This window comes from Dendrobates tinctorius, unplaced genomic scaffold, assembly GCF_039654945.1.
Source record: "Dendrobates tinctorius isolate UK_male_01 unplaced genomic scaffold, ASM3965494v1 ptg000276l, whole genome shotgun sequence".
NCBI classification, from domain to species: domain Eukaryota; kingdom Metazoa; phylum Chordata; class Amphibia; order Anura; family Dendrobatidae; genus Dendrobates; species Dendrobates tinctorius.
In genome coordinates, this window is record NW_027361943.1 from 4,369,723 (window position 1) to 4,441,811 (window position 72,089).

The window sequence follows — 72,089 nt, forward strand, 5'->3', positions numbered from 1 at the left end:
TTCCACTGGGGAACAATGGAGTCTCCACCTGCATCACCCCTCTGGCCTGCAGCCTGCGGTCCATCCAGACGGCCTGGGTCATGGCGTCCTCGACAAAGTTAGGTGGAGGATGTAACGCCAAGGCATCCTGCAGCCGCTCGGACAAGCCTCTGCGAAAGAGTCTTTGGAGTGCGGCGTCGTTCCAAGAGACCTCTGCGGCCCAGCGGCGGAATTCAGTACAAAACCACTCCGCCGAGTGTTTCCCCTGTCAGACGCTCATCACCATGTCCTCTGCCAATCGCACTCGGTCAGGCTCATCGTAGATGTGCCCGAGGGCCTCAAAGAATGCATTCACCGACATTCTCTCAGGGGCAGTGGGAGGAAGGGAGAAAGCCCAAGCTTGTGGGGACCCTCTTAATAAAGACATAATGACCCCTACTTTCTGGTTTTCGTCCCCAGAGGAACATGGTCTCAAACTAAAAAAAAGTTTGCATCCCTCCATGAAGACCCTGAACTCCTTTCTGTTCCCAGAAAAAAAGTCAGGCAGTTTAACAGGTGGTTCCGGGGACACCAGAACAACATCCCTCGCCTAAGTCTCTGGAGACCCAGCAGATAAAGCCCCCCACACTGTCTCAGAAACCTGCTGCTGAGAACGAGCCAGAGCTTGCTGCTCCAGAGATAAACCCTGAAACATCTGACTCAGACTTTTTATCTGGTCAGCCAGAGACTGTATGGGATCCATAACTCTCTGCACAACCCCCCCCAAAAAAAACTTAAAGGTCAGTTATAATGTCAGGAACACCGCACTGTACTTGCTCACTGAGCCAGTGCGCGTGTCCTGAGTGTCAGGATCCTGTCAGCGCCGGCGTGCAGCCTCCGCTGAGCAGGGACTCACCCGCACTGTAGGGGTACCGGGGTCAGGTACAGCCAGAAAGTACTGATGCACAGGACCTGTGGATGCTGAAGTTTAGCAAGCAGACACGGGACCTACGGTCATGTGACTGCAAGGGGGCGGGGCTTAGCGTGCTGCTTAGTGAGATGGAAAGACACTATACAGAATTACTCAGAGTCAGGCAAAACGGGGTTCATACACAGAGATAGCAGTAACGTACCAAGGATGAGACAGAGTGGATAGTCAGGGCCGAGCAGAAGTCAAAACCAAACAGACATATAAGGTACTACGCAGAATCCAAAGCAATATCCAGAGAACAGACCGAGTCATACACAGATTATCAAGCAACCAGAACACAGCACAAACACACTCAGGGGTCACCACACAATGCCAAGGGCAAGAGTACAGTATAACTGACAGGGGATGGGAGCTTCCTGAGGCTATAAGAAGCCTTCCCAGAACCAATGAGAGGCCACCATAATAGGTCCCAGGTGTGCAGGTAAGAGTCTGCACTGAGATCAAAACTTTAACCCCAGAAGTGCCAGTCACCCAGCACTGGTATCATGACATGACCGTTATGTATCTCCTGGTGGGTTTCCTTGAGATGGAAATTTATCTGTGTGTTAATCAGCAGTGATACTGCTGAGGTACTGGTTCAATGTGTCAGGAACTAGTTACCTCCAAACCCACCCAGGGGGTGTGTTTATTAACGCTATTGTAAAGTGTATATGTGAGTGGTTGAAGGACCTGTGATGAGGTCAGAGTCATGTGACCCGGTGGGCGTGGCTATGAATATAATGTGGCCAGGGTGAGTCACATGGGGGTGAATGCTTGGACCTGGTTGGTCCAGTGTAGAAGGTCCCGCTGTGATGGGGCTTCCTGCCTGACAGCACGTGTGGACGCTGTGTTTAATGGCTGCAAGTGCCTGAGAGTTCCCTAGAGGGAATTAATGTCTGCAGTATGGAGAAGCAGACATGAGAGAACCCTGACGGGGTGAGATATAACTGTGAGGCTGAAAAGCCTGCGTATTGGACATTGCTAACAGAGTGAAGCTCTTTCATGGACGCTATGCCGTTTATATATTGCTGGTCATGGTTTATGATGTTTAATAAACCGCATGGACTGTTATGATTTGATGGAAAACCTGTGCCGGATCTGATTTTGTGGCTGCCAAGTGAGTGATCCCCTACTTAAATGACAGCGCTACCTCACAGTGTTTAGAAACTGAGGAGATGATGTGGAAAATACACGCCATATGTTCATGAACTTGGCCTTGTATCATAATTTGAAATTGAAAAAGACAGAGTAGACTCCAGGTATAAACACAGGCTATTTATTAACATACACAAAAGCAAAAATTGTTTACACCATTTGCTCTTGCCAGGCCACCCGTCCTACATCTGAGTTGAAGTAGGCCGCAAATTGGTCCCTCATTTGCCCTACTTCAACGGATGACCTGAGAGGGTGCTGATTAAATTCAGGCAAGGGGTTTGGAGCGGAATCATCGAGTTCAAAATTCGGGTGCTCTCTAACCATCACAAAATTGTGTAGAACAACACAGGCCTTCACCACCTCATCCACGGTTTCCAGTTTAAGATTAATAGCTGTGGCCAGAATGCGCCATCTGAAGACAAGTATACCAAAGGCAGTTCTTCTTGCCCTGGTCAGCCTGTAATTAAAAATTCTTTTGGTGTGGTCCAAGTCCCAGCTGGAGTATGGTTTGAGCAGGTTTTGGCACATCTGGAATGCCTCATCACCAACCATTACAAAGGGCTGTGGCGGACCTTCGGTGTTGGGAAGAGGCCGTGGCATGGGGAAATTGAACTGGTTGCCATACAACCTCCGGCCCATGTCAGAGTTCTTAAAAGCCTTGGAGTCATTCCCACGCCCAAATGCCCCAATGTCCACTGGAACAAACTTACAGTCTGCATCAGAAATAGCCATGAGTACTGTAGAGAAGTACTTTTTATAGTTGTAGTACTCTGATCCAGTTCTCTTGGGTTTTATAATCCTGATGTTTCCCATCCACCGCTCCCAAACAGTTAAGGTACTGTCACACTTAGCGATGTACCAGCGATCCCGACCAGCGATATGACGCGGTCAGGATCGCTGGTATATCGCTAAGTGGTCGCTAGTGAGCTGCCACACAGGCAGATCTCACCAGCGACATTGCTGGGGACGGGGGTCGCTACTTACCTGTCACACTAGGCGATCCTGCGTCCTCCCGCCCGGCTCCACGCTCGTCGCTCGTCTCTCCACAGGAAGTGCCGCAGGAAGCTGACGACGAGAAGCGGTCCTGAACGTTCTCGCGCGATCAGCGTTTACCAGCAGGGGAGCGGGTCGCTGGTAAGTATCAGACACAGTGATATCGCTAGCAATATCGCTATAACGTCACAAGTAATAGCGATATTGCTAGCGATATCGCTTAGTGTGACAGTACCTTTAGGGAAATTGCAGACTGTCCAGAATCTTTCGGCATTTTCAAGCCACTTTTCCATGGTGGGCAGGGGCATAAATTCTGGACAGAGAACGTCCCACAAATCCCGGCAGGTGTCCGCAACTATTCCAGATAAGGTGGATATTCCTAGCAGGTACAGGAAGTGCAGTGAAGAGAGGGTCTCTCCAGTAGCCAGGAATCTGTGACACAACGAAACAACAAAAAATAAAATTTGTATATATGGATTTTTACCACACCCAAAAACACACAAAAAAGGGTATAACAATAAATAAATATCCATCCTTTTCTTTAATAAATGGCAGGCAGGAAAATAATGCTGCAGCCTTTGGGTAAGTACATAGCAGGACAAGAATTCTTCCAGAATAGAATAGTACATCAGAGAACAAATAAAATTAGGCAGACATTGGTTTTACAATACTACGTACCGTAATGTGACCAGGAGCCGTTCCTCGGGAGGAATCGCACAACGGAGCTGTGTGTCCTGTCTCCGGATGACAGCTTGTACACGACCAAGCAAATACATGAAGCTTTGTCGGGACATCCGTGTATAGTCCATAAATTTTTCCGGGTTTGCCTGGAGCTCTCTGTAGAGGGTGTGGTACGCTCCATGGCTCTCCCAGAGTTCAACAATCAGATGAATCCACAAATGCAGCCGCTGCCGTCTTCGCTGTCTCTCTCTCTCCCTTTGTTCATGGCAAGCAACTGCATAAGCCTGAGCCATCCTGATGTTCAGATCCAAGTTGAACTGAAAACTCTTCCAGCGCAGATCCATGTCGTCAAGAAAAACAGCAAGCAAATGTGAATAATAGCTGTAAACAGGGTCTATATAAAGAATTCCAATAACACACGCCCACTGTTGTCCAATTGGTGGAGTATGTTGCACTAATTGGTCATGGATTTTTACTCCTGTGATTGTGACATCATGCGCAATAAAAACGCAAAGGCATGAAAAACGCTTGAAAATGCATGCAAGCGCTGCGTTTTTTTGGCTTAATGCGCACGATGATGAGACAAAAAAACGCTGCGTTTACAAGCATTTGTAAGCGTTTTTGTCATGCGTTTGAGGTGCGCACGAAACGCAGCGCAAAAAAACGTTAGTGTGAAACTAGCCTAAAAATGTCCGAAAATGATGGAAACACTGCACAAATGACATGGGAACATCATGGGGATCACACCTAGAAGCATTCCTGACTCCTAGTTCACAGCTTTAAACAATTTTTTCAGAGTTTCATGCCATTTTTACCGGTGCACCAAAAAACACACCAAGACAAAACCAAAGCGGATTTTGCTGGAAAATATGTTAAGGAACATCCTTTCTAGGTTAATGACTTGTATATAAGGCAAAACAATTAACTCCAGACCAAAATGTTCCTCCACCACTTGAGCTATGTTCAGACGCAATGTTTTTGAAGCGTTTTTCAACTTTAACATTGCTTTCAACCAATACTAATGCATTCACTGGGAAATATCATTGTAACATTTAACAACCCTAGCTGGCCATGTGTTGTGTGACACATAAGGAGGCACATCTTGTTTCATTTCTGAAGGAGGGACTGTTAAAGTCACAAAGGCTATTTTTAGAGGGGCATCAGGCGGCATTAATCTGCTTAAAGAGCCATTATTAAACAGTGGGTCTCCTATGCTGTTAATGCCTATGCAGTGAGTGGCTGGGCTGCCAAGAATTAAAATGCACCCCAATACCCCTTTCACGAGAGGTACAGAAGGGCCTCCTGAAAAATGTTGCATTGAATTGAAGGTCTGCCCTGATATCAAGTCATATGCCCCCCAATATGCCTTTGAACCCAGATCCTGGAAGGCCATATGAAAACCCACTTCACAGTCTTCAGTTGGCCCTGCCATACCGTTTCCTTATGCATTGAATGCAAGGGCCACCTTGACCCAAATTTGCACGCACCCCAATCCCCCCTTGGACAAAACATAGAGGATAGCATCCTAAAAAAAGTCTCATTACAAAGAAGCGAGTCTCATAGACTCGTCGTGTATGGGCTGACAAACATTTCCGCATGTGGGGTGCATTTTTTTAAAATATACTATGGGCATCAGAGACACCCTTGCCAAAAATTGGACTGCCTGTAGCAGCACAGAACACATTAACCCTGGTCATCTAGTGGCGGAGAAGGAGGAGACCTAATGATAAATCATACTGAAATCAAACAAATAAATAAAAAATGTGAATCCACCTCTGAAAGAAACTAACAAAAGGGAGGGGTGAACACAGGTTCATAGATATGAAGTCAGATTGTGTTCAACGAGATATGTTTGTCCCTAACAACAGCTCAGAGACAGTGATATAAATTAAAATATAATATAATAGGATTTCACTATTTTTATATTGGAGAGGTATACACTAGGTTATAAGAGGATGTTCCACAGATAGGAAAAATGGAAAATATAACAATAAATGGGAAGAAGATACGTACATCTCATTTGTATCAGATTTCCCCCTGGGGAAGTAACATTTCTTTGGTTTAAAATTAGTAATGGGGGGGTGGGGCGCATGCATGGAGCTTGATAAGGACAGACGTGTGCCTCTGCGCTCCGCTCTCCTGCCGGCTATTTTTAGCTCCTCTCAGCACCTGGGACCCGATGGATGGGACATCGGCACAGCAAACACATACCAGAGATCACCGGAGCGTGATGCCAAAGAAGGGTGGCCCTGCACAGAAGGTGAATAGATCAATCACTGACCTTTTTCCTGGAAGCAGCGTTCCCAAGATTGCCACCGCTACTGCTGTAGCGTCTCCTGCCCTGTCTGCTGCCCCCATGTCAGTAAGCAATATAGATAGCCCAGAGGTTCTCTCCCCCCAGGGGGACACTACAATTCACACAGCAGAGCTGATAAAGGCTCTGCAAGACACTTTAAAGGCAGAGCTCGCCTCAGCTATGCAGAAGGTCTCTGCACAATTACAGGACATTGCACAAAGAACATCAGCACTAGAAGAAAAAATGGATGCTGTGGCTGATTCATTAGAAGAGGACCAGGGAGAGCTTAGGCAGCATATGGACCGTATAGCTGACCTTGAAATAAAGTGTGAGGACATGGAAAACAGATCCCGCAGGGGCAATTTACGTATCAGGGGACTACCTGAAGAGATTTCAGCACTCAAAGACACGGCAGCTACACTTTTTGCTGCACTACTCCCACAAACAGACCCGGCTCTGCTTCATATTACTAGGATACACAGAGCCCTGGGAAAGCCCCGCTCAGATAAGAACCCTAGAGACGTTATTCTTAAACTATTACATGAGGAGACCCGGGAACTGATACTCTCGGCGACGAGAGGACTGTCTACGCTGCCTGGCCTCCCGAATACAGTCCATATTTTTTGCAGATATAGCCCCAGTCACCCTCATACGAAGGAGAAACTTGAGACCAGTGACTGCCGCACTACAATCTGCACAAATCAAATATAGATGGGGTTTCCCTTTTGCTCTACTTTTTTCAACAAACAACAAATCCTATATGTGCAAGACTTTAGAAGAAGGCCAGTTAGCCTTAAACCAAGCTGGCATACCAGAGCTAGAAATCCCTCAGCCATTACCACCTCGAAAATAGAGACCCATGAGAGAATAGACAGAAGTCTGAAGATCGAGCCGACAACAACCAAAAGTTACCTGAATTGTGACATTTGATATTGGCTTTACATTGAAGTGTAATTTTTGATTTCCCCCCTCCCTTGTGTGCCTGAGAGTCCTTTATAGGACCCAACTCGGGTTACAGGAAATGTGGAGGTCTGGGGAAGACTTTTGATCAGAGACTGTACCCGGCTGATCTTTTACATCCGTTAGCTTTTGCTCTTCCGTTTTGAAGACAGCCTTACCTTCCAGGCTGTCTAGGAGTTTGCTAAGTCCGTCTGGGTTAGATTAAATTGACATAGAAATTTAATATAAGCTGGAGTGTTGCCTGCAGGAGTGATTCATGTTGCCTATTTTTAGTGATTATTGGTTTGCTCCTATTGAGGAGCTCCAGATCACTGAAAACTGGACTGATAGTCCATTTAAGGTTAATTGTTTATTATTTGTTATGTGTCCTCGTCTACCCTCCCTCTTGTTTTTCCCATTTGTCCCCCCACAGGAGTAGCTATACTTTTCATCTTGATTGCTCTAAAGGCCTTCTACACACACTGATTTCAGTCTGTAACTCCACCCTTGTGGTGAGAAGGTTTGGGGTGAGTATTATTTAGCATTTTGACTCTGCTTATTCACGTTTTTTCCTGTCCACCTGGGAGCATAAGATGAGAGGTGTGGCCATTTTTGTTAAGAACAGTTTCCCATTACAACCCGTCGAATCATATGCAGATAATGAGGGTAGATTCCTTATCCTACAAGGAACACTACAAGGACAAAATATTTGTATTGTAAACAGCTACCTCCCTGCCTCTGCTCAATTCTCAGTCTTTAAGCTGATTCTGTAAAGGCTCGCCGCGCTCTCATACCATCACCTGATTTGGTGTGGAGATTTCAAATTTACTATCAACCCTTCTTTGGATAGTAGTGCGGCGAGGCGGTCTGATGTCTCAAAGGTGGAGAGGAAAAGAATTCTTAGTCTTATGAAAGAGTATCGTTTAGCAGATCACTGGAGGGAGCTGCATGGATCGTCGAAAGGTTTTACGTATTTTTCTCCAGCACACAAAATGTACTCTAGGATTGATATGCATCTGATAACAGCGACCTCACTTCTTTCAGTTCTATACACACATCATATCCCTTCCTCACGGTGCTTTCTGTTTTTACAAATTTAATATCACCACGTCCAGGTTATATAGATGACGATTGAACGAATCTCTTATGGTAGACCCGGTTAACATTACATTAATTAAGGAGGATCTAGCAAATTTTTTTGAAACTAATAAAATGGGAGACCCCTCCCCTGGAATATTATGGCTAACACATAAAAAATATATCACTGGCTCCTTAATTAAGCTTGCAACTACTAAAAAAAAGGAAAGGTCGGAACTCCAGACCAGATTAGAAAATAAGTTGTTTAAATTAGAAATGGCTAACCATCTTTCTCCATCTATATATATAACTAAACAAATTTATGATACTAAATTACAGCTAGATGCTATCCTCACCACTTAAACGGAGAGGGCCCTGACCTGGACTAAGGCTACATTCTACAAATATGCTAACAAACCTAATAGAATGTTAGCTCGGAAGCTTAGGGCAAGAGAGTCACTCAATATCATCTCGGCTATAAAAAAAAACCTAATGGACAAATTTCGGCCCACCCTGATACAATTTATGATACCTTTCATGCCTATTACCCAAGCCTGTATTCTGCCCCACAACCTCCCCCTCCATTGCTACTAGGGTCCTTCCTCAATAACCTCAACCTCCCTAAAATCACCGACTCTACAGCTCAACATCTTCATTGTGATATCTCAGAAGAAGAAATTGCCGCAGTAATTAAAAAATTTAAAAAACGTAAAGCACCCGGACCAGACAGCCTTACGGCAATTTATTATAAAAAATTTAGTGAGACGCTTACACCCTTTATAAAAAGTTTCTGTAATTCACTTTTACACGGTGTACAAATGCCCCCAGAGTTTTACATAGCACACGTAACTGTAATCCCGAAACCCAAAAGAGATCACCTTCTAACTAAAAACTATAGACCCATATCACTTTTAAGTATAGATTTAAACATTTAATAGTATTCTTCCCCATCTTATCTATCGAGTCCAGGTAGGTTTTATACCTACGAGACAGGCACCATAAAACATAAGGAGGGAGTTAAATATCATACACACAACAAATATCCGCCAAAAGCGACTTCTGCTGCTTGCCATTGATATTGAAAAAGCTTTTGACACGGTCTCGTGGACATACCTTTTTAAGGTATTATCTAAATTTGGGTTTTCCTCTAAATTAATCGGGTGCCTCAAGTTATTATATGATAAACCTAAAGCCTATTTAAAGCTTCCTGCGATGCATCCTTCCCCAATAAGCATTCAAAGAGGTACCAGGCAAGGCTGCCCATTGTCTCCTGCCCTCTTTGCCCTCGCAATGGAACCTATAGCAGAGGCTATAAGGAAAAACCAAAACATATTGGGCCCTGAGGATTTGGGAGAGCAATATAAGGTCAGTCTATATGCAGACGACCTTCTTCTAACATTAAATAGCCCTCATACCTCACTCCCTCATCTATTTCCACTTCTGCACGAATTTGAAAAATTTTCTGGACTCAAAATAAATGTAGATAAGTCCGAAGCGTTATTTGTCAACTTCCCAAAAGTGGAGCAAAACAACATAACATCTCAAACTGGATTTATATGTAATGAACATTTCCTATCTTACCTGGGTATTAATCTAACAGCCGATAGGACAACACTATTTAAATGGAATTATGCCCCATTAATCCAGAGTTTCCAAGCAGACTTAAATAGATGGTCTTTGGCAAATTTGTCTTGGCTGGGTAGGATACACACAATAAAGATGGTCTCCCTTCCTCGTTTCTTATATCTTTTCATCCCTCCCAATATTGGTATCAACCAGAATGTTCATCCATTTACATTCTATGATATCTAAATTTCTTTGGTTGGGGAAAAGGCCTAGAATTGTGCAGAAGACCATGTTCCTCCATAGGAAATTGGGAGGTTTGTCCTTACCTATTTCGCACTTTACTATAAATCAGCCCCGATTGCCCAATTAGTCAACACCTGTCCACACAGGAATACACCTAGATCGGTTCTCCTGGAATCCTTTCTATCCAGACCGTACTCATTTTCAGGCTTAATGTGGTCCACAGAACGTTTGCCACAGAATTTAATAAATATGGCCCCTTACACGGTCCATTCACTAATGCTGTGGAGGAAAGTTAGGTTTAAATATGAGATGCAATCCAACCCTTCACCACTGATCAATATTTTTCATAACCCTATGTTCTGACCAGGGCTGGAACCACACCTTTTTTCGTGGTGGTTGACTAATAGGATGTACTTACTCAAGCACCTCTGCTCTCCATTTAATGTATTGTGGGACAGACAAGAATTTATTCAAAAATTCACACCTCCTGCAAGGGAAATAATGCATATAAACCAGGTATTTCACTTTGCTAAGCAAATTCTCCCAGGAAAAACTCCTCTCCGGACAACGAGCTTTGAGAACAAATGCTTACAAGATCCACTGGGGAAAGGAATGATTTCTTTGATTTACTCTACTATTAGTCCACTTCATGATCAAAGAGAATTATATTATATGTTACAATGGGAGGAAGATTTAGGATTCGTCATGTCGATTGATGACTGGTACCGTAGTAGTGAGACATTATCTAAAGATAGTTATCAAACTTCATTGGTAGAGACTTCTTTGAAGGTCCTACATAGATCCTACTATGTACCAGAAAGAATTCACATTATGTTCCCTAGTGTCTCGGGTGATTGTTTCAGGGGTTGTGGGGTATCAGGGGACATGAAACACATCTAGTGGTCTTGTACAGTGGTCTCGGAGCTCTGGAAGAAAGTGAAACGTCTGGTAGAACAAATGTTCGGGGAACAAATCGATTTAGAACCCTCTGTCTTTTTATTGGGCACTAAGCCACCAAGGTTCTCTAGAAGTTTTCATAAATTGGTGAATTACTTGTATATGGCAACAAAGATTCATATAGCCGCAAGATGGAAAACCCCTTCACTGTCGATATCATTGGTAAAAGAAAGAATGAATACCATCATGTTATATGAGCAGATAGAATCTACTAGATCTGATACATGGAACCTATTTCTCAAGGTCTGGAATCCTTGGATAGAATTACATCCAAATACACAACTAGACTTGGCTTTGCGGCTTTCCCCTTAACCGTTTATGACTTATAGAAAAGGCCTTACCAGAACTCATATCAAACATTGGGTATTTACTTGAGAAGGATGTTGCAAATTGGTTCTTCATATTAATATTAAGCAAGGTATGGCTGAACTCCTGCTATCTATCCTTCCCCTACCCCTGTCTTGTTTTCTTTCTTGTATGTCTAATTTGTTATTATAAATATAATAATATATGCTGCCTTGCAGGGGAGATTGTTTTTTGTTTTTGTGTTTTCATATGATGTTTCAAATAAAACTTATTGAAACTAAAATTAGTAACGGGCATCATAAAAACACCCTTGCCAAAAATTGTACTGCCTGTAGCAGCGCAGAACACGTTAACCCTGGTCATCTAGTGGCGGAGAAGGAGGAGACATTGATGAAGGCCTCATTAAAAACTAGGCCCAATGTTAAGGAGGGGGTCTCCTAGACTTGGAACGCCCATATTACGCAGTGCATGGGCTTGTAATAACATGCAGCTGCTGAGTATGTCACCACGGACAGAGACAGACCAAAAGTTAAAGGGTTTATTTACAGGGAGGTCAGAATCTCCTTGCAGGGAGAAAACAGTGGGGGGTTAAACTGACAAGGCAATAGTGATTTAACGGCAGGGCTGCCACTAGGTATTTCGGGGCCCCATACTGGCAAAATTTTAGGGACACCCTTGAGACTCTGCCCAGGCTCCACCCTAGCCCCACCTCCACCACTCGAACTGTCCATAGTCCCACTGTTCTCTCTTGGAAAAACTCCACTTCTCACCAATCACACATTAACAGTTCTCATCACCAGATCACACATAAAGCCAGAAGCTTTTGTTTGGGCCAAAAGATTTTTTAAGCCGCCGCCATAACACGGTAGACACTTTTGGCTGAGCTCTACTTTACTCTATCCTATTAAATATTTGTTAAAACATGCAATACAATTTAGGTATATTTTTATTTATTTTTAAATTTTAAAATGACCAATAATATCACATACAAGGAACAAATACCACCACACCATGTCCAGACCACATATTACCACCACATAGTGACCTGTAATACCACATACTAGGAACAAATACCACCGCACCATGACCAGACCACATATTACCACCACAGTAACTGAATAATATCACATACAAGGAACAAATACCACCACACCATGACCAGACCACATATTACCACCACAGTGACCGAATAATATCACATACAAGGAACAAACACCACCACACCATGACCAGACCACATATTACCACCACAAAGTGACCTAATAATAGCACATACAAGGGACAAATCCCGCAACACCATGTCCAGACCACATATTACCACCACATAGTGAATGAATACTACAATACTGATCAGTAATAAAAAACACAATACTATCACCATAAGTGCCATTTTACACAGGAGATCTGTACTTAGTATGCAGTGTCTGTGTACATGTAAGGCTAGTTTCACATTAGCGTTTGGAGGCGCAGCAGTTGCACGCCGTGAAGCTCTGCCCCTGCCACGCCTCCTCCGGTCAGCTCCGCCTATGGGCGCATGACGTTGCAAGCGACCTATGTACCCTATCTTTAGCATTAGGTACACAGGCATTGCGCAGGTATTCTTTTACCGCCACATGCATCCTTTTGACGGTGCGGCATTCACACCAAAATGCAATACGTTGCGTTTGTCGCAGGTCGCCGCACCATCAAAAGGACGCATGCGGCAGAAAAAGCATACCTGCGCACGGCCTGTGTACACACTGCTAAAGATAGGGTACGCAGCATCATGCACCCATAGGCGGAGCTGACCGGAGGAGGCGCAGCAGGGGGCGGAGCTTCACGGCGAGCGTTCGCTGCGCCTCCAAACGCTAATGTGAACCAGCCTAATACAATGATCAATGACATTATACACAGGAGCGCTGTATATAGTATACAGTGTATAGTATCAGTGTATAGGTAACACACTAACTCACTAGTGATGTCTCTAGGTGAAGTCCTTCATCCTTGCTTTTCATCTTTCATCCAGCACAGACCGCCATCACGTCTTCCAGCCAGGACTCATCTCTGCAGGAAATAGCACAGTTATCTAGAGCGCCGCTTGCAGAACACATTACTTATTTTTTTCCCAACTTCTACAGTACACCACATGAAGAAAAAAAGGCGACATAGTGTTCCTGTGCACAGTAACAGGACTGCCCCCGATTTAAAACAGTATACTCAAAAAATAAAATAAATACATCACTGCAGTAATAATATCCCTTAATTAGCCCCTAAGGTAATAATATCCCCCATCCTGGCCGCCCATGTGTCTCATTCCTGGCTTCAGCCATATATTCTCCCATCCTGCCCTCATGAGTATCCATTCTGCCCCATATGATCTCCCCATCCTGCCCCATCTGTCACCATAATATCTGACTAAAAGGATAGGACAAAGGCTGAGCTGCAGGTGGAGACAGTCAACATGCTGGTACTGTGCAGCACAGTCTGTGCTGACTAAAAGGATAGAACTATGGGCTGAGCTGCAGGTGGAGACTGTGGAGACAGTCAACAATGTGCCTACTAATCATGGACGCTGGAGATTTGTCCCCCTGGGCCCTGGCACACCCCATCATCAGCCCCCTGGCTCACCCCATTAACAGCCCACTCGCTCACCCCATCGTCAGCCCCCTGGCTCACCCCATCATCGGCCCCCTGACTCACCCCATCATCAGCCCCTGGCCCTGGCTTCCCCAGACCCCCATCATCAGCCGGGCCCCCTGGCTCCCCCATCATCAGCCCCTTGCCCTGGCTCACCCCATCATCAGCCCCTGGCTGGTTCCCCCATCATCAACCCCTGGCCCTGTCTCACCCCATCATCAGCCGGGCCCCCTGGCTCCCCCAGATCCCCTGGTCCCCCAGACCCCCATCATCAGCTGGGCCCCTAGCTCCCCCTGACCCCCATCATCAGCCGGGCCCCTGGCTCCCCCAGACCCCCATCATCAGCCGGGCCCCTGGCTCCCCCAGACCCCCATCATCACATCATCAGCCAGGCCCCCTGGCTGCCCCCATCATCAGCCGGGCCTCTGGCTCCCCCAGACCCCCATCATCAGCCAGGCCCCTGGATCCCCCAGACCCCCACCATCAGTCAGGCCCCTGGCTCCCCCAGACCCCCATCATCATAGAATCATAGAATCATAGAATCATAGAATCGTAGAGTTGGAAGGGACCTCCTGGGCCATCTGGTCCAACCCCCTGCTCAAAGCAGGATTCGCTAAATCATCCCAGTCAGATGTCTGTCCAGCCTCTGTTTGAAGACTTCCATTGAAGGAGAACTCACCACTTCTCGTGGCAGCCTGTTCCACTCATTGATCACTCTAACTGTCAAAAAGTTTTTTCTAATATCTAATCTGTGTCTCCTCCCATTCAGTTTCATCCCATTGCTTCAAGTCTTTCCTTGTGCAAATGAGAATAAAGTTGATCCTTCTACAATGTGACAGCCCTTTAGATATTTGTAGACAGCTATTAAGTCTCCTCTCAGTCTTCTCTTTTGCAAACTAAACATTCCCAAATCCTGCAACCTTTCCTCATAAGACAGGGTTTGCAGAGCGGTCACCATTCTGGTCGCTCTTTTCTGAACTTGCTCCAGTTTGTTGATGTCTTTTTTAAAATGTGGTGCCCAAAACTGGACACAATATTCCAGATGAGGTCTGACCAAAGAGGAGTAGAGGGAAATAATGACTTCACGTGATCTAGACTGTATGCTTCTGTTAATACATCCTAGAATTGCATTTGCCTTTTTTGCTGCTGCATCACACTGTTGACTCATATTCAGTCTGTGATCTATTAGTATACCCAAGTCTTTTTCACATGTGCTGTCACTTAGCCCTATTCCTCCCATTCTATATATGCTTTTTCCATTTTTATTGCCCAGATGTAGTACTTTGCATTTCTCCCTGTTAAAAACCATTCTGTTAGTTGCTGCCCACTTCTCCAGTTTATTTAAATCTTTTTGAATCCTCTCTCTCTCTTCTCTAGTATTAGCTATCCCTCCTAGCTTTGTGTCATCAGCAAATTTAATCAGTTTACCCTCAATTCCTTCATCTAAATCGTTGATAAAGATGTTGAACAATACAGGGCCCAGGACAGAGCCCTGTGGTACCCCACTTGAGACATTCTTCCAACTGGATGTGCAGCCATTTACGACCACTCTTTGGGTCCGATCACTAAGCCAGTTATGAATCCACCTAACAGTTGCCTTGTCCATTCCATACTTAATCATTTTTTCAATAAGGATTGTATGAGAGACTTTGTCAAATGCTTTGCTGAAGTCAAGATATACTATATCTACAGCATTTCCTTGATCTACCCAATCAGTGATACCATCATAGAAGGAAATTAAGTTAGTCTGACATGACTTATTAGTTACAAACCCATGCTGACTCTGTTTAATCACTTCATTCTTATCCAGGTATTGACATACATGTTGTTTAATAATTTGTTCAAAGATCTTTCCTGGTATAGAAGTCAGACTCACCGGCCTATAGTTACCTGGGTCCACCTTCTTCCCCTTTTTGAAGATAGGAACAACATTTGCTCTTCTCCAGTCTTCTGGCACTTCTCCTGTTCTCCAAGAATTTTCAAAGATTATGGAGAGGGGTTCAAAAATTTCTTCTGCTATCTCCTTCAGTACTCTGGGGTGTAATTCATCTGGACCTGGAGACTTGAATTCATTTAGGCTAGCTAAGTGTTTCCTCACTATCTTTCTGTTTATAGATATCCTGGATTCTTCTATTCCCTTAATAGGACAGTGAATAACAGTTGATGTTACATTTCCTTTCTGAGAGAAAACAGATGCAAAATAGGAATTTAAAAGTTCAGCCTTCTCAACATCCTGTCTTACCATTTCATCATTTTCATCCTGTAAAAATCCTATAGCATCTTTGACTTTTCTTTTACTTTTGACATATCCCCAAAATCCTTTATTATTGCTTTTGACATCTCTTGCAAGCCTCAATTCATTTTCAGCTTTAGATAATCTGATTTGTGCCCTGCAGGTTCTGCAGACAGCATTATATTCTTCTTTAGATATGCCTCCCTCTTTCCATTTTATAAACATTTTTTTCTTCCTTTTTAGCATGTGCTTAAGTTCTGTGTTCATCCATCCATCAGCTGGGCCCCTGGCTCCCCCAGACCGCCATCATCAGCCGGGCCCCTGGCTCCTCCAGACCCCAATCATCAGCCAGGCCCTCTGGCTCCCCCCATCATCAGCCAGGCCCCTGGCTCCCCTAGACCCCCATCATCAGCCAGGCCCCTGGTCTGGCTCCCCCAGACCCCCATCATCAGCCGGGCCCCTGGCTCCCCCATCATCAGCGCAACCCCATGGAGTGAGAGAGACAGACAGGACAGACTACGTACCTTATCCTGCTCACTCACCACCACCTCGACTCTGCCTAACATCTGCCTCGTCTAGCCGTCCCGCCACCACCGTCCACCATCTTCTGCCACCGCTCCCAGTCCCACGTAGCACGCGCACACCGCTCTGCTCCGGTATGAGGAAGTGGAGCAGAGCAGCGTATGATGTTACGTGAGCAGGGCCGCCATCAGGGCATTACAGCCCTTACTCCTGTATGGGGCCCAGTGATTTGAGGGGCCCGTGCGCGCTTGGGGCCCGGCGATATTTTATTCAGGCAGCGGGCACTTATATTTTGCAATGCCCCGGGCCCAGCCGGCAAAAGGAAATGGGCGGGCACTGTAGCTTTAAGCTACGGCCTGCCCCAGTGCATCATGGTCTAGCCAGCCTCTCCTGATGTCACACACTACTCTGCTCCACTTCCTCATTCCGGAGCAGAGCAGCATGTGTGGTGTGCCATGTGGATGGGAGCAGTGGACAGCGGTCGGGCCCAGCAGACGGCGGTCAGAGAGGATGGACACCAGAGGAGAAGTGCAGTGGACCGGATCGGATGTGCAGCTGGAGGCGGCAGGCGAATGAGCAGGCCGGGTGAGTAGCCTGTCTCAGCAGGGCAGGCAGGGGGGCCCAGCGCAGCCAGCAGCCATCCACTAACAGGGCCCACAGCCACAGGGCTGGCAGGGGGCCAGGGGGGGCCTGGCACACTTCAGCATTCGCACAGCCACAGGGCCCCAGGGCAGGCAGGGGGGACCCGGCGCAGCCAGCAGCCATCCACTAACAGGGCCCACAGCCACAGGGCTGGCAGGGGGCCAGGGGGGGCCTGGCACACTTCAGCATTCGCACAGCCACAGGGCCCCAGGGCAGGCAGGGGGGACCCGGCGCAGCTGCAGCATCCACCAACAGGGCCCAGGGGGGGCGCCCACACTGCAGCATTCCCACAGCCACAGGGCAGGCAGGGGGGGCCGGCACAGTCGCCCGCAGCTTCATGATCCACCAACAGGGCCGGGGGGGGCACTTGCACACTTCAGCATTCGCACAGACACAGGGCCCCAGGGCAGGCAGGGGGGACCTGGCGCAGCTGCAGCATCCACCAACAGGGCCGGGGGGGCACCTGCACTGCAGCATTCCCACAGCCACAAGGCAGGCAGGGGGATCCGACGCAGCCGCAGCTTCCACCAACAGGGCCCAGGGGATCATGATCCACCAACAGGGCCCGGGGGGGTGCACACACTTCAGAATTCCCAGGGCAGGCAGGGGGGCCCTGCGCAGCCGCAGCATCCAACAACAGGGCCCAGGGCAGGCAGGGGGGCCGCATTCCAACAGGGCTCACAGGGCAGGATACAGTGTAAAAAAATTTAAAAAAATAAATAAGTGAAAAAATATATATAAAAAAAATCAATATTCCATCATTAAATCATTCTTTGAAGAAAAAAATCTAAACACTAAAAGTGCACATATTTAATATCAGCACCGCGTCCGCAACGACCCGACCTATAAAATTGTCCCACTAGTTACCCCTAGTTAATGATTGGAGAAACAGGGGGCAGGATGAAAGACATGGGGCATGATTGGAGACACTGGAGGCATGATTGGTTACAATGGGGGCATGATTGGGGACAATGGGGGCATGATTGGAGACACTGGGGGAAAGGTTTGAGACAGATTGTGCAGGATCATGGGGCAGGATGGATATGATGGAGATGGATGGGGAAGGATGGGGAGATCATATGGGGCAGAATGGATACTTATGAGGGTGGGATGGGAGAACATATGGCTGAAACCTGGAATGAGACACACGGGGCTAGGATGGGGGATATTATTACCATAGGGGCTAATTAAGGGATATTATTACTGCAGTGATGTATTTATTTTATTTCTTGAGTATACTGTTTTAAATGGGGGGGTGGTCCTGTTACTGTATAGAGTGATACTATGTTGCCTTTTTTTCTTCATGTGATGTAATGTAGAAGTTAGGAAAAAAATAAGTAATGTGTTCTGCAAGCGGAGCTCTAGATAACTGTTATTTCCTGCAGAGACGAGTCCTGGCTGGAAGAAGTGATGGCGGTCTGTGCTGGATGAAAGATGAAAAGCAAGGATGAAGGACTTCACCTAGAGACGTCAGTGGTGAGTGAGTGTGTTACCTGTACCCTGCCACTGTAAACTGTATACTATATACAGAGCTCCTATGTATAATGTCACTAGTGATCACTGTAATACCTGTACACACAGACACTGCATACTAAGTACAGATCTCCTGTGTATAATGGCACTTATGGTGATATTATTGTGTTTTTTTTATTACTGATCAGTATTGTAATATTCAGTCACTATGTGGTGCTACTATGTGGTCTGGACATGGTATTGCGGTATTTGTCTCTTGTATGTGCTATTATTCGGTCAATGTGGTGGTAATATGTGGTCTGGTCATGGTGCGGTGGTATTTGTCCCTTGTATGTGCCATTATTCTGTCACTGTGGTGGTAATGTGTGGTCTGGTCATGGTGTGGTGATATTTCTTCTTTGTATGTGGTATTACAGGTCACTATGTGGTGGTAATATGTGGTCTGGTCATGGTGCCGTGGTATTTGTTCCTTGTATGTGATATTATTCGGTCACTGTGGTGGTAATATGTGGTCTGGTCTGGCGGTATTTGTTCCTTCTGTATGGTATTATAAGTCACTATGTGGTCTGGACATGGTGCGGTGGTATTTGTCCCTTGTATGCGATATTATTGGTCATTTTAAAAATTGAAAAATAAATAAAAATGTACCTAAATTGTATTGCATATTTTAAGAAATATTTAATAGATTACAGTAGAGTAGAGCTCGGCCAAAAGTGTCTACCGTGTTATGGTGGCAGCTTAAGAAATCTTTTGGCCAAAACAAAAGCTGCTGGTTATATGTGTGATCTGGTGATGGGAACTGTTAATGTGTGATTGGTGAGAAGTGGAGTTTCTCCAAGAGAGAGCGGTGGGGCTGTGGACAGTTCGAGGGGTGGAGGCGGGGCTGGGGTGGAGCTTGGGCGGAGTCTCAAGGGGGGCCCCAAAAATTTTGCCAGTATGGGGCCCCGAAATTCCTAGTGGCAGCCCTGTACGTGAGGTGGCGGTGCTAGACCATGGTGCACCGGGGGAGGAGGGGCCCAGCAGGCGCTGTGCACTGCACTGGGTCATCAGGCTGGCTGAGGCTGAAGAAAATGTAGGGAGGGCCCAGCCCAGGGCCAGAGTGTGGACTGGGCTGCCAGCGTGCTTGGGCGCCGGGCCCGGGCGGGCCCCCCTAATCACCGGGCCCCATACACCGGTAAGGGCTGTCATGCCCTGATGGCGGCCCTGTTTAACGGTATACGGAAACTAGACAAAGTTAGCAAGAAGGAAAGCAGAACAACGGTAATTAACAGGTATTCTTGCAACTTATCAGTCTGATGAAATCTTGATTGAAAGGTCATCGTCGCCAACATAGGCACTGTCAACAGTGGCACTTGTAGTCTTTGTAAGCTCTCTAGTCCCTGTAGTCTCTTCAGTAGGTAACCAGGGCCTTAGAGGCTAAAGCGGGAGGCAGGGGTGACAGTGGGCAAACTGGGTCTCCTCTGCTCTGAGTCTCTGTTTTCAAACTAACAGTCTCTCCGCAGGAACGGTGTCCCATCCTTTGTTAAGTCTCTCTGCCAGAATCAGGGGCTCTGACCTGTCACCACGGGCACTTAGCTGAACATGCAGATCAGGCAGGGGACAAAAGAGCTCCAAATGCAAACAGAGGAAAAATTCACCAGCAACCTTCAAGAGCAGCCAGCTCCATTATATGCTCTCAGCCAGCAATCCCAGATTCCCAATTATCATTGTCAGGTGGAGAACCTCCATCCACCTGGCCAGCTCCACTACTCTCAGTAACCACCAGGGAGTTCACAACACTCTGGGGTTGTTGTATGATGAACCTAATGCTATTGATCAAGCTGAGAAAACTTTATTGGCATTGAACCAGGGTCAGGAAGCGGCAGAGTAATATTGTCAGAAATTCCGAAAGTGGTCAGTCCTTACTAAATAGAACGATGATGCCCTAGCGGCTCTTTTTCGAAAAGATCTGGCATAGACCGTAAAAGATGTTATGGTGGGATTTCCTGTCCCCTCTGGTCTCAACAACTATATGTCATTAGCCATTCAATTTGACAGACGTTTACGTGAACTTAAAACTATGCAAGAGGAGGTGTTGCCTTTCAAACAAACTTCTGAGCCCATGAAGTGTGATAGGGTTTTTTCTAGAGCTTAACGTCAAGAATTTAGAAAGTGTAATAAGTTGTGCTTCTTTTGTGGGGACGCCTCTCATACTATTTCCGTCTGCCCCAAGCGGGAAAAAAGTTTTGCTCACTCATTTGTTTTGGGCAATGTACAGCCTAAATTCCTTTTGTCGGTTTCCTTGATCTACTCCTTATTTTCATTTTCTGCTAAGGCTTTTGTTGATTCTGGAGCAGCCTTGAACCTGATGGATTTTAACTTTGCCAAACGTTGTGGTTTTCCCGTGGTAGCCCTGCGGACTCCTATTCCTTTAAGGGGTATTGATGCCACCCATTGGCGGAGAATAAACCCCAGTTTTGGACCCAGGTTATAATGTGGGTAGTTTTTGGTGTTGCACAATTTACATGACATTATTGTACTGGGTTTTCCTTGGTTGCAGACCCATAATCCTGTTCTGGATTGGAAATCTGTGTCTGTGGTTAGTTGGGGTTGTCAATGTGTTCGTAGTGACACTCCTGCTTTCTCTACCTCTCCCCAGTCTCATGATGTTCCTGACTATTTTGCTGATTGCTCTGATGTATTTTGTGAGAGTAAGTCTGCGTCCTTGCCTCCTCATAGGAGTTATGATTGCACGATCGAGTTAGTGCCCGGTTGTAAATTTCCCAAGGGTCGGCTCTTCAATTTATCTGTACCTGAACATTATGCTATGCGATCTTATATCAAAGAGTCATTGGAGAAGGGTCATATCAGACTGTCCTCTTCACCTTTAGGTGCTGGCTTTTTCTTTGTGACCAAGAAAGATAGCTCTTTGAGGCCATGTATTGACTATCGTCTCCTTAATAAAATTACTGTTAAATATCAGTATCCGTTACCCCTGATTTCCAATTTATTCTCCAGAGTGAAAGGTGCTAGTTGGTTTACCAAGCTTGACCTTAGGAGGGCGTAAAATCTTATTCGCATCAAGCACAGTGATGAACGGAAGACGGCGTTTAATACTCCTGAGGGGCATTTTAAGCACCTAGTGATGCCTTTTGGGCTCACTAATGCCCCTTCCGTCTTCCAATCTTTCATGAACGATATTTTCCGGGATTTTGCGGAGAAGTTTTTGATCGTTTATTTGGACGATATTTTGATTTTTTTCCAATGATTGGGATTCTCCTGTGGAACATGTTCGGATTGTATTCCGGATTTTGAGGGAAAATGCTCTGTATGTTAAGGGATTGAAATGTCTCTTTGGCGTACAAAAAATTTTGTGTTTGGGATTCATTTTGTCCCCATCCGCTAATGAAATGGACCCGGTCAAGGTCAAGGCCATTTATGACTGGGTTCAGCCCACTTCCTTGAAGGCTCTCCAGAAATTTTTGGGTTTTGCTAATTTCTACCGTAAATTCATAAGTAATTTTTCTGGTATTGTTAAACCACCGATGGATTTGACCAAAAAGGCGCTGATGTGCTGAATTGGTCTCCAGAGGCAGTCTCGGCGTTTCAGGAGCTTAAGCGGACATTCACTTCTGCTCCTGTTCTACGGCAACCTGATGTTTCACTCCAATTTCAGGTGGAGATAGATGCTTCTGAGATTGGTGCAGGAGTCATTTTGTCTCAAAGAGATCTGGTAACCTCTAAGATGAATCCTTGTGCCTTCTTTTCGCAAAGATTTTCCCCATCTGAACGTAATTATGATGTGGGGAATAGGGAATTGTTGGTTATGAAGTGGGCGTTTGAAGAGTGGAGACATTGGTTGGAGGGGGCCAGACATCAAGTTGTGGTCCTCACCAACCACAAGAACTTGATTTATCTTGAATCAGCCATGCGATTGAATCCTAAAAAGGCTAGGTGGGCCTTGTTTTTAACACATTTTAATTTTGTGGTTTCCTTTCTTCCGGGCACTAAGAATATTAACACGGATGCCCTCTCTTGGAGTTTCTTTGCGGATTCTCTTGATGTGACTGAGCTTACTACTGTTCTAAATGAGGGTGTGGCTCTTTCCGCTATTTCACCCGATTTTAGACTTGCCCTGGAGGAATTTCAGGAGGACAAACCTGAACGATGCCCTATGGGGAAATTGTATGTCCCTGACCAGTGGAGGAGAAGATTAATGTCTGAAATTCATTGCTCCGCATTAGCTGGTCATCCTGGTATTTTTGGTACCAGAGATTTGGTGAGTCGGTCTTTTTGGTGGCCTGCTTTATCTTGTGATGTCAGGAATTTTGTACAGTCCTGTGGGCCTTGTTCTCGGTCCAAACCCTGTTCTCATTCTAGTGAATTGTTAGTGCCACTGCCGGTGCCCAGGAGGCCATGGACCCATATCTCAATAGATTTTATTTCTGACCTCCCTGTCTCTCAGGGAATGACTGTTATCTGGGTGATCTGTGATAGATTTTCTAAGATGGAAGATGGTCTATCTTGTACCACTGCCGAAGTTGCCATCCTCTTCTTAGTTGGTGCCCTTGTTTTTACAGCAGGTGGTTCGTTTGCACGGTATTCCAGAGAACATTGTGTCTGACAGAGGAGTCCAGTTTGTTTCTAGATTTTGGAGAGCTTTTTGTTCCAAACTGGAAATTCAGTTGTCCTTCTCCTCTGCATTCCACCCTCAGACCAATGCGCAGACTGAGAGAGCAAACCAGACTTTGGAAACCTATTTGAGATGTTTTGTGTCTGCTGATCAAGATGACTGGTCTCTTTTTTGACCTTTGCTGAATTTGCTCTAAATAATAGGGCTAGTTCTGCCACTTTGATGTCTCCCTTTTTCTGCAACTTCGGGTTTCATCCTCGGTTTTCTTCAGGATAGGTGGAGGCTTCGGCCTGTCCAGGTGTTGATTCTGTGGTAGAGAGAATGCAGCAGATTTGGGATCAAGTAGTGGATAAGTTGTCTCACTCTCAGGAGAAGGCCCAACGGTTTGCCAACCGGCATAGGACTATTGGCACCCGGTTTAAAGTGGGTGACATGGTTTGGTTGACCTCAAAAAATATTCCTATGAAAGTTTTGTCTCCAAAATTTAAGCTAAGGTTCATTGGACCTTATAAGATTTTGGAAATCCTTAATCCCGTTTCTTTCTGTTTGGCTCTTCCAGGAACGTTTAAGATTCACAACGTCTTTCATAAATCTTTGTTGAAAAGGTTTGTAGAGCCAGTAGTTCCCATGGCTGCGCCCCCTGATCCTGTATTGGTTAAGGGTTATCTGGAATATGAAGTAGAGAAGGTATTGGATTCTCATCTGGCTAGACGGAGACTCCAGTACTTGGTCAAGTGGAAAGGTTATGGTCAGGAGGATAATTCTTGGGTCTTTGCTTCTGACATTCATGCCGAGAGATTGGTTCACGCCTTTCACCGGGCCCACCCTGATCGGCCTGGTGGCTTGGGTGAGGGTATGGTGACCCCTCCTCAAGGGGGGGGTACTGTTGTGAACACTTTTGACCTGGCTTCTGAGTTTGGGCTCCCTCTTGTGGTTGCTGCTGGTAATCGAGCTGGTCTGGCTGACAGAAGTCAATCACCTGAGGAGGATGATTGGAGATCAGGTGTTACAGACTGGAGAGATTTTAGTGAGCAACCTTCTCTCAGTTGTCAGTGATTTTGTTTTCTTCCTGAGCATTTTGGAAGTCTGCTTGCCTCCTGCTTTGTCCTGCATCTTGAATCTTTTTGCATTTGATCCATTTTTTGCTTTCCTCTGATTTCTGCTTTGCTGGTGTGAATTCAGCCTTGTCCCCTGCTGGGACCTGTGCTAGACTCTGTTCCATATGCCACAGCTCATGTAAGTCTTTTCAGGATTTCTAATCCCCTGTTATATCAGTATCTTTTGTTTTGTGTCCAGTTCACACCAGAGTTCTTATTTAGTGGGAGAGAGGTTGTGTGGCCTTAGCATTTTTGCATATCAGACGTGTTGGATTTTTTCTTAGGGCTTTTTGCGTGATTGCAGACAGTATCGTTTCCTGTCCTGTTCTATCTAGACAGTTTGGTCCCCATCATTTGCTTACTCTATTTTCTGCCTGTGTTTTGTGCCTCATCTTGTCTCACTGGCAATATATGTTCGGGGGCTATCTATTCCTTTGGGGTTCTACTCCGGGGCAGTTCAGCTTTCCCTTTTCTCTCTTTAGGCTTAGTTAATTCTTTGGCTGTGCCGAGGCGTCTAGGGCATCGTAGGTACGTTCCATGGCTAATTCTAGTTGTGTCGTCAGTTTAGGGGTCTGCAATCCGCTAAGTTACCAACCTCTCTGGTTATCTGGTTGCCTAGTCTATTCCCCTGCTATCCTCCTCGGTTACCTAATCATGACACCTTCCTCCACGTCTCATCATCCACCCCCACTAGATCAACAGGGTTAACGTGTTCCGTGCTGCTACAGCCAGTGTCAAATTCCGAACTGTTATGCTGCTCTCACCGTGTACCTCCACAGCTGGTGCATGCCGCCTGACTTCTTCACTTCCGGTCTCGTGTCCGGCACTGAGGTCCCGTAGGGTGCTCGCACTTGCCGCGCACTATCGACTCTGCAGCTACACGCCCGGTACCAGTTCCCATCCGGCGCACTTGTGCACAACCCACAGCTCTGACTGCGTCCGCACTGACTCTGACGTCTCTATGGTCCTGGAGGACCTGACCCGGAAGTCCCAGCGCGCATTCCCTATATCAGGACGCCTCTTCCTGTAGGCGGCACCTGATTATCGCTCTTGCTTCCTTTCTAAGCCTTCTTTTTACCTGCATGGTGGCTCTTTGTACTCAGGTCCACTACCTTGTACTCTGGTGTGCTTCCCAGCATGCGCTCTGCTCAGTCTTGTACCCACAGGTGCTTCCCAGCACGCGCTTTGCTCTGTCTTGTACCCAGGCACCAGGCATGCATCCCAGTACACGTTCTGCACCATCCTGTACCCTGCGTGCCCCCTTGTACATGCTCTACGCACTTCCGTACCCAGCGTGCCCCGAATACACGCTTTACATATTCCTGTACCCTGCGTGCCCCTGTCTTCACCCTGCTAAACACGGTCTTTTGTGCCTCCTTTGAGCTGACCACCTGGTTCCAGCAGTCGTGGTACTTTATTCCCCTGGGCTTGCCCCTGATGCTCCATGTATAGGGGGTGGTCCTCACTAGTTCAGCTCGCCCGGGGTGGGTTGGTATCATGGCCAGAGGGTCCACTCCAGGAGTCGTCACACGAACAAAGGGTGGGTGGTTTTGCTTGGCATAAAGAACTTGTTATGGAAAAGGTCGACATGCACCACACAGGGGAACATGTTTGCCAGCCAACACACTTAGTTTATGGACATTGAAAGTCTAGGAGACATGCTCCTTTTTAATGGGACATTTTTTGTTAAGAGGCCCTCCTCCATGTTTCTTCCAAGGGGGATTGGAGTTATTGGGATGCATATGACTTGGTAGCAGGGCAGGCCTTGCAGTCAATGCAACATTTTTTATGGAAGCCATCATGGACATCTCGTGAAAGGGGTATTGGGGTGCGTTGTAATTTTTGGCAGCCCAGCCACTCACTGCATAGGCTATAACAGTTTTGGAGACCCACTGTTTAATAATGGCCCTTTAAGGCCTGTTTCACACTTCAGTTTTTTGCATCAGTCAAAATCCGCCAAAAGGACGTCGGATGGCGGATCCGTTTTAGTACTGATGACAACGGATGGCACCCGTCCGGTTTTTTTGACGGATCCGACAAATGAAGAATTTTAAAGGAATCGCAGCCTGGAAAAGGGGAGAGAGAGAGAAAGAGAGAGAGAGAGAGAATTTTTTGTCCGGCACCCAGAAAGAATTTCGGGTTAAATGAGTGTCTGGAGGATCCGCCACAGAAAAAAACGTTGCAAGCTCCGTTTTGAAATCTTTTAGGATGGTGACGGACAGGAACTTTTGGCGGATCCGCAAAAAAAACGGATGCAACGGACGGCAATCCGTCACAATCCGCCAATAATGGAAGTGAATGGGGAAAAAAACGGATCCTCAAAAGAAAATTGCGGATCCGTTTTTTTCAAAACCTGGCGGATTGTGACTGATTGTAAAAAACTGAAGTGTGAAAGAGGCCTTAAGCAGATTAATGCTGCCTGATGCCCCTGTAAAAATAGGCTCTGTGACTTTAAGAGTCCCTCCTTCATAAATAAAACAAGATATGACTGCTTATGTGTCACACACAACATGGCCAGCTAGGGTTGGTAAATGATAAAATGACATTTCTCAGTGAATGCATTTGTTTTGGTTGAAAGTAATGTTTAAGTTGAAAAACGCTTCAAAAACACGGCGTCTGAAACTAGCCCAAGTCGGGGAGGAAGATTTTGGTCTGGGGTTATTTATTTTGCCTTATATACAAGTCATTATCCTGGAAAGGATGTACCTTAACAAATTTCCCAGCAAAATCCGTTTTGGTATGTTTTTTGGTGCACAGGTAAAAGTGGCATGAAACTCTGACAACTTTGTTTAAAGCAGTGAACTAGGAGTCAGGAATGCTTCCAGGGGTGATCCCCATGATGTCCCCATGTCATTTGAGAAGTGTTTCCATAATTTTCAGACATTTTCAGACCTTAAAAGGACCCACTGGGGGATCGCGGGAAAAATGCTCGGGTCTCCCATAGACTTACAGTACATTGGGCTCGTTGTTCTGACCGAGTACCCGAGTATTCCAAGTTGCTCAACCCGAACAACGAGCACCCGAGCATTTTACTGCTCGCCCATCACTAGTTAAATGGTTTACAACCGGGAGCAGTGCTAATGCGAATGGCCCGGCTGTAAACCACGGAGGAATGACTGACAAGCTGCCTGCGCAGCCTCCCCGCCTGACTGGAGATGAACTGATTAGAGTGGGAAAGTTTCTGAACATTTTCCCACACTGTCAGTTCACCGCTGCTCAGGCGAGGGAGTCTGCGCAGCCTCAGTGACTACTGCTGACGTCACTTAGGCTGCGCTGATTCCCCACCTGAGCCGCGTGTAAGAAAATGTTCTTATCGGGAGAGTTGGAAGAGCCGGACAAAATTGCAGACAATTCTTCTCGAAGCTGAGGTTGAAGTTTATTGGAGATGCACGGCAAAACAGATACAGAATAACAGAGGAGTCGGAATATGCTGGCAAAAACAGGGATGCAGACGGGCAGAGATTCGCTAGGAAGTCTGGCGGTGATAAGGCCTCGTGCTAGATCATGGTGTTGCACGACGGCATGATGGCGGTGAAATGGCAACAAGCAACAGTAACAGGAGCTTCTTATACATTATGAGAACAAAGAAAGCTGCATTTTGCCGCAGAGGGCATTATCATTATAATTCTAAGGCGTTTACATGGTAATTCTAGAGAAACGTGGTTTAGAACAGAGAATATAATGACATAATACGAAGATATTAATTAACGTTTCTCCAAGCAACACTAAAACCCATAAGTCATTGGTATCTATGGCTACTGTCCTAAAATCTTATCACTGCTTTCAGACTTGATCCATAAATTCATGCATTTGACATTTTAATGATTCTTCTCTCTCTACCAACAATATCACATAAACACACATTGACCATATATTTGGTGACCCTATTCCCCTATTGATCCAATCTTCCTCTATGCACATCTACTGAGGTTGGTAGGAGAAATGATCTCATTTTCCATCCTCCATTTAGTACATTTTATTAGCTCTTTTGTAAAAGTTGAATCTTCTCTAACTTTCGACAAGATGGCTGCTAGAGACAACATGGCCGCTCAGTATATTATGGCTGACCATTCTCTTACAAGTCCTCCTCTTGTACTCTATCCAGAGTACAACATACAGTACTGTAATATTCATGGGTGAATTATTGAAAATAAGAATATTGAGATAATTCAGCACTTTATGCACGTGTGGGTGTAAGTCCCTAAAAATAGAACAAACACATAATAAAAAAATAATTCAAATAGTCCCGAAAAAAATAAGTTGCACAATAGTCAAGTCTTTTGGTCTTTTTCTTCTCATTCTTTGTCTTCTGGATTTTCCTGATCTTCTCCCCCTCTCACACTATCAGAGTCCCACTGTATAGTGTGAAACATCTTCTCCTGATCATCCAATAGGTTCATGGTCCCAGGAGTCGAATATGAAAATCTTGAGCGGACCTGGAGAAAATAGAAAAAAAGAGTGGAGTATCAGTCCTTACCAGAAATCTCAGTAAAATAATTAAGAAGTCTACACTGATTGATATGAACCATTTTAATCACCTTTTTAGCTTCAAAATTTGAGCAAAGACTTAATCATTGTTGTTGATGTAAGGCGCTAGCCCGTCCCCTTCAATGGGCAGGGACTCAAGGGAATTGAACAGAGATGAGTCTCCATCCATCTCCTGTGCTTTTACGAGATCTTGAAGAGGAGAAAAGACAAGGGGGGGCTCTCGGGGTTTTGTAGTGACTGCAGCAATTACTTCTTGGGGATATTTGTCATCGCCCGTAAGTGCAGCTTCCTTGGCTGCGTGGTCTACATATGCATTGCCAAGGATGTGGGGGATCAGGAATTAGCCTCTGGTGCCCTTTAATTTTATAGAAAGACCATAAATTTGGAAATTCTTTGCCCCGCTGCTCAATTTGTTTAAGAATTTCTGCATGCTGCAAGGGCTTGTTCTGTGAATCAACCATCCCCCTCAGGGCCCATACATTAAGATACAGAGTGAGTGATGAAACAACAAATGCGCTGTCACTGAAAATATTCATTGGCTCTGTACACACGAGAATGACCTGTAAAGCTGCTCCAATTCAGCTCTTTGAGCGGAGAAATGACCTGAGAGTTTATACTGCAGCAGCAGTGGCTTAGCTGGAAACCACACAGCGAAGCCTGTGACGTAATGCCCCTCATGCCAATATCGAGTTGCGTCGATATAGGCACAGGGGATTCCCTCTTGAAAGTCTGCTCGAAATGGGGAGGGAGTGACATTAGCCTGTTCAATTTGACAATCGTGACTTTTTCCTGCATATTGCATCATCTGGGCTAAGTGATATTTCTCACCTACTTCGACTTGTAAGTCTCTAGTCTCAAAATCAATGATCCATTGGGCCATTCTCTGTGAATTGATACCTGAAGCTTTTCCTTTCAACAAAGTTTTTAGAGTGACATGCGGGGTTTGTAAAATTAAAGGAGCAAATCCCACTATATGTCTCACTTGATTCATAGTCCAGTGCACGCCCAGTAGGTGCTTCATGCACTGAGTGAATCCTTTTTCCACGGAGGTAAGCAACCTAGAGTAATGACCTAGGCCATACAACTGACTAGACACTTCTGGGCTTTCTTTGGGCCATTTTTGTAGGAGCACCGAAGAAATAGAGATATCACCAGTGTGAGTCTGAATGTAAAAATGCTGGGAAAGGTCACGGTTAATCAATGCAGCAGCTGCCGTAAGGGCGCACTTCAATCCCTCAAAAGCCTGTAAGGCTGCTCCTTCTACAGTTACAGGGGTAAAGTCATCATCAGCATTTTTCAATAAATCATACCGTGGTTTAGCCAAATAAGCAAAATCTTCAATGAATTCTCTGGAAAAATTAATAAGACCCAAAAATGTTCTGAGCTCAGTAATATTAGTTGGTATGGGGACAGCTTGAATAGCTTTAACTCTGTCATGCATGGGTTTCTTTCCTTCTGCTGAGACAGACACATCCAGAAATTTAACCTCTGATTTCATCAATTGTACTTTATCTAGACTCATTTTGAGTCCTGCATCTTGTAAAGCCTGACAAACATTTTCAAGGGTCTCTTTGTGTTCACATTCATCGACAGTTTGAATCAATAAATCATCCACATACTGTAAGACTTTGTCTCCGTAGCCAAGGGGTTCTAACACCTGAGCTAATGCCTGATGGAAATACACAGGAGAACTGTGAAATCCCATGGGCAGCCGCGTGAACAAGTATTGCACATTCTCAAAAGTGAATGCAAAGCGGAGGGCAGATTCAGGTGTTAGGGGTACTGAGAAAAAGCCATTTGCAATGTCCAAAAAAGAAAACACTTTACAATCACTCCTCAGCTGTGACATAACTTCAGGGACAGATGCAACAAGGTGAGCTGCTGAAGGAGTGTACTTATTTACAAGTCTCAGGTCTACTACCATTCGAAAACTGCCATCTTTCTTTTTTACAGGTAAAATAGGACTGTTACATGGGGAATTACCTTTCACAACAACACCTTGCTTCTCCAATTCACTGACTGCAACCCTTATGTAAGGGATTGCATCCTCAGGAATACAGTACTGACGCTGGAAAGGTGGCAGTTTTTCACCAACAATTTTAACCTGAGTTTGCATTAACCCACAATCAGTTTTCTTTGAGATCCACAATTCAGGGAACTTTTGCGTCAATTCATTCTTTAAAGCATCATTGTCAGCATTTTCAACATTTTTACCAGTACATACTCCGAAACTAGCAATGGGTAATATGTGACTCTCCTCCTCCTCCACAGGGACAATTACAGAACAGATAGTTGCTTCTTTGTTCCGCCACAAGACTTTGTTACATAAATCAACAACAATTACCATTGCTCCCAAAACATCAGTTCCCAAAATAGTGTACCGTAACTGTGGGTTTACCCAAAAAGCACATCGAAGACCCCTTTGCTTCGATCCCCCTGTGTCCTGAAATCTCAGGTTTACTGGATGACTTTTTACTGCTTGAATACAGGAGCCCTCAAATCCTACCAAAGTGGTAGTCTCAGGCAGTCCAGGGGGTGACTGCAATTTGTGTCGTGTTACTGAAACTGAGGCTCCTGTATCGATGAGGATGTCTTCCCATGGCAACCCCTCTATTCGCCCTTTGACATAAGGTCTCCCATCGTTGCCCAGGGAAAGGGGGGGCAAGGAGGGTAAGGGGAACAGGGGGAACACTCCATCAATCAGTGTTACCTGCTGTGGGAAGCCCGAAAAATCCATCATCCCCATCTGAACACGGCTTCCGTCCAACAGCTGCCACCTCCGCCCCAAAGAGATCCTTAGTCAGGGTCTGGTCCTCATGTTTCCGCAGCTCCTTGATCAGGGGAGCATAGGGTCGAGGAGGAGTGACCCCTCCCTGAATAGCCTGGATCTCCGGGTGCGGATGAGTGAAAGCTATTGGGGAAGGAGCAGGAGCAGAAGGCTCCTGTGAGACTGGGTTAACCATTTGAAGACCGTTGTACTGCTGATACTGCCTAGGGTCATTCGCTGCTGGATATGGAGGTCTAACTCCGAAAGGTGGTCTAGAGAACTACCGTGGCAGTTGGGGGTTAAATGGCTCCAAGGGGTTCTCGGGGTATAGGCCCTGGCACAAAGTTGGGGTAAAAACATCTGACATGTCCTAGCTGTCCGCAAAAATAACACAAGGGAGGACCTCTCATGGGATCCCGTGGGGACTCTGCCGAACGGGACCTACCCATTCTCTGCAGCTGCGCATACCCCCCGGACCTCCTGGCCTCCCTGAATCAGCAGATACACCCCAAGGTGAATGGCATGCAAACACATTAGACTCATCACCCTTCACCTCAGACTGCATTGTCCTAACAAAACACTCCCTTAATTTCCTCCCAATTAGGCAAGAAAATTTTTAACAAATTTAAGATGGACCAGGGACATTTGGCCAGGGATTTTTTTCTCGGGGTAGAAGCAGCATCACACTTAACCTAGGGTCTGCATGTGCTGGAGCTGTTGGGACAATATATCTTTCCTCAACTGTGTCTGCATAAGCTGGAGCTGTTGGGACACTATATCTTGTTATGTACTACTTCACTCATTCTCCTAACTCTTTTCTCCAGTCTACAACTGTATTTACATCAGCACTGTGTTTCGAAGCTGCAGTGTCCATCTGTGACATACCTACTCTCAGCTGCTGCTGCTCGCACCCCTCCTCTGTTATGAATGAGTCACCGTAGGAGGCAAAAACAGAAATACTAGCTAAGTCCAGAAAACGAGAGAAGTTGGCAGCTATCGGATTGCAGACCCCTGAACCTATCAACAACAACTAGCAGTAGCCGTGGGGGGTTCCTACGGTGCCCTAGACCCCTCGATCACAGCCGGAGAACTACATAGCCTAAAGACAGAAAGGGAAATCTAAACTGCCCCAGAGCAGACCCCAAAGCAATAGGCAGCCCCCAACATATAATGACGGTGAAGCAAGATGAAAAAACACAGATAGAAAGATAGGCTGAGCAAATGATGGGGCCCAAGCTAACTAAATAGGACAGGATAGAAAAGCTGCTGTCTGCAATCCGCCAAAAACCCTATCAAAACAGAGCCAGCAGACTGATAGGGAAAAAGCCCTGAAGACGCTAGGCTTCAAAAAGACTATATCAGTACTCAGGTATTTTCTTAAGACAGAGCAAAAAGGAATTCAGCTCACCCCAGCAGGGAATGGCAGAAATCCAGAAAAACAAGGCAAAACAAAACCAAAACACAAATGCAAAAAGCAGAGCAGAAAACTTAGCTTTTGAGGAGGAGGAATCAGACTGGTCTCCTAGAATCCCTCAGAGAAATCACCAGCAAGGCAGAAGGGCGTCGGCTGCCTTATATCCAGTCAGCAATTCCCGTCACCCAGTCATCATCATCCAGCTCAGGTGCTTGGTAATCAGCCTCACTACCTTCCTTCACCAGAAGAGGGAGTTCATCAGACCTCAATGGTGAAGGGGAAAATGAACTCACAACACTCCTCTCTGTGCTTCGCTGCTAGCTCCAGCATCTCACTCAGCTTTTCTAATCTCTCCCTATACACTGCCCCTCCCCGGGTGATCATGTTAAAATATTGTTGTGTAAGCTGCCTATCAAGAGCCTGATCAAAAGTTATGACTGTCTTACACAAAGCCGCTACTCGGCTATTAGATTTTCCTAGCGAATTCTTTCTATCTAGTTCCCTGTTCTCTGTGGTAAACCATCGCATACAATTTAGCCACATGGTTTCCACATTAACCCCCTCCAGCTGGGGTGTTCCAGCATATTTCTCTGCCTGCTTCCGTAACCACTCCATATTTATAGGGGTCTACAAGGACGAGTTTTACTCTGTTCTAATATCAACAAATGCAATTTAAGCAGAGTTTTTATTTTTTCTTCACTCTTCCAACCTCAAACTCTCATCTGCAACTTCTTCCACAAAGGGTCTTCTGGAGGCCGCTCTCCGGAGCCGCTCCTCCTGGCTGGCAATCGCCACTTGTAAGAAAATGTTCTTATCGGGAGAGTTGGGAGAACGGGACAAAATTGCAGACAATTCTTCTCGAAGCTGAGGTTGAAGTTTATTGGAGATGCACGGCAAAACAGATACAGAATAACAGAGGAGTCGGAATATGCGGGCAAAAACAGGGATGCAGACGGGCAGAGATTCGCTAGGAAGTCTGGCGGTGATAAGGCCTCGTGCTAGATCATGGTGTTGCACGACGGCATTATGGCGGTGGAATGGCAACAAGCAACAGTAACAGGAGCTTCTTATACATTATGAGAACAAAGAAAGCTGCATTTTGCTGCAGAGGGCGTTAACATTATAATTCTAAGGCGTTTACATGGTAATTCTAGAGAAACGTGGTTTAGAACAGAGAATATAATGACATAATACGAAGATATTAAGTAACGTTTCTCCAAGCAACACTAAAACCCATAAGTCATTGGTATCTATGGCTACTGTCCTAAAATCTTATCACTGCTTTCAGACTTGATCCATAAATTCATGCATTTGACATTTTACTGATTCTTCTCTCTCTACCAACAATATCACATAAGCACACATTGACCATATATTTGGTGACCCTATTCCCCTATTGATCCAATCTTCCTCTTGCACATCTACTGAGGTTGGTAGGAGAAATGATCTCATTTTCCATCCTCCATTTAGTACATTTTATTAGCTCTTTTGTAAAAGTTGAATCTTCTCTAACTTTCGACAAGATGGCTGCTAGAGACAACATGGCCGCTCAGTATATTATGGCTGACCATTCTCTTACACCGCGGTGAACTGACAGCGTGGAAAATGTTCAGAAACTTTCCCACGCTAATCAGTTCATCTCCGGTCAGGCGGGGAGGCTGCGCAGGCAGCTTCTCAGTCATTCCTCCGTGGTTTACAGCCAGGCCGGTCTCATTAGTACCACTCCCGGCTGTAAACTATTTAACCCCTTCAGATGGGTTTCAGCATTGGACTTGACTGTACAGCGGACAGGTATTGGATATTGTTGCTTTTTTATTTTGGATTTTTTACAGGAGAATGATGGCTTCAATTGGATTGGGGGTGTAATAAAGATGGAAAAAATGTGCTTATTTATTTCATTAAAAGTCTTTATTATTAATGTGTGTGTTTTTTTAACCCTTTCAGACAAGTGGATTAATAATAATAATGGATAGGTGTCTTATGGACACCTCACAGTTATTGACCAGGTTTAATGTCACCTTACAATAGCAAGGTGACATTAACTCTTTATTGCCCCATGCGCCACCCTGGCAGAGAAAATTGGGTGGGGCCCACGCCAGTTTTTTTCCGTGAATTAATCCTTACATTTAACACCTACAACTCCAAAATTTAACACACACACACTACTAACATTATTAGTAAGGTACATATATAAATCTAATGGATATGCAATGGTTTACTGTATGCAAACCATGTCTCATATCCTGTCGGGTTCTGATCTGTAATGATTTTACAGAAGCCGGCAATTGAATTATCAGCTATTCTGCTATCTACCTTTGTATGAAATGTAAATATATACACTGCTCAAAAAAAAAAAGGAAACACTAAAATACCACATCCTAGATATCTCTGAATGAAATATTCCAGTTGCAAATTTTTATTCATTGCATAGTGGAATATGTTTAGAACAATAAAACATAGCAATGATCAATGTATATCAAAATGAATATCCCATGGAGGTCTGGATTTGGAATGATACTCAAAATCAAAGTGTAAAATCAAATTACATGCTGATCCAACTTCAATGGAAATGCCTCATGACAAGGAAAAGATGCTCAGTATTGTGTGTGGTCTCCATGTGCCTGTATGACCTCCCTACTGTACAACGCTTGGGCATGCTCCTGATGAGGCGGCTGATGGTCTCCTGAGGGATCTCCTCCCAGACCTGAACTAAAGCATCTGCCAACTCCTGGACAGTCTGTTGTGCAATGTGATGTTGGTGGATGGAGCGAGACATGATGTCCCAGATGTGCTCAATCGGATTCAGATCTGGGGAACAGGAGGGTCAGTCCATAGCTTCAATGCCTTCATCTTGCAGGAACTGCTGACACACTCCAGCCCCATGAGGTCTGGCATTGTCCTGCATTAGGAGGAACCTAGGGCCAACCGCACTAGCATATGGTCTCACAAGGGGTCTGAGGATTTCATCTCGGTACCTAATGGCAGTCAGGTTACCTCTGGCGAGCACATGGAGGGCTGTGCAGTCCTCCAAAGAAACGCCACCCCACACCATTACTGACCCACTGCCAAACCGGTCATGCTGAAGGAAGTTGCAGGCAGCAGATTGCTCTCCATGGTGTCTCCAGACTCTCATGTCTGTCACATGTGCTCAGTGTGAACCTGCTTTCATCTGTGAAGAGCACAGGGCGCCAGTGGCGAATTTGCTGATCCTGGTGTTCTGTGGCAAATGCCAAGGGTCCTGCACGGTGTTGGGCTGTGAGCACAACCCCCATCTGTGGATGTCGGGCACTCAGACCATCTTCATGGAGTCGGTTTATAACCGTTTGAACAGATACATGCACATTTGTGGCCTGATGTAGGTCATTTTGCAGGGCTCTGGCAGTGCTCCTCCTGTTCCTCCTTGCCCAAAGGCAGAGGTAGAGGTCCTGCTGCTGGGTTGTTGCCCTCCTATGGCCCCCTTCACGTTTCCTGGTGTACTGGCCTGTCTCCTGGTAGCGCCTCCAGCCTCTGGACACTACGCTGACAGACACAGCAAACCTTCTTGCCACAGCTCGCATTGATGTGCCATCCTGGATGAGCTGCACTACCTGAGCCACTTGTGTGGGTTGTAGAGTCCGTCTCATGCTATCACGAGTGTGAAAGCGCAACCAACATACGAAAGTGACCAAAACATCAGCCAGAAAGCATTGGTACTGAGATGTGGTCTGTGGTCCCCACCTGCAGAACCACTCCTATATTGAGGGTGTCTTGATAATTGACAATAATTTCCATCTGTTGTCTATTCCATTTACACAACAGCATGTGAAATTGATTGTCAATCAGTGTTGCTTCCTAACTGGACAGTTTGATTTCACAGAAGTTTGATTTACTTGGAGTTATATTCCGTTGTTTGTGTTCCCTCTATTTTTTTGAGCAGAGTATGCAGTATATATATGTGTCTCATATATATATATATATATGTATATATATATATATATATGTATAGACTGTATATATGTTTTCACAAATATTTGAGGCCATGGATCCATTATATGTCCATTTTGCAAGCCGGCGAGAAAATCTTGCCGTGCAGATGTCATACGGATGTCGCACGGATGCTTAGATGCGAACAAATCGCATCCTCGCATTGCAAACGGATGACATTTCTGCAATTCTTGTCCGTGTAAAACGGACCGTATTTTTATATGTTAAGTGTGACTCCAGCCTTATCAGCAACATGGAGTCAAGCTAACTCCAAAGAAGTGCGAACTATTCAGAAGACAAGTTTGATGCCTGGGAAAAATCATGTCCGCAGATATATACGCCATGGACCCAGCAGAAATTGATGACTTAGCCTCCGTCCAACGTCGGGGAGCGGAGGAGGATTTTAGGATTCCTCTCTTATTACAGAACTTACATAAAGAACTTTTCAGAGATTGCCGCTCCGTTATACCACCGTTACACCACCTCTTGGGGGGAATAACAAATCTAGCCATATCATTAGAGAAGAAAAAGAACATAGACAGGATTCGGACTAAAAGAGGAAACACAGTTTCGCCTCAGCAACTAATTAGCCGGACGTCAGATCACCAGGACTGTTTTGTCTCTGACATAATTCATGATCCTTGACTATTTGTCTATATATATGCAATGATTTGCTGTAAATATCCACAATATTCAGTTTCAGCCATAGATTTAACGTTTTCTGTATCTTTGGCTCCAACTACTGACCAAAGTCATAACTGCAGTGTTATTGTGTGTCTTAGTTTCACTTTCTAATCTTCTCTTTCCCTCCAATCCACAATGTATTCTGGGTAAGTTTGCAAAGCATTATGGTTCAGTCCAGCCCTATTTTTCCCCCCTGTTTGCCATTTTCTCTCAAGCCTGCTTCCTGTGAACATCTCATTCCTCTACTCCCCTTGTGTCAGCATCTGTGGTAGGTAATCATGCTTCCCACATCTAATTCCTGTCTTACATCACCTTGTTCAGTTAGCTCTCCCCTGGTTAGCTATTATGTCTAATATGTATTCCTATGAACCCAGTACTGATTCTGTATATGTTTTTGTATTGTAGTTTCACCACACCAATATACCCTACGTTCAATAAAATACAGATTCAACTACAGTCTTCCTTATTGGACCCCCGGTATAGCGGTTTAGCTGCCTGTTAAGCTACATGAAGTCTGCTTCAATTAGTGAGGACAGAACAGTGAAACACAGGCTCTCTAGCTAGTGGGAATACAGAGAGAAGAGTCTTCCATCTTGCAGGACCGCAGTGAAACAACAGCTAGCCAGCTAGTGGGAACTCAGAGATAGAAGAGTCTTCCATCCTGCAGAGGCCAGTTACACAGCGCCATCCGGCTAGTGCAATTCAGGGAAAAGACAGCCCTTCATCCAGCTTTCAGGAATTAGTAAACTACAGAAATTCATCTAGTGAGATTCAAGTCACCAGCTACACAGAGACTGCACAGCCAAGCATCCCTCTAAGACACCATGTCCCACAAATCACACAGGACAAAATGTGCTACATCTGTCTCCTCAAAGATGGTATCTATCAGCAGCGCGGTCGCCATTGCTCGCGCAAATGCTGAAGCTGCCAAAATGCGAGCAAGCTATGCCGAAGAAGAGATGCAACTTAAATTAGAGAAAGCACGCCTAGAATATCAAGAGAGAAAGTCAAGCATAGAAAGAGAGAAGTCACGCTTAGAAAGAGAGAAGCAAGAGAGAAAGATGCAGTTAGAGAAGGCACGTGTGGATGCCGCCTTAGAGAGCCTAGCAGTAAAAAGAGAGGCTGCTGCAGCACTAGCCGAGGCAGAATCAATAGAAGCCGCGCACAACCCTGAGCTGCATAGCCTTAGCAGTACGTCAAGTCTGAAGTTGCCGCTGCAAGATTCACCACAACGCACATCTCAATATGTTAATTAACTTCCTGATCCAAACTATTGCCAAGATCACGACACATCTAGTGAAGTGAGTGAGAGTCATCATGAGGATCAGCTCCAGGAAAACGTGGAGAAAAACAACTCTGCTAATGTCTACCTTGCCCCTCGCAGGTAACCAACGTGAATCACCTTGCTGACACACCGCACATCAGACCGAAGTAAAATAGACTAACTTGGCACACACAAGTATAGAATCCAGTGAAAGTGATATTTAATAAAGTACAGTACATACAGCAAAGACGTGTTGGTCTCAGCGACCTTCATCAATGTACTGAAAATAAAAAAATATAAACCAATGAACAAAAGTATATACAATGAGATATAGTTGGGTACAGATATATGTAAAAATTGCATTATGCCGCAAAACATCAAAACATTACAGCAAAAATAGAGAAAATTCATCCATAGGAATTACAAACGCACTGGAGATCAAAAAGATTGTGGGGTGATGGTGTTACATACCATTAAAAATTATGAGCATGAAGAGCCATCTGTCTTTGAAGTCAAAGAGCCTGTAATTAGTATGGTACTCTTATGCAGTGTTGTGGCCAGGCTGCTAATAGGAAGATGCATCATATTGGTGCAGTATCTTACCAGTCCCGAGTATGAGGGGTGAGTGGCAGCAATGACGCGGCTTCCACCGCTTGTCTCACGTGCTGCATGGTGTGCGCCGGCCGGCCTTTATATAGAAAGAAGCTATCACCACTAACAGGAAGTCCCAGAGCGGAAGTAACTGGGCGTGCGGTCCAGTAGCGCCATGTTTTGCGTTCCACAGACAGGAAGGACGTGGGAGGGAGGGCGTGTGCATTTCAAGTACATCATTATGCCTTTCACTGTGTGTGACGTTCTATATAGAGCGCTAATGCGATCAATGAGTGTCTCAGTGAAACGATAGGCAGTATAACGGTGATTGGCATCGTACTAACCTTCAAGAGGTGATGTGATCAGTATTGATCCGTGCTCACAGATAACAAATTCATAGAATTCAACTTTGGAGGGTCTGTAACAGAAAGATTGGACGTCATATTCTTTATTTAACCCCTTGGGTGCCAGTGAACTCAGCTCATGAATCCAATATACCTCTCTTCTTTTTAATAGGTTAATGCAGTTGCCCCCCCTGCGTGGTGTATGAACCTGCTCAATCATTTGAAATTTTAATTGAGCGATATTGTGACCGGCAGTGACAAAATGAGAGGGAATTGGTAGGAGTAGATTTTTACACCTGATTGTGGACTTGTGTTTTGAGATCCGGTCCCTTATAGCTGTGTTGTTTCTCCCACATAGAGAAGCCCACAGGGAGATTTCACTAAGTATACCACAAAAGACGTACTGCAGGTGTAATAGTCCTCAATGTTATATGTTTTACCGGTGTAGGGATGGTAGAAATGGTTGCCTTTAGGCACAATGTTGCACTACGTACATTGTAAGCAGGGGAAGGTGCCAAATTTAGGATTCATGAGAAAACGTTGTTTTTTTGAGGGGTCGTGAAGAGCCTATGTCTGCTCTAACTAGATGATCACGTATATTCCGTGGGTGCCTGAAGCAAGGAAGGAATGGTTCCTTAAACTCCTTTATGTTAGGATGGGCTGTGCCAAGAAGGTGCCAGTGTCTGCGTATGCTAGTATGAAGGCGATGCGCTAGAGGGTGGAAATCATGGACGAAGGGGATACGATTGTCCAATTTTGGTTTAGGGGGAGTGGTAGGAGAAACCAATGTTTTCTTAGGGTACCCCCTCTCTGAGAATTTCAGACACATTTCCTCCATCTGTTGTTTTCAAACCTCTTCATTGGATACTATTCTCTGGACCATTTTCATTTGAGATTTTGGTATGGCATCTTTCATTTTGGTGGGATGAAAGCTCTCATAATGGAACAAGCTGTTGTGATCCGTTGGTTTAACATATATATACTGTATCTGTTGAGAGGATACCGATCTCATCCTTAATGACTAGGGTATGCAGGAAATTGATTTCTCAATTGCTATGTGACATTGTGTAATCTAGGCCAGGCCAGGAGTAATGTAGGTGGGAGAAGAAGCAGTTCAGTGTATTTAGAGAACCCCCTCAGATGCAAAAAATGTCATCGATATACCTCTTCCACACCTATGCATGTGTGCAGAAGAGGTCATCCACATAAATGATATTCTCCTCATAGTGTGCCACATAACAATTAGCATATGGGGGTGCAGTGTTTGAGCCCATAGCTGTGCCTTTGATTTGAAGATAAAATGTGTCCTCAAATAAAAAGTAATTCCTTGTAAGGAGAATGGAAAGTAGGCCACAGCACAAATTGACTTGTTCTGGGTCAAAATTCGATAGTTCTAGTAACCTACATACAGACTTTAAACCCTCCTTATGTGGTATTGATGTGTCTTGATGTGTCTTGATGTGGTTCTTTTATGTCGAGCGTGACCAGTAGGGCTTCTTTGGGAATTTGTCCCAGGTTGTCTATTAGGTCAAGAAAGGCACCTGTGTCCAATATAAAATACAGAAAATAATTTTCTCTAGATATTTAGAAATGGGCGAGAAGATAGATTTTTTGGAAGCCACAATGGGTCTTCCAGGTGGATTGTCTAGGCTTTTGTTAATTTTTGGAGTATATAGAAGACAGGGAAGATGTTCTCATTATCAGAAAAATGTAATTTAAGCCTCAATAGCCTATAGAATCTCTGTAAATCCATATCTAGGTTAAATGTATTGAACCTGTAACTTGGATAAAAAGAAAGACCCTTTTATAGTAACTGGTGTTCAGCTATGCCTAAGCTTTTGGATGATAGTTTAATTACAAGCGGGTTGTTACCTGCGAACGAGTCACTCGGTTGTAGTCAATGTTTCTGCGAGAGTCTCTTTCCTCTACAGGTCCTCTTCTTTTTATGGGTCGGCGTCTTTGTCCTAAAAAACGGTTCGTCGGAGGCCGGCCGGCGTTTATATAGAAAGAAGTTATCACCGAGGCTTAAATTACATTTTTCTGGTAATGAGAACAACACCAATACAGTCAGTATTCCACCTGACTCACTTATATCCTCAGACAGCTTGGGTCTTAGGAATAAGAGCAATTATAGACCCCACAGGATCACATGCCTTAGAGACCTTTATCTCTTTCATAAATGACACATTTCAGAAACTTAGGGATGACATTAACAAAGGGAAGGGAAGGTTCATTTCCCTTCCAACATGTCTTCATTAGACCAACAAGCGTTAAAAAATCTCCAAGACAATAAAGACATTATCATCAAACCAGCGGACAAGCGTGGAGCAATTGTACTCCTTGATAAGTCCGTGTACCTATATGAAGTATATCGTCAACTAGGGGATACATCTACGTATAGGGGATACATCTACATATAAACCACTCCAGGGAGATCCTACCCAGGAAATTAGAAACCAGATTCAAGAAATACTGACTAAATACACAACCAGAGGAGTCTTAGACAAAAAACCTGTGAATATTTGACAAAACAATTTTCCATCATCCCTTTCTTCTATATACTCCCCAAAATTCACAAAAGCCTAGACAATCCACCTGGAAGACTCATTGTGGCTTCCCACAGAATCTATCTTCTCGCCCATTTCTAAATATCTAGAGAAAATTCTAACACCTCTCATCAGACACACCACGTCTTTTATATTGGACACAGGTGCCTTTCTTGACCTAATGCACAACCTGGGACAAATTTCCAAAGAAGCCCTACTGGTCACGTTCGATATAAAAGATTTGTACACAACAATACCACATACGGAGGGTTTAAGGTCGGTACGTAGGTTACTAGAACTATCGAGTTTTGACCCAGAACAAGTAAATTTGTGCTGTGACTTACTTTCCATTCTCCTTAAAAGGAATTACTTTTTATTTGAGGACACATTTTATCTTCAAATCAAAAGCACAGCTATGGGCTCAAACACTACACCCCCGTAGGCTAATTTTTATGTGGCACACTATGAGAATATCATTTACATGGATGACCTCTTCCGCACACATGCATAGGTGTGGAAGAGGTACCGTATATACTCGAGTATAAGCCGACCTGAATATAAGCCGACTCCCCTAATTTTGCCACAAAAATACTGGGAGAACTTATTGACTCGCGTATAAGCCTAGGGTGGGAAATACTCCATAGATTATTCCCCCATATGGTGTCCCCAGAAGAAGCTCCATAGATTATTCCCCCATATGCTGCCCCCATAAGAAGCTCCATAGATTGTTCCCCCATATGCTGACCCCATAAGAAGCTCCATAGATTGTTCCCCCGTATGCTGACCCCAGAAGAAGCTCCAGATTATTCCCCCATATGCTGACCCCAGAAGAAGCTCCATAGATTATTCCCCCATATGCTGCCCCCATGCTGCTGCTGCATGTAAAAATAAAAAAATGACATACTCACCTCTCGGTCGCTGGGTGTCATATACTCACGTGTCCTGCGTCCATGGCTGCTCACCGCTATCTGCCACGTCATCAGTCAGTGACGTTCAGACTGCAGGGGGCGCGGCGCGCACTAACCACGTCACCGCGCCCTCTGCTGTCTGAAGTCACTGACCGATGACAGACAGCAGCAAGCAGCCATGGACGCAGGACAGGTGAGTATCGCTATACTTACCCGTCCTGACGCTGTGTCTTGAGCCCCCAGCTTTTCCGCGCTCTCTCTTCCTGCCTTCAGCGGTCATGTGGTACCGCTCATTAAAACTCATGAATATGTGCATATTCATGAGTTTTAATGAGCGGCACCACGTGACCGCTGAAGGCAGGAAGAGAGAGCACGGGGAGAAGCTGGGGGCTCAAGACACAGCGTCAGGACGGGTAAGTATGACCTGACACTCCCCCTCCGACCCGCTTTGTATATGACTCGAATATAAGACGAGAGGGGGACTTTCAGCCCAATTTTTTGGGCCGAAAATCTCGGCTTATATTCGAGTATATACGGTATATCAATAACATTTTTTGCATCTGGGGGTTCTCTAAATACACTGAACTGCTTCTTCTCTCGCGTACGTTCCTCCTGGCCTGGCCTATATTTCACAGTGTCACATAGCAATCGAGAAATCAATTTCCTGGATACTCTAGTCATTAAGGATGAGATCGGTATCCTCTCAACAGATATACAGTATATGCTAAACCAACGGATCGCAACAGCTTGCTCCATTATGAGAGCTTTCATCCCACCAAAATGAAAGATGCCATACCAAATCTTAAATGAAAATGGTCCAGAGAATAGTATCCAATCAGGAGGTTCGAAAACAACGAATGGAGGAAATGTGCCTGAAATTCTCAGAGAATGGGGTACCCTAAGAAAACTTTGGTTTCTCCTACCACTCCCCCTAAGCCAAAAATGGACAATCGTATCCCCTTCGTCCATGATTACCACCCTCTAGCGTATCGCCTTCATACTAGCATATACAGACACTGGCACCTTCTTGGCACAGCCCATCCTAGCATAAAGGAATTTAAGGAACCATTCCTTCCTTGCTTCAGGCGCCCACGGAATATACGTGATCATCTAGTTAGAGCAGACATAGGCTCTTCACGACCCCTCAAAAAAACAACGTTTTCTCATGAATCCTAATCCTCATTTTCATCCACAAAATATAATGCACCCCATAGTCATCAATGTATTATAATGCACCCCCATAGTCATCCATACAGTATTATGCACCACATAGTTATCCATATACTATAATGCACCTCATAGTCACCAATAAAGTATAATGTACCCCTATAGTCTTCCATAAAGTATAATGCACCCCATAGTCATCAATGTATTATAATGCACCCCCATAGTCATCCATACAGTATTATGCACCACATAGTTATCCATATACTATAATGCACCTCATAGTCACCAATAAAGTATAATGTACCCCTATAGTCTTCCATAAAGTATAATGCACCCCATAGTCATCCATGTATTATAATGCACCCCCATAGTTATCCATACAGTATTATGCACGACTTAGTTATCCATATACTATAATGCACCTCAGTCACCAATAAAGTATAATGCACCCCTATTGTCATGGTTTGAACAGGGTTCTTGCCCTGCACTCACAGGGTTAAGTGTTCGTGGCCTCTTTCTGGATCTGGGAGGGGTATTTATACTCACTCTTTACCAGGGTTCTCTGTCAGCTATACTGTTGTTCTGGTGTGTCTGACCCCTGGTGTGCGTGTATTCTGCATTGCTTGTTTGCTTCCCGTGTATGACCCGGTCTGTTCCCTCACTCTGTACTCCGTCTCTCATTTTGGTACTATTGTCTTTTCTGGTTCTGACCTCCTGGCTTGGCTATCGTTACTCCGTTACAGTTTGTCCCTATTGTACCGTCTATTGCCCGTTCTGGTTTTCTGATCTATTGCTACGTCCTGACTATCCATTCTGTCTAACCCTTTGGTACTGTATTGCTATCTTGTGCTTTGATCCCGGCTTCATCTGGTTTCTGTCTGTCTATGCCCATTGGTAACATTGTCCTGTAGTTTCCTTTCTAGGAGTTTCCCTGCAGCTCCTAGCTCTGTGGAGCTTAGGCCACGCCCCCAGCAGTCACGTGCTTCAGGTCCTAATACTCTGAAGCACGCATCATCACAACTGCTGCCCTGCTTCACAGGTATCCTTGAGCACTGTTTTTGTAATCAGGACACTTGCACTGGCTCAGTGAGCAAGTGCAGTGCGGGGTTCCTGACAATATAGCTGACCGTTTCAGTTTTTTTTTCCCTCTGAAGGAAAAAAAAAAAAAAAGTGTGCTATCCTCATGGATCCCATACAAGCTTTGGCTGATCTGGTCAAGCGCCTGACCCAAATGTTCCACAAACTTAATGTGGAACAGCGCACGATGGCCCATACCCAGCAACAGTTGGTGGATACTGTGCAGGGGGCTGTCGCTGCAGGGGCTCCTAGTGCTGGGGATAGAGATGTGTCATTGGCATCCCCCGAATCTCCTGTCAAATTGCCAGACCTTTTCTCAGGGGATAAAAAGGAGTTCAGGTCGTTCAGAGAAGGATGCAAGCTTTTTTTTCTCTGAGGCCCCGCTCCTCCGGGAATGAGTTCCAGAGGGTGGGGGTCGTCATTTCCCTACTTCGAGGGGCTCCACAGGCATGGGCTTTCTCTCTCTCTTCCTTTGCTCCTGAACGTATGTCTGTGAATTTGTTCTTTGAGGCTCTGGGGCACATTTATGATGAGCCGGAGGTCTCCTGGGATGAAGCTGCCCTCCGGGGTTTGTTCTGTAGAGGCCTGTCCGAATGTTTGAAAGATGCCCTAGCCCTTCATCCTCCACCGGATTCTTTGGAGGACGCTATGATCCAGGCTGTCCGCATGGGTCGTAGACTGCGGGCAAGAGGGGTCATGCTGCAGGAGACCCCTTTATTCTCCAATCTAAGAGACTCTGCATCTAGTCCTGAGCCCATGGAGGTTGGTGCCACGTCATTGAAGGAAAAAGACAGGAGACGCCGTAGAAACAACCAATTGTGCTTTTACTGTGGATCCTCTGGACATTGGAGAAGGAACTGTCCTTCTTGCCCTTCTTCAGTGAAGCTTTCAGGAAAACGACTGTCTGGGTAACAATCGAGGAGGTTGCTCAGACTCCCAGGTACCCTTTTCCTCACTTACTAAAATTCTGCTTCCAGTGGAACTAGAACTTACAGGCGGTCCGGTTGTGACTACCGCCTTTGTTGACTGTGGTTCTTCTATTAATCTGATCGATGCCAAAGTTGTGACTTTTCATAAGATAGGGACAGGTTAAAAGATACTGTTAAAATCGTGGCAATTGATTTTTCTCCTATCACCCAGGAGGGAATTTGTTTCATGACTGATACCTTTTCTCTGAAAGTGGGTTCCACTCACGTGGAAAAATTAAGGTGTTTTGTTCTAAATAATCTGCCGGCTGGACTGGTACTGGGTATGCCTTGGCTTCAACGTCGCAATCCTACTATTGACTGGGTCACGGGGGAGATCATTCAGTTGGGTTGTATGACTAACGGTCTATGTTGTAACTTGAACACTCTTGTCACCCCAGTAAAATCTGTGTCAGTGTCGTCTGTCGATCTGGAAGGTATTCCGAAGTACCTGAAAGATTTTGAAGACCTATTTTCTGAAAGTGAGGCTGAGGCGCTACCACCACATAGATCCTTTGATTGTGACATTAATCTAGTCCCTGGAGCCAAGTTCATTTTGTCCGGGCCCGAACGTCTAGCCATGAAGGAGTACATTACCGAGAGTCTCCGCAAAGGGCATATTAGGCCTTCTGTTTCACCTGTGGCGGCGGGCTTCTTTTTTGTTAAGAAAAAAGATGGTGGTTTGCGGCCATGCCTCGACTTTCGGGAATTAAACAAAATTACTGTGAAAAATACATACCCTCTCCCCCTAATTCCTGATCTATGTAACCAACTCACCGAGGCCAAGTGGTTCTCTAAACTGGATTTACGTGGGGCATATAAGAGTCCGGGAAGGGGACGAATGGAAAACAGCATTCCTGACGACTGAAGGGCTGTTCGAAAACTTGGTTATGCCCTTTGGTCTCACCAATGCTCCTGCTGTTTTTCAGAATTTTATTAATGTAATTTTCTCTGATTGAATTGGTCGTTTTGTGGTTATCTATTTGGATGACATTCTGGTGTACTTGGTGGACAGTCAATCTCACTTGCACCATTTGCGGATGGTTCTCATGAGACTGAGGGAGAATCATTTGTATGCCAAGTTGGAAAAATGCTCATTTTTCATGCAAGAAGTATCCTTTCTGGGGTTGATTGTGTCAGGGGAGGGGTTCCGCATGGATCCTAAGAAGGTCCAGGCTGTTACGGATTGGGTGCAGCCTCATGATTTGAAAGGGTTGCAGCGATTTTTGGGCTTTGCTAACTTTTATAGGAAATATATCAAGGGCTTCTCGCAGGTGGTAAAGCCTCTAACGGACCTCACTCTCAAGGGAGCTGATGTAAAAAATTGGTTTGTAGCTGCAAAAAATTCTTTCATGACATTAAAAAAGTGCTTTTCTTCAGCCCCTGTATTGGTACAACCCGACCCGTCAAGACCTTTTGTCGTGGAGGTTGACGCCTCCGAAGTAGGGGTGGGGGCAGTTTTGTCTCAGGGCCCTCCTACCCTTATTAATCTGAGGCCTTGCGCCTTCTTCTCTAAAAAATTTTCCTGTGCCGAGAGAAATTAAGATGTCGGCAATAGAGAATTGTTGGTTGGCTTTTGAAGAATGGAGGCATTTCCTGGAGGGGGCTGTTCATCCCATTACAGTCATCACTGATCACAAAAATTTGGCCTATATCGAGTCTGCCAAGAGATTGACCCCCAGACAGGCTCAGTGGGCGCTTTTCTTTTCTCGATTTCAGTTTACCATCACATTCCGCCCGGGATCTAAAAACATCAAGGCTGATGCCTTATCCTGAAGCTTTGATTCGGTGTCCCCTTCAGAACCTCCCTCCTCCATTCTTCAGCCAGGAGTAGTGGTGGCCGAAATCTCATCTGAGTTAAAGAGAGGGATTTTGGAGGCCCAGGCTCGGGCTCCGGGTGGTAAACCCCCGGGTAAATTGTTTGTACCAGAACGTTTCCGTCTCTGACTTATGCAGGAATTTCACGATTCCATGTTGAGTGCTCACCCTGGGATTGCAGCTTCCTGGGGGACAATTGCTAGGGGTTTCTGGTGGCCCTCTATAGTAACAGATATTAAAAAGTTTGTGACTGCATGTGGGGTGTGCGCTCGTTCTAAAAGTTCTCAGGTCCAGCCGGCCGGGGAGTTGGTGCCTTTGCCAATTCCGGATAGACCATGGACACATTTGTCCATGGATTTTATCACAAATCTTCCTCCTTCCAGGGGCAACTCGGTGATATGGATGGTCGTGGATAGGTTTTCAAAACAAGCCCACTTTGTACCTCTCCCCGCGTTACCATCTGCTGAAACCCTGGCCCGCTTATTTATGCAGCATATAATTCGGTTGCATGGAGTGCCTATGAATGTGGTGTCAGACAGAGGGGTACAGTTTGTAGCCAGGTTCTGGAGGGCTTTTTGCAAAAAGCTGGGGATTTCGTTGTACTTCTCCTCTGCCTACCACCCAGAGTCTAAAGGACAGATGGAGCGCACGAACCAATCGTTGAAGCAGATTCTGAGATGCTTGGCCTCTTCCAGGCAGGAGGACTGGTGTGAGGTATTGCCCATGGCAGAGTTTGCATTCAACGGTCGTGTGAGTCAATCTACTGGGAAGTCTCCCTTTCAGATCAACTATGGGTTTAACCCACATTTTGGAGAGTTTTCCCGCATGGATTCAGGTTGTCCTGGAGCTCAGGGTCCGACACAACGTCTTAGAATTCTTTGGAGGGAGGTTCAGAGGAATATTTCCAAGGCCCAGGAAAACTATAAGTGGTTTGCTGATAGGAGGAGGGGGCCAGGTCCATCATTTGCAGTAGGGGAGAAGGTGTGGCTATCCACCCGCAATATCAAGCTTAAGATACCATCTATACAGCTGGGCCCCAAGTTTATTGGCCCATACAAAGTTGTGGAGGTTGTTAACTCAGTAGCCTACCGACTGCAGCTGCCCACCTCCTTTAAAATTTCTGATGTCTTCCACAGGTCCCTGTTAAAGCCTGTGGGGACGGTGAGAGAGGATCCCTGATCAAATGCTCTGACAGTGCTGGTAGAGGGGCAGCTGGAGTATGAAGTAGTGCGCATTGTTGACTCCCGGTGGGTGTGCCGGAGACTCCAGTATCTGATACACTGGAAGGGGTACTCTCTGGAGGATCGGTCATGGGTTCCGGCTAGTTCGGTGCATACCGATCGTCTGGTGCAGGCTTTCCACGCCAGATACCCAGACAAGCCTGGGGGTCCAGTGGCCTCCCGTTAAGAGGGGAGTACTGTCATGGTTTGAACAGGATTCTTGCCCTGCACTCACAGGGTTAAGTGTTCGTGGCCTCTTTCAGGATCTGGGAGGGGTATTTATACTCACTCTTTACCAGGGTTCTCTGTCAGCTATACTGTTGTTCTGGTGTGTCTGACCCCTGGTGCGCATGTATTCTGCGTTGCTTGTTTGCTTCCTATGTATGACCCAGTCTGTTCCCTCACTCTGTACGCCGTCTCTCATTTTGGTACTATTGTCTTTTCTGGTTCTGACCTCCTGGCTTGGCTATCGTTAATCTGTTACAGTTTGTCCCTATTGTACCGTCTATTGCCCGTTCTGGTTTTCTGATCTATTGCTACGTCCTGACTATCCATTCTAACCCTTTGATACTGTATTGCTATCTTGTGCTTTGACCCCGGATTCATCTGGTTTCTGTCTGTCTATGCCCGTTGGTAACATTGTCCTGTAGTTTCCTTTCTAGGAGTTTCCCTGCAGCTCCTAGCTCTGTGGAGCTTAGGCCACTCCCCCAGCAGTCACGTGTTTCAAGTCCTGATACTCTGAAGTACGCATCGTCACAGCTACTGCCCTGCTCCACAGGTATCCTTGAGCACTGTTTTTGTACTCAGGACACGCGCACTGGCTCAGTGAGCAAGTGCAGTGCGGGGTTCCTGACACCTATAGTCTTCCATAAAGTATAATGCACCCCATAGTCATCCATGTATTATAATGCACCCCCATAGTCATCCATACAGTATTATGCATCACATAGTTATTCATATACTATAATGCACCTCATAGTCACCAATAAAGTATAATGCACCCCATAGTCATCCATGTACCATAATGCACTCTGATATAGAAAAGTTAATGGTTTGCTTTATATCCCTTTAATTGCCTTTAAGACTTCAAATGCCTTTTGCCTATTATTGCTATGTGTTATTCTTATGTAGACTAGTAGTCTCTGTCTTCAAGGAAACTATATTTGTTATCATATGTGTTCTCAATAACATGTTCTGGGTACATTGAAAACAAGGTATGACCCTGAGGTGTTGGTGGGGGCCAAATGAGCTACATAGAGTCACATATTGCTGTAAATGGTATAAAAATATTGCCTTTGCTGCATTACATCAGATAAAGTGATTTGACCACGGCTTGTGTGTTGAAGTCTCTTTGTCTCCAAGCGCTTGCAACAGAAAGGGCGAAAAACCTGGTAATTCGGACTCACTGGTGATCTGGCACAGCTGACGCTTGGTCAGAACAAAAGCAGCTATGACAACTCCCACAATCATCCATACAGTATAATGCACCCCATAGGCATCCATATACTATAATGCACCTCATAGTCACCAATAAAGTATAATGCACTCCAATAGTCTTCCATAAAGTATAATGCACCCCATAGTCATCCATGTTCCATAATGCACTCACACAGTCATCCATACAGTATAATGCACCCCATAGGCATCCATAAAGTATAATGCACCCATTAGTTATACATAAAGTATAATGCACCCACATAGTCATCCACGTACTAATATGGCCACTAATTTTTTTAAAACAGTAAATAAAACACTTCCCTTCCCTTCGCTCTCCCACCATGCACATTCTCTGCTGAAACTGGCAGCTGACTTTGGTCACAAAGGGAGCGCATGTTGTCACTGCCATATGCCACATCATATGCACACCGACGTTAGCTGCTGGCCTCTGATTGATCGGCAGCGTGTATTGTCGCATACATACCCAATGGGTCTGTACACCGCAATACAGTTCAACAGGATGTGCATCCAAGGACCTTATGATCTCGGATGTACTGCGGAACTGGACTGGGAATCCCTTGGGCTGACAGGATCAGTAAATGTAGGTATAGTCCAGGTAGAATGGAAAGAAATCCTGGAAATATACTGTACTATAGAAACAAGAAATGCGAGTGTTGTGCGTGATACTGCGTGATACAATCTGATGCATTTCTACTGTTGAGTAAATTACTGTGTGTTGAAATGAATCATGTGCGTCGGCTCCTGAAATTGACGACTTAGGGACGGCTGAGGTCTGTGGGCTACAAGTGAGTGTAATGCACCCTACACGTGTCAGCAGATTTGAACTGGAACATGATTTTCCTGTAAAGTGCCAGGAAGGAACAGCAGCTTGCCCATGACTACCGCCCTTTCGCACCTTACGCTATCAACCTTTCATTGACTGCTATTGGTTACCTAATGCAGAGTTGTAAAAGTAGAAAGAGTTTAAAAAAATGTTCCTGTCTGTCATCACCCTTTGTGGAATGCTTTTTCTGCATGTGTACCTTGGATTGTTGAGTTTGGTATGAAAGAATTTATTTTGAATATGTATGCTAATAGCTTTGCTTTACTTTTTCGGTGTGGATGTGGGTGCATTTTTTGGGCAACTGTTACAGACAAGATTACAGACAAGATTTGCCCTAATTCAGATTTTGTGACTAGGTCCCATGACTACTTGAAACAACCTTAGTGACAACATTCTAACTAGTTAACATCATGATACCTTAAGCATTCTTTAAGGCAAACAGACAGCCTTCCACACTGGTTTGTACAGGAAAGAGCCCTGAGGCTGCAGACCGTCCATCAGAATACTTACACAGGTAAGGTATTAAAAAATGAGACATGTTGTTATCAACAGTTGCAGGATTGTACATAGTAAAAAAAAAACATTACAAAATGTTGGATGATATTGTCTAAAAATGTACCAAAGAAAATACACAATGATGTAAATGCTGCATCAGGGGTGAATGATAAATATCCATGTAGATAGATGATGATGCATTTATGGCTCGGATAATCTACATGTACCTGTCTCTGGGCTATGTGTCACATATCCATGTGAGCCACCGCTAGTTGATTTTTAATGTTGAGCATTCCGATACCGCAAATATCGGGTATCGGTCGATATTCGCGGTATCGGAATTCCGATACTAAGTGCCGATACTTTTTGCATATCGAATACCGGAATCGGAAGTTCCCATAATGCTATCAGCCAGTTTCATTTGATTCAGCCAATGAGGAATCCTCAGAAGTGTGGGCACATCCTGTTAGGCATGTAGGCATGTTAACTAATGGCATGGCTGTGATTGGCTGCTGAAATGATGTCATGATGCACTATAAAAGCCGCCGCCGCCATTTAGGGTTCACTCTGCTGTGAATTCAGTTAGGGACAGGCTGCTGTTCAAGACTCTGAGGGACAATTAGAGATAGCGATTTGCTAAATAATATTGTGCTTTACCCAGGCTACATTATCAATCACTGTAGATTTCTTTTGCCTTGCAGCGCTGTTCACAGCTGTCTGCAAGGTCTGTATGAGTGCAGCTCATGCTGTAGTGTGTCTTTCCGCCAGCTCTGGTTGTAGGCCGCTCAGCGTGCGTCATTGCCTCATACATATTTTTGTTTTATTGCTGCTCATTTTTCATTAATCCTCCTATTGGTGTGCATCCATCCGTATCCATATACATTGGTTGCAAACACTATAGGAGTAGACAGCGGAGCCTTTCTTCAGCCTTTCAGTGCTAGTGCCCAGTTCTCTGCACTGTTCAAGGCTGTCTGTGAGGTCTCTGTGTGTGAGTGCAGCTCACATTGTAGTGTGTTCTGCAGCCATCTCTGGTTGTAGTCTGCTCAGCGTGCGACACTGCCTCATACATAGTCCTTTTTTTGTTTTATTGCAGCTCATTTTTCCTGATTTTTTTCTCCTATTAGTGTGCTTCCATCCATATCCATCTACATTGATTGGTTGCAAACACTATATAGGAGTAGATAGAGGAGCCTTTTTTCTGGCTTGTGCCCTGCAGCCGCAGCCAGATTAGTATTAGCCTATATTTTGGAGCCTCTTCTATTGCATTGTAGGTTACCTTCCTGCATTGTAATAGCTCCAAAAAGTTTGTGATACTATCGCTTTCACATCTTTGGTCACATCCTTTTTGTTTTTTTGAAAAAAAAAACAACACGTAAATAAAGTTCACCAAACACTCCACTTGACAGTTGTGTAGGCCACGTTAGCTTATATTAAAGTGTAGTCCACACACTTTATAAAATTAGTGTTTCTTATACCTGTTAGCAGCTGTTCAGGAATAAGCACACTAATCCCCCCTTTGTACTTTTCTGCCTATCTTTATCAGTCTACCAAGATGAAGAAGGCAGGGAGTAAGGCACGTGGTCATGGGCGTGGAGTTTCAGCAGGTTGAGGACGTGGGGATTCTGTGCCTACTGTGGGCACCAGTGACTCAGCATCCCCCAGTTTTACCAGGCAACAGTCCTTTATGCGCAGCTTTGTAGGATCTCGCCGTACCCCACTGCTGTGGGACGAACAAATTGAAGCCGTTGTCGGATGGATGGCAGCTAACGCATCGACTTAACTGACTACCACATCCTCTCAGGGCCAGAGCACTGAAGAGCAACCATCTGTCTCTTCACCACCTGCCAAATTGCCCAGGCAGTCAGAGAGCCCTGGACAGGAGCCATGTCTACTTCTGTTCTCTGAATCTCTTGTCTGGGAAACAGGGGGTCAGCCAAGCAGCATTCTAGAGCGTGAAGAAGAGGGAGTATGCAGTGATGCGCAACTGCTTTGTCCCTCTGAATCTGAAGAGGCGGGTGGGCCAGTGCCTATAGTCAGCACACCTCAGTACACATCAGATGATGAGACTCAGGTGCCACTTTCTGGTCTGTACTGTGCTGGCGAGACTACCCAGGAGAAGCAGATGTTTGAAGAGGGGAGTGTAGATGATGAGGTCCTTGACCCATCATGGCGTGAGGAAAAGGAAGGTAGTGGGAGCAGCTCTGAGGAAGAGATTCCCCCAATGGCCAAAACAGGAGGGAGAGGGAGGGGGCAGACTTGGTTGCCTGTAGCCTCCACTTCGGCTCCCGTTAGGAGCATTCCTCTTCCAAAACCCAAAACGGGCGCTCCCAGGATTTGCAGTGCGTGGTCCTTTTTTGACACAGTTGCAGATGACATTTGCTTTGTCAATTGCAAGCTGTGTAATCATAAAGTCAAAAGAGGGAAAAGTGTCAGCAACCTCAATACCACAAATATGTGGAAACATGTGCGGACCAAGCACGTGGTGGAGTTACAAAGACACACTGAAGACGTAGGCCAACCTACAGCACTACCTACCACCTCTTCAGCTCGTGTTGTAGCCTCTTCCTCCAGCTCACACACAGCTGGTTCGGCTTCCTCACAGGATCGCCATGGAAGAACCTCTGGCACTGCTGTCCAGAGACCCAGTGACATTCCACCCACAGCACCACGTTCCCTGTCATCCTCACACTCCCAGGCCACTCTACAGCCATCGGTAGCACAAGCATGGGAGAAAAGGCGGCCATACTCGGCAAACCATCCCCGAGCACAGGCTCTGAATGCTGGCATTGCTAAACTACTGGCCCTTGAAATGCTCTCATTCAGGCTGGTGGAGACTGACACCTTCCGTAACTTCATGGCATTGGCACTACCACAATACACCGTTCCCAGCCGCTTTTATTTCAGCAGGCAAGCCGTCCCTGCCCTGCAAAAGCATGTGGAGGGAAAAATTAAACATGCGCTACTAAACGCCATCAGTAGCAAGGTCCACCTGACCACCGATGCATGGACCAGTAACCATGGACAGGGAAGATACCTTTCCCTCACTGCCCATTGGGTCAATGTTGTGGAGCCGGGTACAGATCTGGAGAGTGGCGCTCTACGTGTTCTGCCAACTCCAAGGATTGCAGGAATCCAGTCTGTACACATTGACTCCTCCTCATACTCCAGTTCCTCAGAATCAGTGCTGCAGGAGCCTGTTACGACCGATATGAGCACAGCCGTGGCCAAACGTCAACAGGCCGTACTGAAATTAATTTCTTTGGGGAATCGAAGCCACACAGCGCAGGAGCTCTGGAATGCCAGGAGAGCGACGTGTGGTTTGTGCCAGCGAATCTCCAGCCAGGCTTGGTAGTGTGTGACAATGGTCGAAATCTGGTGGCAGCTCTGGGCCTAGGCAACCTCACTCACATCCTATGTCTAGCACATGTGCTCAACTTGGTCGTGCAGAGCTTTCTGAGGAACTATCCGGATCTTGATGCACTGCTGCACAAGGTCCTCATAGAGTGCGCTCACTTGCGGCATTCCAGCATGGCAAGATCGTGCATTGCAGCTCTGCAGCGCCGATTCCGCCTTCCGGAACATCGTATCATATGTGAACTACCCACCAGGTGGAATTCAACGTTACATATGTTGGAGCGGTTGTGTGAGCAGCAGGCAGCAGTAATGGAGTACCAGCTGCATCAGGCGCAAACAAGTCGCACTGTGCGCCGGTCACACTTCAGCTCCACTGAGTGGGCCTCTATGAAGGACATCTGCCACATTTTGCGTGCCTTCGATGATTCCACTCGGATGACGAGTGCAGATGATGCACTAGTCAGCATGACTGTCCCCCTTATCTGCCTGCTTCAAAAAACACTGCAAGCAATAAGGGAGGAGGTTTTGGAAGAGGTGGAGGATGAGGAGTCACAAATGACATCTGCTTCTGGACAGTCTGCGCAACGTGGTTCCTCACAAAGGCCTAGGCAGGGGACATTTTGTGAGGAGGAGGATGAGGAGGAGTCAATGGAGGAGGAAGACATCTCTCCAGAGGAGGGAGGTACACAATGCTCTTGTAGTCACTATGTACAGCGAGATTGGGGTGATGCAGAGAAGGCAGAGATGACGCCTCAAGCAAGGGACAGCGTTTCTTGGGCACTTGGGAGTCTGCAGCACATGGTTGATTTCATGCTGCAGTGCCTGAGAAACGACCGCCGCATCGCCCACATTCTCAACACGGCTGATTATTGGGTGTACACCCTCCTAGATCCTCGCTACCGGGACAACTTACAAAGCTTCATAACACCGTTGAACTGGGAGCATAAAATGCAGGAGTACCAAGACACACTGGTGCATTCCATCATGTTCTCCATTCCACCCGAGAGCAGTGCTGCTAGTGCTTTACAAAGCAGCTCTGTGCGTCGAGGCAGTGGAGGAAGCTCTGCACAAAGAGGGAGCAGAGGCAGCGCCTCAGCACACGGCAAGACCAGTATGGCCCAAATGTCGCAAAGTTTTGTGTGCCCGCCACAAATGTCTACACCATCACAGATGGCTCCAGTCAGCAGGAGGCAATGTTTCTGTCAGATGGTGACAGACTACATGTCTTGCCCTGTCAGTGTACTCCCAGACGGCTCTTCCCCCTTCAAGTTTTGGGTCTCTAAGCTGGATACATGGCCAGAGCTTAGCCAGTATGCATTGGAGGTGCTGGCTTGCCCTGCTGCTAGTGTATTATCGGAACACGTCTTTAGTGCCGCAGGTGGTGTACTAACAGACCGTCGCACGCGACTATCCTTCGATAACGTTGGCCGGCTTACTTTTCTGAAAATGAACAAGGCCTGGATCTCGCCGGAATTTGCCAGTCCTCTTCCAGAATAAATAATTGGTTGGCAACAGTATCCAGGTCTCCTGTTGTGTTCATGTTTCTACCACCTGAACTGTAATCCCTGGGTTCCAACACCGCCAGTTGCTGCTCAGAAGTGCCATCTACACAGAGAAAAAAACATGCTCCAGTGTGAGTGGGGTTCAGTAACGCCAGCTGCTCCCCTGCTGTGTGTCCGGCAAAGTCTCCTGCTCCCTCCACATTCAAACTACATCAGATTTTACACTTGCTTCAAGTAGGCCTCAGCCTACTCCATGATTGACCCTGAGCTCCAACACCGCCAGTTGTTGCTCAGAAGTGCGGTCTGCACAGAGAAAAACACTAGCTCCTGTGTTAGTGGGGTTCAGTAACGCCAGCTGCTCCCCTGCTGTGTGTCCGGCAATATCTCCTGTTCCCTCCACATTCAAACTACATCAGATTTTACACTTGCTCCAAGTAGGCCACAGCCTACTCCATGATTGACCCTGGGCTCCAACACCGCCAGTTGTTGCTCAGAAGTGCCGTCTGCACAGAGAAAAACACTAGCTCCTGTGTTAGTGGGGTTCAGTAACGCCAGCTGCTCCCCTGCTGTGTGTCGGGAAATATCTCCTGCTCCCTCCACATTCAAACTACATCAGATTTTACACTTGCTCCAAGTAGGCCTCAGCCTAAACCCTGATTGACCCTGGGCTACATCACTGCCAGTTGTTGCTCAGAAGTGCCGTCTGCACAGAGAAAAACACATGCTCCAGTGTTAGTGGGGTTCAGTAACGCCAACTGCTCCCCTGCTGTGTGTCCGGCAAAGTCTCCTGCTGCCTCCACATTCAAACTACATCAGATTTTACACTTGCTCCAAGTAGGCCTCAGCCTAAACCCTGATTGACCCTGGGCTCCATCACTGCCAGTTGCTGCTCAGAAGTGCCGTCTGCACAGAGAAAAACACTAGCTCCTGTGTTAGTGGGGTTCAGTAACGCCAGCTGCTCCCCTGCTGTGTGTCCGGCAATATCTCCTGCTCCCTCCACATTCAAACTACATCAGATTTTACACTTGCTCCAAGTAGGCCTCAGCCTAAACCCTGATTGACCCTGGGCTCCAACACTGCCAGTTGCTGCTCAGAAGTACCGTCTGCACAGAGAAAAACACATGCTCCAGTATTAGTGGGGTTCAGTAACACCAGCTGCTCCCCTGCTGTGTGTCCAGCAATGTCTCCTGCTCCCTCCACATTCAAACTACATCAGATATTAAACTTGCTCCAAGTAGGACTCAGCCTGCACCTTGATTGATCCTGGCCTCCAACACTGCCAGTTGTTGCTCAGAAGTGCCGTCTACACAGAGAAAAACACTAGCTCCTGTGTTAGTGGGGTTCAGTAGCGCCAGCTGCTCCCCAGCTGTGTGTCCAGCAATGTCTCCTGCTCCCTCCACATTCAAACTACATCAGATATTAAACTTGCTCCAAGTAGGCCTCAGCCTACACCATGATTTATCCTGGGCTCCAACACTGCCAGTTGTTGCTCAGAAGTGTTGTCTGCACAGAAAAAAACACTAGCTCCTGTGTTAGTGGGGTTCAGTAACGCCAACTGCTCCCCTGCTGTGTGTACGGCAATATCTCCTGCTCCCTCCACATTCACCCCGCATCAGATATTAAACTTGCTCCAAGTAGGCCTCAGCCTACACCATGATTGATCCTGGGCTCCAACACTGCCAGTTGTTGCTCAGAAGTGCCGTCTGCACAGAGAAAACACATGCTCCCGTGTTAGTGGGGTTCAGTAATGCCAGCTACTCCCCTGCTGTGTGTCCGGCAATATCTCCTGTTCCCTCCACATTCAAACTACATCAGATTTTACACTTGCTCCAAGTAGGCCTCAGCCTACTCCATGATTGACCCTGGGCTCCAACACCGCCAGTTGTTGCTCAGAAGTGCCGTCTGCACAGAGAAAACACATGCTCCCGTGTTAGTGGGGTTCAGTAATGCAAGCTACTCCCCTGCTGTGTGTCCGGCAATATCTCCTGTTCCCTCCACATTCAAACTACATCAGATTTTACACTTGCTCCAAGTAGGCCTCAGCCTACACCATGATTGATCCTGGGCTCCAACACTGCCAGTTGTTGCTCAGAAGTGCCGTCTGCACAGAGAAAACACATGCTCCCGTGTTAGTGGGGTTCAGTAATGCCAGCTACTCCCCTGCTGTGTGTCCGGCAATATCTCCTGTTCCCTCCACATTCAAACTACATCAGATTTTACACTTGCTCCAAGTAGGCCACAGCCTAAACCCTGATTGACCCTGGGCTCCAACACTGCCAGTTGCTGCTCAGAAGTGCCATCTGCACAGAGAAAAACACATGCTCCAGTGTTAGTGGGGTTCAGTAACGCCAGCTGCTCCCCTGCTGTGTGTCCGGCAAAGTCTCCTGCTGCCTCCACATTCAAACTACATCAGATATAAAACTTGCTCCAAGTAGGCCTCAGCCTACTCCATGATTGACCCTGGGCTCCAACACCGCCAGTTGTTGCTCAGAAGTGCCGTCTGCACAGAGAAAAACACTAGCTCCTGTGTTAGTGGGGTTCAGTAACGCCAGCTGCTCCCCTGCTGTGTGTCCGGCAATATCTCCTGCTCCCTCCACATTCAAACTACATCAGATTTTACACTTGCTCCAAGTAGGCCTCAGCCTAAACCCTGATTGACCCCAGGCTCCATCACTGCCAGTTGCTGCTCAGAAGTGCCGTCTGCACAGAGAAAAACACATGCTCCAGTGTTAGTGGGGTTCAGTAACGCCAGCTGCTCCCCTGCTGTGTGTCCAGCAAAGTCTCCTGCTGCCTCCACATTCAAACTACATCAGATTTTACACTTGCTCCAATTAGGCCTCAGCCTAAACCCTGATTGACCCTGGGCTCCATCAAAGCCAGTTGCTGCTCAGAAGTGCCGTCTGCACAGAGAAAAACACTAGCTCCTGTGTTAGTGGGGTTCAGTAACGCCAGCTGCTCCCCTGCTGTGTGTCCGGCAATATCTCCTGCTCCCTCCACATTCAAACTACATCAGATTTTACACTTGCTCCAAGTAGGCCACAGCCTAAACCCTGATTGACCTTGGGCTCCAACACCGCCAGTTGCTGCTCAGAAGTGCCATCTGCACAGAGAAAAACACATGCTCCAGTGTTAGTTGGGTTCAGTAACGCCAGCTGCTCCCCTGTTGTGTGTCCGGCAAAGTCTCCTGCTGCCTCCACATTCAAACTACATCAGATATAAAACTTGCACCAAGTAGGCCTCAGCCTACTCCATGATTGACCCTGGGCTCCAACACCGCCAGTTGTTGCTCAGAAGTGCCATCTGCACAGAGAAAAACACTAGCTCCTGTGTTAGTGGGGTTCAGTAACGCCAGCTGCTCCCCTGCTGTGTGTCCGGCAATATCTCCTGCTCCCTCCACATTCAAACTACATCAGATTTTACACTTGCTCCAAGTAGGCCTCAGCCTAAACCCTGATTGACCCTGGGCTCCATCACTGCCAGTTGCTGCTCAGAAGTGCCGTCTGCACAGAGAAAAACACATGCTCCAGTGTTAGTGGGGTTCAGTAACGCCAGCTGCTCCCCTGCTGTGTGTCCAGCAAAGTCTCCTGCTGCCTCCACATTCAAACTACATCAGATTTTACACTTGCTCCAATTAGGCCTCAGCCTAAACCCTGATTGACCCTGGGCTCCATCAAAGCCAGTTGCTGCTCAGAAGTGCCGTCTGCACAGAGAAAAACACTAGCTCCTGTGTTGGTGGGGTTCAGTAACGCCAGCTGCTCCCCTGCTGTGGGTCCGGCAATATCTCCTGCTCCCTCCACATTCAAACTACATCAGATTTTACACTTGCTCCAAGTAGGCCACAGCCTAAACCCTGATTGACCCTGGGCTCCAACACTGCCAGTTGCTGCTCAGAAGTGCCATCTGCACAGAGAAAAACACATGCTCCAGTGTTATGGGGTTCAGTAACGCCAGCTGCTCCCCTGTTGTGTGTCCGGCAAAGTCTCCTGCTGCCTCCACATTCAAACTACATCAGATATAAAACTTGCACCAAGTAGGCCTCAGCCTACTCCATGATTGACCCTGGGCTCTAACACCGCCAGTTGTTGCTCAGAAGTGCCATGTGCACAGAGAAAAACACTAGCTCCTGTGTTAGTGGGGTTCAGTAACGCTAGCTGCTCCCCTGCTGTGTGTCCGGCAATATCTCCTGCTCCCTCCACATTCAAACTACATCAGATTTTACACTTGCTCCAAGTAGGCCTCAGCCTAAACCCTGATTGACCCTGGGCTACATCAATGCCAGTTGCTGCTCAGAAGTGCCGTCTGCACAGAGAAAAACACATGCTCCAGTGTTAGTGGGGTTCAGTAACGCCAGCTGCTCCCCTGCTGTGTGTCCAGCAATGTCTCCTGCTCCCTCCACATTCAAACTACATCAGATATTAAACTTGCTCCAAGTAGGACTCAGCCTGCACTTTGATTGATCCTGGGCTCCAACACTGCCAGTTGTTGCTCAGAAGTGCCGTCTACACAGAGAAAAACACTAGCTCCTGTGTTAGTGGGGTTCAGTAGCGCCAGCTGCTCCCCTGTTGTGTGTCCAGCAATGTCTCCTGCTCCCTCCACATTCAAACTACATCGGATATTAATCTTGCTCCAAGTAGGCCTCAGCCTACACCATGATTGATCCTGGGCTCCAACACCGCCAGTTATTGCTGAGAAGTGCCGTCTGCACAGAAAAAAACACTAGCCCCTGTGTTAGTGGGGTTCAGTAACGCCAGCGCTCCCTTGCTGTGTGTACGGCAATATCTCCTGCTCCCTCCACGTTCACACCGCATCAGATATTAAACTTGCTCCAAGTAGGCCTCAGCCTACACCATGATTGATCCTGGGCTCCAACACTGCCAGTTGTTGCTCAGAAGTGCCATCTGCACAGAAAAAAACACTAGTTCCTGTGTTAGTGGGGTTCAGTAACGCCAGCTGCTCCCCTGCTGTGTGTACGGCAATATCTCCTGCTCCCTCCACATTCACCCCGCATCAGATATTAAACTTGCTCCAAGTAGGCCTCAGCCTACACCATGATTGATCCTGGGCTCCAACACTGCCAGTTGTTGCTCAGAAGTGCCGTCTGCACAGAAAAAAACACTAGCTCCTGTGTTAGTGGGGTTCAGTAACGCCAGCTGCTCCCCTGCTGTGTGTACGGCAAAGTCTACTGCTGCCTCCACATTCACACTACTACTGATTTGAACCTTGCTCCAATTAGGCCTCTGGCTCCAATCTGTCTCTAGTATTTACCCTGGCCTCCAACACTGCCAGTTGCTGCTCAGAAGTGCCGTCTGCACAATCAACACTTGTTCCTGCACAATCAACACTTGGGAATGTGGACAGAGCAGGAGACATTGCCGGACACACATCAGGGGATCAGGTGACGTTACTGAACCCCAGTAACGCAGGAACAAGTGTTGATTGTGCAGAGGGCACTTCTGAGCAGCAACTGGCGGTGTTGGAGTCCAGGGTAAATACTAGAGACAGAGTGAAGCCAGAGGCCTAATTGGAGCACGTTTAAAATCAGTAGTAGTCTACAACAGATATTAAACTTGATGAAATTAGGCCTCAGCTTTAACCCTGATTGACCCTGGGCTCCAACATCGCCAGTTGCTGCTCAGAAGTGCCGTCTGCACAGTCAACATATGCTCCAGTGTTACTGGGGTTCAGAAATGTCATCTGATCCCCAGCTGTGTGTCCGGCAATTTCTCCTGCTCTGTCCACACTCACACAACTACAGTTTTTAAACTTGCTCCACTTAGGCCTCTGTCTCCACTATGTTTGTAGTATTTTCCCTGGGTTCCAGCACCTCCAGCTGTTTCCCGGCATTGACTTTGGCACAGGTACTCCCTTCTGCCCAGCCTGGTTCCAGCACGCCTGCTGTTTCCGGATAGTGTCAATGTCACTTTGCCACCAATACGTTGGCCTGTCGTGTTGCGGTCGGGTTAGCCGAGTCTATGGTGCCTGCAGTTTATGGGCTTTCTATGTGGGCTGCGGGATCTGGCAACAAAGGCTGGTTCCGTAGTGCCAATAGGACAAGCACCCACTGTAGGACTATGGGTTTCGGTAACTGCGGCAGGCTCGCGGTCTTGCAACTTTGTTTTTCATGGGTACCTTCTGCTACTCATCCGGGTTCCAGTACCGTCAGCTGGTTCTCGGCAGTGCCTTTGGCTTAGGTGCCTCCTTCTCGGTATCTGAGTTCCAGCATGTCTGCTGGTCCTTGGTAGTGCTTTCTAGCACAGGTACCTCCCACTTAGTAACCAGGTTCCAGCACCGTCAGCTGGTCCTCGGTAGTGCCATTGGCTCTTGTTCCTTCTGCTGCCCCTCCGGGTTCCAGTACTGTCAGCTGGTTCTCGGCAGTGTCTTTGGCACGGGTACTCCCTCCTGCCCAGCCTGGTTCCAGCACGCCTGCTGTTTCCGGGTAGTGTCAATGTCACTTTGCCACCAATATGTTGTCCTCTCGTGTTGCGGTCGGGTTAGCCGAGTCTATGGTGCCTGCAGTTTATGGGCTTCCTATGTGGGCTGCAGGATCTGGCAACAAAGGCTGGTTCCGTAGTGTCAATAGGACAAGCACCCCCTGTAGGACTGTGGGTTTCGGTAACTTCGGCAGGCTCGCGGCCTTGCAACTTTGTTTTTCATGGGTACCTTCTGCTACCCATCCGGGTTCCAGTACCATCAGCTGGTTCTCGGCAGTGCCTTTGGCTTAGGTGCCTCCTTCTCGGTATCTGAGTTCCAGCATGTCTGCTGGTCCTTGGTAGTGCTTTCTAGCACAGGTACCTCCCACTTTGTAACCAGGTTCCAGCACCGTCGTCTGGTCCTCGGTAGTGCCATTGGCTCTTGTTCCTTCTGCTGCCCCTCCAGGTTCCAGCACCGTCAGCTGGTCCTCGCTAGTTCCATTGGCTCTTGCAGCTTCTGCTACCCATCCGGGTTCCAGTACCATCAGCTGGTTCTCGGCAGTGCCTTTGGCTTAGGTGCCTCCTTCTCGGTATCCGAGTTCCAGCAACGTCTGCTGGTCCTTGGTAGTGCTTTCTGGCACAGGCACCTCCTGCTTAGTAACTAGGTTCCAGTACCATCAGCTGGTCCTCTGTAGTGCCATTGGCTCTTGTTCCTTCTGCTGCCCCTCTGGGTTCCAGCACCGTCAGCTGGTCCTCGGTAGTTCCAATGGCTCTTGTAGCTTCTGCTACCCATCCGGGTTCCAGCACCGTCAGCTGGTTCTCGGCAGTGTCTTTGGCACAGGTACTCCCTCCTGCCCAGCCTGGTTCCAGCACGCCAGCTGTTTCCGGGTAGTGTCAACGTCACTTTGCCACCAATACGTTGTCCTGTCGTGTTGCGGTCGGGTTAGCCGACTCTATAGTGCCTGCAGTTTAGGTGCTTCCTATGTGGGCTGCGGGTTCTGGCAATAAAGGCTGGTTCCGTAGTGCCAATAGGACAAGCACCCCCTGTAGGACTGTGGGTTTCGGTAACTGCGGCCGGCTCGCGGCCTTGCAACTTTGTTTTCATGGGTACCTGCTGCTGCCCCTCCGGGTTCCAGCACCGTCAGCTGGTTCTCGGCAGTGCCTTTGGCTTAGGTGCCTCCATCTCGGTATCCGAGTTCCAGCAACGTCTGATGGCCCTTGGTAGTGCTTTCTAGCACAGGTACCTGCTGCTTAGTAACCGGGTTCCAGTAACATCAACTTGTCCTCGGTAGTGCCATTGGCTCTTGTTCCTTCTGCTACCCATCCGGGTTCCAGCACCGTCAGCTGGTCCTCGGTAGTTCCATTGCCTCTTGTCCCTTCTGCTGCCCCTCCGGGTTCCAGCACCGTCAGCTGGTTCTCGGCAGTGCCTTTGGCTTAGGTGCCTCCATCTCGGTATCCGAGTTCCAGCAACGTCTGATGGTCCTTGGTAGTGCTTTCGAGCACAGGTACCTCCTGCTTAGTAACTGGGTTCCAGTAACGTCAGCTGGTCCTCGGTAGTGCCATTGGCTCTTGTTCCTTCTGCTACCTATCCGGGTTCCAGCACCGTCAGCTGGTCCTCCGTAGTTCCATTGCCTCTTGTCCCTTCTGCTGCCCCTCCGGGTTCCAGCACCGTCAGCTGGTTCTCGGTAGTGCCTTTGGCTTAGGTGCCTCCATCTCGGTATCTGAGTTCCAGCAACATATGCTGGTCCTTGGTAGTGCTTTCTAGCACAGGTACCTCCTGCTTAGTAACCAGGCACTGTCAGCTGGTCCTCGGTAGTTCCATTGCCTCTTGTCCCTTCTGCTGCCCCTCCGGGTTCCAGCACCGTCAGCTGGTTCTCGGCAGTGCCTTTGGCTTAGGTGCCTCCATCTCGGTATCCGAGTTCCAGCAACGTCTGCTGGTCCTTGGTAGTGCTTTCTAGCACAGGTACCTCCTGCTTAGTATCCAGGTTCCAGCACCGTCAGCTGGTCCTCGGTAGTGCCATTGGCTCTTGTTCCTTCTGCTACCCATCCAGGTTCCAGTACCGTCAGCTGGTTCTCGGCAGTTCCTCAGCCTTCTTGTACCTTCTGCTACATGGAAATGGTTTTTGGTTATCACTCTGGATCTCCCTGACGACGACCCTGAAGACGACGACCCTGAAGACCACCCCGAAGAAGACGACCACAAAAACGATGACCCTGAAGACGATGACCCGGAAGACCACCGCGAAGAAGACCAAAAAGATGACCCTGAAGAAGATGACCAAGAGGACAAAGAACATGAAGACAACCACCAAGATACAGAACAACTAGAGACAGAAGACCAAGAAGCAGAAGACCAAGAAGCAGAAGAACAAAAAGCAGAAGAACAATAACCATAAAGCTAAAAGTCAGAGCAAAAGATATTATCTAAATTATAAGCAGAAGAAGACTAAGCAGTGTATGGGGGTGAGTCTGTTCCTCCTCGTGGTGCCTCTGGAAAATGCCTGCTGCTGCAGGCCAAACTGAACGCGGACAAATCCTGTTGTAAATCTTTTGAGACAGGCAGAACGAAAGGTGTAATCTTCAAACTTTTATAGATAACAACTACAGGAATGCCTGTCACAAATAAGAATATGATGACAAAGAAGAATAGGAAGAAGATGAAGAAGTAGAATATGAAGAAGAATAGTAGTTGAATAAGAAGAATATGAAGAATGTAAAAAAAAAGAATAATAGGAAGAAGGTGAAGAAGAAGATGAATAAGGTGAAGAATTTGATGAAAAAGATGCTGCTGCTGAGGATCATGAAGGAGAAAGTGTGGGAGAAGTAAAAAAGAAGGTGAAGAGCATGGAAGTAGTGAAACATACATATCTGACAAAATATAAAAAAAGGTTAACATAGTCAATATCTTTGTAACTCCGAACGTCTTAAAAAAAAAAAAATTATTCCTGCTATTCCATTTGATTGGGCTAAACCTCTATGCCTTTAATGTCTCCTCCACCTCCCCCAATACATTCTACATTATTATTAGTTGTTTTTATTCATGTAGAATTAACCTACAAGGAAAGAAAGGGTTTTTTTTAATTCCGATACTTCTGTCCCATTGACTTGCATTGGTTTCCGGTATCGGAATCGGCGATATCCGATACTTTTTGGGTATTGGTCCGATCCAATCCGATCCGATATTTCACGATATCGGATGGTATCGCTCAACACTAGTTATTTTCGGAGCCGTGTTCTTGCGATCCTCTCTCACAATTCACTTTAGAGTCCGACGGTCTCTCTCAGTCAACTTCGACTTTTGGCCGGACCTGTGCTTTGCTGCGGACATTTTTCTTTTGCTTTTAAACGCAGTCATTACTTTGGAGACAGTACCTCTTGACACGCCAAGCATTCGGGCACTTTCTGTTACACTAGCGCCTGCCATACGAGCACCAACAATTTGGCCTCTTTGAAAATCCGAGAGGTCTGCCATTGGTATCAGGTTTTCATAAATGTTCTTACAATTCTGCAAAACAAACAGTTAATTTACATACACATATCACATAACACAAATAATCAACTACAAAACATTACCATATGTCACGGTTTGCATGTTTATAACATGTTCGAAGATGGTGATGCCAAAACGTTAGGTGTTTCCATTATTTTGCCCAACCCCTGTATATTGTCGGTGAGACAAGATGAAAACACAAACGCAGGCAGAAAAATAGACTGAGCAAATGATGGGGCACAAACTGACTAGACAGGACAGGAAAGGAAAGACACTGTCTGCAATCACACAAAAACCCTGAAAAATCCAACACATCTGATGCACAAAAAACACTGAAGTCACACAACTTCGCCCCCACTATATCAGCACTCTGGTATATACTGAAAGCAAAGCAAAAAGAGACCAATATAACGGGGACTGAACAAACTGACACAAGCAGTAACATATGGGCAGTGATCCAGCACAGCCCCAGCAGGAGCAAGCTGAGATAGACAAAACCAGATCAAATACAAAAAGATTAGCAAATGAACCACTTAGCTGAACTATGCAGGAACAGAGCAGGAGACATCAGACCTCAGACCTCAGAAGGCACAGGAAGAAAATCACCAGCAGGGATTGAAGGAAGTCAGCTGTCTTAAAAACTCCAGTCAGAAACCCCAGATCTCCAATCGCCATCATCATTATCAGGTGGCAAGCCTCTGTCATTCTGACCAGCTCCACTACCTCTAGTAAACACCAGAGGGAACCCAGAAAGAGAACTCGCAACACCTCTGTCAATCTGACCAGCTCCACTACCTTCAGTAATCACCAGAGGGAGCCCAGAAAGAGAATTCACAACAGATCCCTTTAAGAGAGGCCTGGCGTCAGAACCAGTGCGTTGAGTGGATTTGCTCTGACTTCCATACCAATGATCCCTTTAATAGAAGCCTGGGGTGAGAATCAGACCGCTGAGGGATTTACCCTAACTTCCATACCGGAGATCCCTTTACGAGAGGCCTGGGGTCAGTACCAAAGTGCAGAGTGGATTTGCCCTCACTTCCATACCGGGGATCCCTTTAAGAGGGGCCTAGGGTCAGAACCAGAGAGCTGAGTGGTATTGCCCTAACTTCCATACAGGAGATCCCTTTAAGAGAGCCTGGCATCAGTACCAGAGCATTTGAAGGCAATTGCCCTGACTTCCATACCAGGGATCCTTTTAACCCCTTGACCAGGCCAATTTTTACAATTCTGACCACTGTCCATTTATGAGGTAATAACTCTGAAATGCTTCCATGGATCCCACTGATTCTGATATGGTTTTCTCATTACATATTGTACTTCATGTTAGTGGTAAAATTTCATTCACATAACTTGTGTTTATTTGTGAAAAAAACAGAAATTTGGCGAAAATATTGAACATTTCGCAATTTTCCAAATTTGAATTTTTATGCCCTTAAATTACAGAGATATGGCACACAAAAAACTAAATAAGTAACATTTCCCACATGTTTACTTTACATCAGCACAATTTTGGAACCAAAATTTTTTCTTGTTAGGAAGTTTAAGGGTTAAAAGTTGACCAGCAATTTCTCATTTTTGCAACACCATTTTATTTTTACGGACCACATCACATTTGAAATCACTTTGAGGGGTCTATATGATAGAAAATACCCAAAAGTGACACCATTCTAAAAACTGCACCCCTTAAGGTGCTCAAAACCACATTCAAGAAGTTTATTAACCCTTCAGGTGCTTCACAGAAATTTTTTGAATGTTTAAAAAAAAATGAACATTTAACCTTTTTTCACAAAAATATTACTTCAGGTCCAATTTTTTTTATTTTACCAAGGGTAACAGGAGAAATTGGACTGCAAAAGTTATTGTGCAATTTGTCCTGAGTACACTGATACCTGATATGTGGGGGGAACCACTGTTTCTGCGCATGGCAGAGCTCAGAAAGGAAGGAGCGCTGTTTGACTTTTTCAATGCAAAATTGGCTGGAATTAAGATCGGACGCCATGTCACGTTTGGAGAGCCTCTGATGTGCCTAAACAGTGGAAACCCCCATAAGTGACCCCATTTTGGAAACTAGACCCCCAAGGAACTTATCTAGATATGTGGTGAGAACTTTGAACCCACAAGGGCATCACATACGTTTATAACGTACAGCCGTACAATTAAAAAAATCATATTTTTTCCACAAAAATGATCTTTTCACCCTCAATTTTTATTTTTCCAAGGGTAACAGGACCCCAAAAGTTATTGAGCAATTTGTCCTGAGTACACACTGACACCCCATATGTGGGGGTAAATCACTATTTGGGCGCATGGCAGAGCTCGGAAGGGAAACAGCGCCATTTGACTTTTATGGCTGGAATTGAGATTGGACACCATGTCGCGTTTGGAAAGCCCCTGATGTGCCAAAACAGTGGAAACCCCCCACAAATGACACCATTTTGGAACCTAGACCCCCCAAGGATCTAGATATGTGGTGAGCACTTTGAACCCCTCCAGTGCTTCACAGAAGTTTATAACGCCCAGGCGTGAAAATAAAAAAATCATATTTTTTCCACAAACATGATCTTTTAGTCGGCATTTTTTTTAATTTCCCAAGGGTAAAGGGAGAAATTGGACCCCAAAAGTTGTTGTCCAATTTGTCCTGAGTACGCTGATGTATGGGCACACGTCGGGGCTCGGAAGGGAAGTAGTGACCTTTGGGAATGCAGACTTTGATGGAATGGTCTGTGTTGTGAATTCGCTTTCTGGCCTAACCCTGGTTACTAGTGAAGGTAGTGGAGCTGGTTGTATTGACAGAGGGGTCACGAGTTCTCTTTCTGGGCTCCCTCTGGTGGTGACTGGAGGTAATGGAGCTGATCTGATTAACAGAGGCTTGCCATCTGATAATGAGGAGGACTGTTGTGAGTTCATTTTCCCCTCCGTCACTGAGGCCTGGTGAACTCCCTATTCTAGTGAAGGAAGGTAGTGAGCCTGATTATCAGGCACCTGGGACTAATGAAGACGATTGGCTGAGTGGAGTCACTGACTGGATTTAAGGCAGCCTACGCCCTTTCTGCCCTGCGGGTGATTTCTCTGTGGACTCTTGGACACCAGTCTGATTCCTGCTCTCCTAAAGCTGTTTTCTGTTTTGCCTTTTTGCATCTAAGACTTGTTTTTGTTTTTCTTGCTTTTTGGATTCTGCCACTCCCTGCTGGAGTGTGCAGTTTTCCGTGAGCTCTGTCTTCTGAAAGTACCTGAGTGCTGATTTAGTTTTTGAAGCTTAGTTGCTTCAGGGCCATTTTTATATCAGCTAGTTGGCTTTTGTCTCTGATAGGGTTTTGGCAGATTGCAGACAGCAGCCTTCCTATCCGTTCCTATCTAGGTAGTTTTTGGGCCCCGTCTTTGCTCAGCCTGTCTTTCTGTCTGTGTAAGTGTTTTCATCTTGCTTCACCGTCATTATATGTGGGGGGCTGCCTATTGCTTTGGGGTCTGCTCTGAGGCAGTTAGATTTCCCCTTTCCTTCTTTAGGCCTATGTATCTCTCCGGCTGTGATCGAGGGGTTTAGGTCATCGCAGGAACCCCCCACGGCTACTGCTAGTTGTGTTGATAGGTTCAGGGGTTTGCAATCTGATAGTTGCCAACTTCTCTGGTTTTCAGGACTTAGCTAGCATTTCTGTTTTTGCCTCCTACGGTGACTCAATCATAACAGAGGACGATTGGAGATCTGGAGTTTCTGACTGGATCTAAGACAGCCGACTCTGTTGTGAGTTCATTTTCCCCTTCACTACTGAGGCCCGAGGAACTCCCTCTTCTGGTAAAGAAAGGTAGTGAGCCTGATTATCAAACACCTGAGTCTGATGATGATGACAGACTGAGTGGAGTTACTGACTGGATATAAGGCTGCCGACGCCCTTCTGCCCTGCGGGTGATTTCTCTGTGGGAACCTTGGAGACCAGTCTGAATTCCTGCTCCTCTAAAGCTAAGTTTTCTGCTCGGCTTTTTGCATTTGTGCTTAGACTTTGTTTTGCTTTGTTTTTCTGGATTTCTGCCATTCCCTGCTGGGGTGTGCTGAATTCCTTTAGCTCTGTCTTCTGAAAATACCTGAGTGCTGATTTAGTTTTTGGAAGCCTAGCTGCTTCAGGGTCTTTTTCATATCAGCTTGTTGGCTTATGTCTTTGATAGGGTTTTGGCAGATTGCAGACAGCAACCTTCCTTTCCTGCTCTGTTTAGCTAGCTTGGGCCCCATCGTTTGCTCAGCCTATCTTTCTATCTGTGTGAGTGTTTTTTCATCTTGCTTCACCGTCATTATATGTTGGGGGCTGCCTTTTACTTTGGGGTCTGCTCTGGGGCAATTTAGATTTCCTTTTCTGTCTTTAGGCTATTTAGCGCTCCGGCTGTGATCGAGGGGTCTAGGGCATCGTAGGAACCCCCCACGGCTACTGCTAGTTGTGTTGATAGGTTCAGGGGTCTGCAATCTGATAGTTGCCAACTTCTCTGGTTTTCGGGACGTAGCTTCTATTTTTGTGTCTGCCTCCTACGGTGACTCAATCATAACAGAATCACCCACCATACCGCAGATCCTAGGGTACTCAATAGCAGGAAAGAATTGTAAAAAAAAAAAAAAAAGTGTATATTTTTTCCTCTATATCTCTGAGGCCGTAGGGGGAATTTTTTTTTTCTCTCAATGGAGATAAAGCAATTGTCTGATCGTGTGGAGCAGCTCGCTGGGGAAGTGCGGGGAATTTCCGCCTACCTTGCTCATTCACATGCTGCTGAACCAAAGATTCCTACACCTGATGTATTTTTTGGGGATCGGTCTAAATTTTTGAATTTCAAAAATAATTGTAAATTATTTTTTGCCTTGAAGCCTAACTCGCCAGGGAGCTCTGCGCAGCGGGTTAAAATTGTCATCTCTTTGCTGCGTGGCGATCCCCAGGATTGGGCGCTTTCTTTGAAACCAGATGATCCTATTCTGACTAATGTGAACGCATTTTTTCAGGCCTTGGGGTTGTTGTATGACGAACCTAAT